General features: G+C 43.8%; 1 protein-coding gene across 3 annotated transcripts; it reads left to right on the top strand.

Moving 5' to 3' along the window:
- The first annotated feature begins 39,596 nt into the window (after positions 1 to 39,596).
- On the top strand, positions 39,597 to 68,752 carry LOC122446358 (endogenous retrovirus group PABLB member 1 Env polyprotein-like). Of its 3 annotated transcripts, none has more exons than XM_043476460.1 (2): positions 39,597 to 39,715; positions 66,829 to 68,752. In XM_043476460.1, the coding sequence occupies exon 2, from the start codon at positions 66,830 to 66,832 to the stop codon at positions 68,363 to 68,365; it is 1,536 nt and encodes a 511-aa protein (XP_043332395.1). In that variant the 5' UTR covers positions 39,597 to 39,715; position 66,829; the 3' UTR covers positions 68,366 to 68,752. The 3 variants fall into 3 exon arrangements, with proteins under 3 accessions (XP_043332395.1, XP_043332394.1, XP_043332392.1); XM_043476459.1 differs by lacking the exon at positions 39,597 to 39,715 and adding an exon at positions 55,957 to 56,069; XM_043476457.1 differs by lacking the exon at positions 39,597 to 39,715 and adding an exon at positions 61,502 to 61,543.
- Positions 68,753 to 72,089: the final 3,337 nt, after the last annotated feature.

Below are 72,089 nucleotides of genomic sequence, written 5' to 3'. Positions count from 1 at the left end.
TTCATAGGAATGTGACTTTATTTGGAAATAGGGAAGTAATCAAGTTAAAATGAGGTCTTTGGTGTGGCCCTCATCCAATTTGACTGGAGTCCTTATAAGAAGGGGAAATTGGGACACAGGGAGATGCACACAGAAGGAAGATGAAGTGAAGACATGCGTGGAAACGCCGTGTAGAGACGGAGGACTGAAGTGACGAATCTGCAACCTAAGGAATGCCGAAGATTCCCGACAAACCTCCAGAAGCTACGGAAAGTCTAGGAAAGATTCGTCTGCAGCTTTCAGAGGCAGCCCACTTCAGACTCCTAAACAAGAAGTGCCTCAATTTTAAAAAAATATTTATTTGTCTGCGCTGGATCTTAGTTGCAGCACACAGGCTCTTCAATCTTTGTTGTGGCATGCAAATTCTTAGTTATGGCATGTGGGATCTAGTTCTCTGACCAGGGAGCAAACCCAGGCCCCCTGCATTGGGAGAGCACAGTCTTAGCCACTGGACCACCAGGGGAGTCCCAAGACAATCAATTTTTGTTGTTCTAAGTCACCAAGTTGCAGTACTTTTTAAAATAGCAGCCCTGGGAAACCAACAGTTTCCAAAGGCAAGAAACCTTATTTGTCAAGACTAGAAACCTTGTCTCTTATTTGCGAAAAACACTAGTTCTCAAAGTTAGCATGCTTTGGAATCCCCTGGAGGGCTTGTTGAAATACAAATTACTCGGCTTCACTCTGGAGTTTCTAGACCGATGCAAGAATCTGCATTACTAGGTGATGCTCATACTACTGGTCCCAGGACCACACTTAGAGAACAACCGACAAAAAGTTTTCTGATCTCTAAGTCAAGGACCACAAAATCAGGAGGGCCAGGAGGTAATTTAACAAGTGATATGAATGAGAGAGAAACAGCTGGGGTTGGTGCGTGTGCTGATACAAGACATACCAATCCCCTTTAGAGTGGCAGGAGCTACTCAGTCTGGCCTATCCTTAACCTGTAGGAATGAAAACTCTTCCAATTTTTCAGGAGGTGATGGAAATCCAGATTTGCATGGGAATACTCTGATGACTGAAATGACTTATCGCGCATGCATGCACTCTGTTTAGATGTTGGCAACTAATTAGCATTAAAACATTGTGCAGGCAAAATAAAGCCTATTTGTGGCCCTGACGGCTGCCAGTTTGCAACATCATAGGTCTTTTTTTTTTTTTTTTTTTTTCCATTTTGGGTCTTTGATCCTTGAAGTTTTCAGAATGCTTGTTTGAGAATGGCTCAGCTGTGTGGTTCTGTCACAGTCTCTCATAAGGTTGTGGTGAGGATGTTGGTTGTGGCTGCATCACCTGAAGGCTTGGCTGAAGCAGGAGATTCACTTCCAAGATGGCTCCCTCGCAAGGCAGGAGGTCTCCATATCTTGCACTGAGTCTCTCTTAGGACTGCTTGGGTATCCAAGCAGCAGACCTCCTTCAGAGCAAGTGGTCAAAAAAAGCAGTGAGACAATGCTGAAGTCTCTGTTTTTTCATGACCTGGCCTTGACAGTCACACTTTATTTCCACAATATCTTATTGGTGACACAGTTTAACCCTATCCATTGTAGAAGAGAGCCACATAAGGATGTGAATACAAGGAGGTGAGGACCACTGGGGGCCATCTTGGCTACCCTACTCAATTTTTGAGTGGGTGGGTAGACTCTTTTCCTGATCTTTCTTTTTTTTTTTTTTTTTTTTTTTTTTTTTTTTTTTTACATTTCTGTTGTAATCATGCCCAAATCACAGGAGCTTAACATAATCAAGGATTTATTTCCTCATTCACATCCCTGTCTTGTAGTTGTTGCTGCTGCTTGAGTGTTAGTGGGTTCACAAGGAGTATCAGAGGGTTTGTTTAATCCCTAAGTCGTGTCTGACTCTGCAAACCCATGGACTGTAGCCCACCAGGCTCCTCTGTCCATGGGACTTCCCAGGCAAGAATACTGGAGTGGGTTGCCATTTCCTTCTCCTCCTGATCTTTCTTAGAAGCATTTTCATCTCTTTTTCTGGAAGTCTTTGATTTCTAACATTTTCGTAGTGACCTATCACCTATGGGAACTTAAAACTGCTACCAGAAAAAAACTCTATTACAGAATTTCTCAGCTGGATGGAGATTGAGGGGTCACGTGTGCCAAGGCTGCAAATTGGAGACTCTTGGGTAGAGCCTACCGGTGGACTATGGTGGTAGACTCTTGTATTTGCCAGTGCCTCCAACCATATCACTGCATTCACTAATATTACTTTCCAGGCCTCTGTCTCTGCTTTAATCCAACTGTCCTGTTTCCTAGACTCAGGATTTTCCATGCAAAAACTCAATAGTCCTGGGAAAAGTCAGATGGTCGATCACCCTAATCAACCACATTATTTGCAAAATGAGCAAAATTCAGCTCACACAGCAGATATGAACTGATTAGATCCTTGCAACTCAAAGTATAGTTGTATGTGCATCACCTCGTTGCTTGTTAGACATACAACAACTCAGACCCGACCCTAGACCTGCTGAGTCAATCTGAAGTTTAATTAGAGTCCCAGGTGATTGTTAGGGGCTTCCCTGGTAGCTCACTTCATAAAGAATCTGCCTGCAATGCAGGAGACCCCAGTTCAATTCCTGGGTCAGGGAGATTTGCTGGAGAAGGGCTAGGCTACCCACTCTAGCATTCTTGGGCTTCCCTGGTGGCTCAGCTGGTAAAGAATCTGCCTGTAATGCGGGAGATCTGGGTTTGATCCCTGGGTTGGGAAGATCCCCTGGAGAAGGGAAAGGCTACCCACTCCAGTATTCTGGCCTGGACAATTCCATGGACTGTATTAGTCCATGTGGTCTCAGAGTCGGACACGACTGAGTGACTTTCACAGGTGATTCTTATGCACATGGTGGTCTAGGACTTTCTGAATAGGAGCAAAACCTGAGCTTGGGCTCTCTGAGGATTCAGATTTGCAGTCCATGTGGGTGAACTAAAGCTAACAATGACCTACTTGTGCTATGGTAATCTGACCTTGACCTGAGCATCTTATTTTTACTTCCTGCCTCCCAGATTCCCCCAAATAAAAGGCAGCTAAAGTTTCATTGTTGGAAGGAACTGAAAGTTCCCAATTCTCACCTGGGTTTGTGTAGTGGTTTTCATAAATCACTTTTCACATTTGAAATTTCCCCCCCTCCCCAAACAAAATGCCATTAAAACAGAGTTTAGGGGAGATGTCAGGGAGTTTAGGTTATTTCCAGTGTCTGATACTTCAAGCAACTGGCAATCAATAAGTAACCTTGTATATGCGGGCTTATGTACACTCTATCACTTTATTTCTGTAGGATTGAGTCCCAAAAGTCCTGCTGGGTCAATGAGAATATGCTTTTAAAGTTGTAATGAATAGACAAAAAGGTATGTGTCCAAAGAGGTGTGTGTCTGAAAAAATAGTGGTGCATTTATGTCATGGAAAGTTATCAAGCCATAATAAGGTTCATACATGATAGATGTCCATGGACCTTGAGGGATAACTACCAAGTACTGTTAAATAGGAAGGAAAAGTTGCAGAGGGACTCAGGCAACTGGCAGGGAAAATTGAGGGGGATATTATACAAAGGGATTGATTACACTTTCTGAGTACATTTATGGATGCTTCTTATGGTTGTAAAGAATATGTGTTGATTTTGTAATTAAGAATTTTAGGAGAGAGGAAAAGTGAAGGTGATGTGGTTGAAGTGAACAGATATTCTACAGATCTGCCCTCAGTTTCCCCTGCCCATTTCCAACCTCCCCCAGCTCTTTGATTTCAGAAACTGCATCCCAGGTGGGAGCATCTGATTGGCTGAGCCCAGGTCACATGCCCACGCTCTTGCTGCTACTTGTGAAGGGAGGGGTTGTTTGACCTCGTTTGATCCAGCCTGGCGTGCTGCAGTCCATAGGGTCGCAAAGAGTTGGACACAACTGAGCGACTGAACTGAACTGATCCAGCTATCTTCCCTGCCCAGCTATCCAGGTATTGCCCGCAAACAGGAGGTGTGTAGTGATAGAGCCTGACCCCCTAAGCAGAAACTGAAGTGGAAAGCCTTAGAGCTTTAGCCTTTTGAAAATCTAGCTGTGATTGGGGAATCAGTTTTGAGTTAATTAACCATATTTTCAAAGAGTGCAAGTAAAAATAACTGACAGGCTTCATTGAGCATTTGCTATATGTGCTAAGTATTTCACATTATCTCACATTCTCACAACATTTCCATGATGCAGGTGCAATTTTTAATACCCCCTTTTACAAATGGAGCCACTGAGGCACAGAATGGTTATGTAACTTGCCCGGAGTCACACAGCTAGTAAGTAGTAGAGACAGGATTTGAACCCAGGCTGTCTGAGGAAAAGGTTCTGATCTTTACGTTATACTGCCTCTAGGTTTACAGTTGGAATGGACACTGATTTTTAGTTGGACTAATAGCGATTCCTATTGTCACTGAATGCTTAGTGTATGCTGGATACTGTCCTGTTATACATGAATTAATTTAATCCTCACAACAACCCAAAGGAGAAAACTGAAAGTCAGAGATGTTAGCAGCTCAAACGGGGCCCCTTAGCTTTTAAGTGGCAGAGTTAGGGGTCCAACCCAGAGGATCTGTCCCCAGAGCTCAAGCACTGAGCTCCACCCTCCAGAGCCATCTGTTCTTTACTTCTCAACACGTCAACCCACCTTTTCTTCTCTGTTGCTCTGAAAGCAGTTCTCTTGAGAGATATTGAAGTTTGGGCAATTATGGATAATTCAATGGGAGCTTTGGATTTTATTTCAGTTTTCCATTTCATTTTGATACTGAGATTCTGACCCTAAGCTGATATCAGTGAAAATAATTTAAATTAAATCTGATCACTTTCATTTGTGAGGATTTGTTGGGAAGAAATATAAAAAGACAAAGGAGGTGTGTGTGAATGTGTATGATTGTGCAGTTCTAAAATTTCATCATTAAAGAGATGAGAAAAAATAAGAGAAAAGAGATCAATAGCATTTTTTTTGTTAAATTGTTACACATATAAAGATATGGCTTTTTGTGGGGAATTTTCAAAAGAGAATTTTATTGCTAGAGGGAATGTGCTTTTCTAAGTGAAAATATAGTTTATCCTCAATTTGAATTGCAAATCCTTTCAAAAGCAGAGTGGAAAGGAAGAATAGTGCCTAACAGGAATGAATTCTTTCTACTTTGTTTTATAAAAACTTCCTGAGACAAGCTTTACAAAATCATAATTATTTTTAAAAGTTCAGGTATTTTTTAAATACCTGATCTGAAAATTTTAGGTAAATAATCAAAATAACCGGATTATTTTATACAACATTAACTTGGTTTAAGATGGGAAAGAAATGACACTCAACACCCTTGCAGCTGGTGACTGGAAGCAGAAAATTGCAGGATGTCTTTGGCAAACTGTGGCTCTCGAAATCCTATTTGCCCCTAGAGGATAAACCACATCATAGAGAAGTGGGGGAAAGGAGAGATACATTAACATTTGTTTGGCACTTACTGAGCATGGTGCTAGGTACCAAAGTTTACGTATGTTACCAGAGTTCATCCTCACCACAGCTCTTTGCAGTGAGGTCATATACCCATTTTGCAGAGAGGATAATTGAAGCTCAAGGAAGTAAACTGACTTTTCCCAAGTTCCCCAGCTGGTAATCAGTTGTGAGTTTATTGGAGGAGTTCAGAGGAGAGCAAGCAAGGGCACAGTTGGGTGCGTTAAGGGGGAGACAGAAGCCAGAGACAAGTAGCCAGTGGGGGCTCTGTGATGCTCTAGATCAGGGAATGAGGAACCAGAGAGCCCAAGCTTGACAGCCAAGGTGACTTGGCCCAGGTGAGGTCCCTGAGAGGGTTGGAGGCCCTGAGAGGGTTGAGAGGAGCAGAAGCTGGTTTGGGGAAGAAATAGGTGAGTCTGTGGACTGGAGACCCACAAAACGCCAGGTGGACGGGTCCCAAGCAGGACTGCTGCTCAGGAGAGCTTGGCTTGTGGACACAGGTTTGGAGGGAGAGAATGACGTCAGCGGGCATGATGTGTAGAAAGGGGGATGGGAGGGAAGCCAGGGAGCCAGGATCTTAGAAGCCAAGGGAGGACGGAGAGAGGCTTTTGTGGTTCTGTTTTTTTTCAGGTCTCTTCAGGAGGTGATAGCAAAGGGCACAGAGCAAGATGTAAGACTAAGAGAGAGAGAAAACTGTAAAGGGAGCATGAAACATTTTTTAAAAAAGACATAAATATTGGATTTTGAGGAGCCAAGCTTTCACTATTAAATAGGACAAAGATCTGCTTTGTCATCCCTCTATTCCATCTTTGGATCTTTTCTGTCCGTGGAATTTTCCAGACAAGAATACTGGAACAGGTTGCCCTTTCCTATTCCAGGGAATCTTCCTGACCCAGGGATCAAACCCATGCCTCTCGAGTCTCCTGCATTGGAGGACGGATTCTTTTCCACTAGAGCTACCTGGGAAGCCTCCCTGTCTTCCATCTTAATGAATGTTAAGGTCTTCTTACATGAGTGAAAACACAATGGAATGAAAATGGCATTTTGTGAGCTTTAGGGGAGGCCCTGGGTCAACTGAGATGATGGAAGGGGGGCGGGGAGCTTCTATATACATCTGGGGTGATTGCAGCCTCATTGGAGGAAGGGTGCAGGGCCATCCAGTCCCCAGTGCTCCATGGCCTCCCTCCAAACCCCACCCTGCCCATGTGCACCTTCCACATGTCCCAGCAGGAAATCCTGGGAAACGTGTCAGGAGGGGCCAGTTCTCCTTGGCCAGCCAGTCCTGGGCTGTGCCTCCTGTATTCAAGGCTGCTTATTTACCCAGTGGGGCTGCCTCTGCCCATGATGAATCGGCAGGAATGGACCAGGGGGTGGACCAGAGGATGGACACCCAGGAGGGCTGGCAGAATTGTGTCTGCTCCCAGATCCTGGTAGTGGGGTGGCTAGGGGCAAAGGCCAGGGCAGATTTGGGGGCTTGCTAAAGAACCTTCCTGCTCATGCCTCTTGGGAAGCTGGTGCCTGCTGTCTGCAGCAGACTGTGTGCATTCAAGAGGGCTTTCAGGCGGTGCTGCTGGGCAACTTTCACCACAGGAGAGCCTCCTATGCCCAGTTTTGAGGAAAAGGTGACTTCTTAGTCAAATGGACTGTCATAACAAAATACCACAGACTACGTGGCATAAACAAAGGAAATTTATTTTCTCACAGTTCTGGAGGTTGGGAAGTCCAAGATCAAGGTGCCAGCCGATTCAATTCCTTGTAAGAGCTCTCTTCCTGACTTGCAGGTGGCTGCCTTCTTGTTATGTCTTCGCAGGACAGAGAGAGAAAGAGAGGGAGAGAGCTAACTGGTGTCTCTTCCTCTTCTCATAACGATGCCAGTCCCATAGGGTTAAGGCCTCACCCGTAGTATCTCCTTTAACCTATCACCTCCTCACAGGCCTTATGTCCAAATATAGTCACTTTGGAGGTTAGGATGTCAACATATGAATTTGGGGGTGGGGGACACACTGATATTCAGACAATAACAGGTAGGAACTTTAAATCTGCCTCCTAGCTCCCAACCAGAACTGCTTTTGTCTTCAGGAGCCGTAGCCTGTAGAGTGGCAAGAGGCACTCAGTGGTCTTCTAGATGGAGAAAGGGAGGCCCTAGGAGAAAGTGCTTTGTTTGCATCTGGATGAGAATCCTGGATGCCCCAGCCCTTGTGTATTCAGCTTATCCTGGGGTCCCCAGAACCAGCCACAGAGAGAACTTATACCTGTGGGTGGACTGGATGGTTTCTCACTTCCCAGAAGACGGGGCAGGTGAGGGGGCAGGGAACTCCCACCTATTCTGTCCGTCTGCCAAGACAGATAAGCCATTTTTGTGTTGCCATCCAGGCTTCTGGGCGAGAGTTCCATGGGTCCAGCTGGGGTCAAGTGTCCCCACTCGAGCCTGGGAGAAGTGGGGCTTCTGGGGTTTCTAGAGGGGAGATACTGTATTGTGAGTTGGGAAGATGCTGCTGATGTTACTTCAGAAGTACTTGAGAGAGGATTTGATTTTTCTTTTTGGAAATGCTGTTTACCTGTTTGTATCATCATCATCCGCTGCTGCTAAGTCGCTTCAGTCGTGTCCGACTCTGTGCGACCCCATAGACGGCAGCCCACCAGGCTCCCATCCCTGGGATTCTCCAGGCAAGAACACTGGAGTGGGTTGCCATTTCCTTCTCCACTGTATCATCTGGAAGGGTTCTATCCGTTTTTTAATTTGTTCGTTTAGAAGTTTTTTTGACTGCGGCATGTGGGATCTTAGTTCTCTGACCAAGGATCGAACCCGTGCCCCCTGAGTGGAAGTGTGGAGTCTTAATCACTGGACCACTAGGGAAATACTGCCTATTCCTTTTCCCCTATTATTCTGAGGAATAGGATCTTTCCTTTAGTTGAATATCATAAATTTAATATACATTTTCACATTAGTTGGAATAGAACTGGCATATTTTGCGATTTTTAAAAATGTATGGTGAAGGCAAGTTTTAATTGGCATTCCCATGGATTTTATTTTTCCTTTTTTTCATTTTAACCAAAAAATTGAGCTTACAATTAGTATAGAGTTAGTATAGAGTTCCTTTGTTTTGGGGTGCCACCCAGAAGGAGTGCAGTACAGTCAGGACCTTCCTATCTATGGGTTTTCCACATGCAGGTTTAACTGTGAATGTGAAACTTAGGGATACAGAGGGCTGACTGTGCCATGGCCATTTCATATCAGGGACTTGAGCATCCATGAATTTTGATATACACAAATACCAGATACCTGGAGCAACCCCCTGCAATTACCAAGGTATGACTGTGTTTTTATGTTTTCCTCTCTCTGTTTTTAAGCAGAAATATGACTCTTACGGAATAGGTGTAAACCTATTAAAATGCTTGGATCACTTATTAATAACAGCAGTTATTGGTGACCTTTGAAGTTCTGAGTGAGTCCTGGAACTGCTGGTGCTGACGTCTTTTTCCTGGGGTCTCTTGGAGTGAGCGTCCCTGGAGCCCAGGACTTACCTGCAGCTGGTATTCTGTTCTGCCAGTCCTATTCCTTCTGCAGAGCCCTTCACAGTCCTGGACCACCTAAGTGGGGAGTATCAAGGCCCCTGCTTAACTTTCTAACCCATGGAGTTTTCCTTTTATTTATAATTTTTTATAATTATTTATAATCCACAGTAGAGTGACTGTGGATTTTCCCTCCTCAGGCCCTTTGCACATGCTGTCTTCTCTGTTTGGAATACTCTTTCCCTGGTTGGTTAGTTGGATCTTTGCTTAGATCCCAGTTATTTTATATCAATGCTGTATCCTTCACAGCACTTGCTGCAACCTGTAATTATTTTATTTCTTATTTATATGATTGCTTAGCCATCTTCCCCATGAAATCAGCAGGTTCTTGATTGTCTTGTTTAGAGCTCTCTGTTTAAGGCACCGGCTACACAGTAGGAGTTGAGGAGATGAGTGGAAAAAACCAAATGCTTAGGAGCGGACAAACTCCATCTGCCTGCAGGACCTGCTGCTACCATGGGCTTTGCCACTTGCTGGCCAGCTAGTTACCAGTCTCACTAGCTTTTTCCTTCCACCTGGCAGGTCTATTAGCCACAGTCCCAGCTTCCCGATGCCCTAGTAACCATGTCCCCCGGTCCCCCTTCTGTCTTACTTCTGTCTTACTCTTTTCATGAACTCTCAGCTGGCCTTACACCCAGGCATTCAACTCACATCTCTCAAGAAATGCTTACTGAGGGTCAATATTTCAGGGGCCAGAATGACCCCTTAGAAATGCAAGTAGGGTCACGATGCCTCTCTCCTCAAAACCCTGCAAGGGCTCCCTGTGTTGCTCTGAGTAAAAGCCAAAGAAAGCTGTGACGGTGCCAAAGCGGTCCTTTGTGCTCTGGAGCCCCTGCCCTCCTTGCCTCTCTGTCTTGTCTCCTGTTCCTTTCCCTCCTGCTTCATTTGTGTCTGGCCTCCTTGCTGTTTCACACACGTGTGCAAGCCACACTACTGTCTCAGGGCTTTTGCATTTGCAACTACTTACATACCCAGCTGACCGGCCCCTTAATCACCTTTAAGTCCTAACTAGGTTTACACATCACCTTCTCAGACAACCTTCCCTCCCACCCTATTTAACATTGCTTCTTTCCTCCCTGCCTTCCCTCTCCCCTTTCCTGACTTTGTGTTTCTCCAGAACATACAAGTCACCATCTCACAAGTGAAGTCAAAGTCACTCAGTTGTGTCCGACTCTTTGTGACCCCATGGACTATACAGTCTGTGGAATTTTCCAAGCCAGAATACTGGAGTGGGTAGCCTTTCCCTTCTCCAGGGATCTTCCCAACCCAGGGATCGAACCCAGGTCTCCTGCATTGCAGCAGATTCTTTACCAGCTGAGCCACAAGGGAAGCCCAACAATACTGGAGTGGGTAGCCTATCCCTTCTCCAGCAGATCTTCCTGACCCAGGAATTGAACCAGGGTCTCCTGCATTGCTGGAAGATTCTTTTACCAACTGAGCTATCAGGGAAGCCCCATCTCACATGTCATATAATTTCCTCATCTTGTTTACAGTCTGTGTTCCTTACTACATCAAAAGTCCTTGAAGACAAGAGTTTTTATTTTGACACTGTTGTACCTCCAGCACCTAGAACAAAGTGCCTGGCCCATTACAGGTCTTCCAAAATCACTGTTGATGGGATGAGGACACATTTCAGTCAGAATATCCCATAGAGCACGGGGGTGGGGGGAACCCATATGTCTGAAGGTGATCGGTCACGCAAGGTTGAGTGAGGAGGCGTTTTCCTCAGATTCAGGCCGGGATGATCATTCCCCTTTTCCCTCAGACAGGAAAGTCTCCTAAGTTACACACCAGAGTCTAAGATGGTCACCTCCATGCTCATGGAGGACTGAGGAGGTCATCACTTCAGGCTGAAAGGCAACTGATTATGGAGGCTGTCTTAGTTTCTCCCTCTGGGAATATTCTTGATGGTGGCTTAGCTCCTGTCCAACTCTCTGGGCCTGTTCTGATACTCAAGAGGAATGTTATCATGGATTAGGATTATTTTAGGGACTGGAAAGAGGAGATGGGGTAAATGGGGCTGAGCTCCTTACCTTTCTTCAGACATGGTTCTTCCCTCAGGGAGCTTGTTTCAGAATCACAGGAGCATGGCCGTGGCCCAGTATTGACAAGTGCCGTCCCTCCAGGAGTGAGTCAGGTCGTCCCGGGTTCAATGTCTGGCTCTGCCATTTGCCCCCAGTCAAACCTCAAGCAGATTTCTCAAGCTTCCTGTGCCTTGGGTTTCTTGTCTGTCAAACAAGACCAAGGTAGTACCACAAGCAGACAACCTAGATTTGGGGAGATTCAATGTGGTGACATAAGCTAAGGGCTCGGTGTGTGCCTGATATCTCGTAGGAGCGTAATAATTGTTAGTATTTGTTAGTGTCTCCTTCTGGGACTTAGGTGATTGGAGCAGGCAGGAGCCACAGGCCCCCAGCACTGGCCATGCAGGAAACAAGGCTCGTCTTGCTCGGGCTTGTAAGCAGTGCCAGGGCTGGGATGAGAACCCACGAGTTCTGGCCCCCAGGTCTCTGTCCTCACCCTGCTCCAGGCTGCTGCCAGCTGGACTCGGCAGCCAAGGGACTCATGACATTTGACACACTCTTCTCCCTTGTGATCACTGACAGTGACTGTTCTGTGACAATGGTTGAAACAAGGCATTTCTGAGAAATTTAGATTTACTGAGCTGATTCAGTCAAGCAGAAATTGGATCTTGCTCTCTGCTCCGGGCTCCTGGGGGGATGGAATTCCCCCTGGAAAAGGTTGGGCTACCCTGAACCCCTAATTAATCTAAATTTTATTATTCATGCAGCAGAATTTGAGCTGCCTCTAATCACTTGAATGAAGAATGCTTTGTAGTCTGGTGTGGATGGGGATGTAGGAAGCATAATTTGGTCCATTATTTTTGGAGGACAGTCTTGGCAATGTGTATCAAAAACCTTCAAATTATACATGTTCTTTGACCCAAGGAGTCTAATTTTAGTTTTTGAGCAAATATTTAACTATAAGGATGCTCATTGGAGAATGTGTTATTCAAAACAATGTGATGTCCTCTGATAGGGGTTTGGGGAAATTATGGTACCTCTAACAATAGACTATTGTGTAGTCATTAAAAATGACCCTGGAGGCTAAGGACTCAGAGACATTTAAGGATATTTAGTTGGTTTTGAAACACTTAAGAGTGAGAGGGCCAGTTCTGGAATCAGATCTCCTGGGTTGAAATCTGAGCCCCACTATTTCACTGCTGGATGACATCAGACAAGCTACTTAACTTCTTTAAGCTTCAGTTACTCTGTAAGTAGAATAATAATTATATCCTCACTAAGAGTTATTGCAAAAATTGAGACAATCCAGGTGAAATGCTTAGCATAAACTACCCAGGCCAGGTAAGCACTTGCTCAACAATCATCACTATTATTATCATGAACCCACTTTTGCTTTCAAAATCTTATACGTTAAAAACAGAAGGAAAATAAGGAAGAAGTGAAAACAATGGAAATGGTTGTCTCTAGGTGGTGTGATCACATGTAGTTTAATTTTCTTCTGTGTTTTCTGTATTTTCAGAATGCTGTATGATACATAAGAGCCACTCATGTACAAAGGAGAAGGTCATTAAGAACAAAGTGGGGACAAGAGTGCTGTCTTGATTTGTTGAGACCCTCAGATAAGTTGCTCAGCGACTCCTCTGTCTTGGCTTAGAAGCCACTGAGATTGGGCACAGTGGGGAGAACGGACAGAAGTTGGGCCCTCCAGCCCTCCACACCTGCCCGCTGACCACACTTGCTCTGCCCACGCATCCTGCCTCGCCCAGCCCAGGAGGGTCCCAGAAGCACAGCCTGAGAGCTTGGCTGCTCAGGGAGGTGAAGTGACCTCTCTGAGAAGGTCCAGGATATAGGAGAGGCCCCAGTCATCGCTTGGAATCTTATTAAGCCCAGCAGCCAGGAAGAATTCATTAGAATCCACTCCCACCCCTTCTGCCACTGTGTCTGTTGTCAGCCCGGCTGTTCATTAGCATGTGTGACAAACTCCTCCAACAGAAGCTTTCAGCAGAACCAAACTGTTTCAATCTCCTTGGAGTGACAGCAGGGGACTTCCCCAGAAGTGCCTGACAGTGGGGGCTGGGTTGGGCCTTTGAGGGGTCAGGGGGAGTCCAGGAATTGCTGTCCTCAGTGTAGGAAGGGGAGAGAAGAACCCGGAGCAGGAGACACTCAGTTGCTTGCTGGGGACAACTGATAAGCTGGGGAGGGTGGTTGGAGCCGCACATGGAGAAGGGTAGAGTGCGTGCCTGTGTGTGCGCGATCATGTCTGACTCTTTGCAACACTTTGGACTGTAGCCCACCCGGTTCCTCTGTCAGTGGAAAGCAGAAGGGGGGGGGGGCCACAAATAGGAATTGGGGCTGATCTTCCTTTCCGATGAAGCTTTGGTAGGCTGTGAGAGAGCTGAAAAAGCTCTGGAGCTGGCATTGGGCATGGGGGATCGGGAAAGACATAGGGGGTGGGGCGACACGGAGCGGGGGAGACATGCGGATGGAGCGGAGCCTGGTGCCCAGCTGACCACAGCCACTCCAGCCTCTGTCCCAGTCTCTGTGCAGCAGGGAGGGAAAGTGACCAGGAAAACAGCGGCTGCAGGATTCTGAAGGATTTCAGTGTCCTGAAAATCATTGTTTCATGTATTTTGTCCATTCTTTTGATTGTTTTGGACATGGAGGCAAATTTTGTTTCTGCTTCTCTTTTGATTACTGGGCTTCCCTGGTGGCTCAGACAGTAAAGCGTCTGCCCACAATGCGGGAGACCCGGGTTCGATCCCTGGATTGGGAAGATCCCCTGGAGAAGGAAATGGCAACCCACTCCAGTACTCTTGCCTAGAAAATTCCATGGATGGAGGAGCCTGGTGGGCTACAGTCCATGGGGTTGCAAAGAGTTGGACACAACTGAGCGACTTCACTTTCTTGTGTCCTGAAAATCGTTGTTTCATGTATTTTGTCCATTCTTTTTGGTTGTTTTGGGCATGGAGGCAAATTTGGTTTCTGTTTCTCTTTTAATTGGAAATGGAAGAAACTCTTCTTTTCTATGGACGTAAAATTCAAATAACACAAAATTAACTACTTTTAAGTGAACAATTCAGAGACATTTAGCATATTCACAGTGTTGTACAACCCCCACCTCTATTTCATTCCAAAGCATTTCCATCACCCCAATAAGAAAACTATTAAGCAGTTTCCCCCATCTCCCCGCTTCCTTCAGTCCCTGACAACCACTATCTGCATTCTATCTCTACGGATTTACCTATTCTGAATATTTCATGTAAATGAGATCCTACAATATGTGACTTTTTGTGTCTGGCTTCTTTCACTTAGCATAATGTTTTTGAGGTTCATCATCTTGTAGTATGTATTAGTACTTCATTTCTTTTAATGACCAATAATATCCCATTGTGTGTGTGTGTATGCCATGTTTTGTCTGTTCATCCACTGATGGACATTTGGGCTGCTTCCACCTTTCAGCTCTGTGAAAAGTGCAACTATGAACATGCCTGTACATGTGTTTGTTTCAGTATCTCTTTCCAGTTCTTTTGGGTATATACCTAGGAGTGGAATTGCTAGGTCATAATGTAACTTTATGCTTAACTTTCCGAGGAACTGTCAAACTGTTTTCCACAGTAGCTGGACCATTTTACATTCTCAGACTCTTTTTTTAAACAGTCAATCTTTTGGTGGCATAATTTACATGTCTTAAATTGCACACATTTTAATGTGTACAGCTCAACTAGTTTGTCAAGTGGATACGTTTGCATAATTACCCTCACAGTCAAGAAATAAAGCATATCCATCACCTTCGAAAGGTTTCTCCTGTCTATGGCGTCAACATGTCTTCCAGTCAACCACTAATATATTTTCTGTCCCTGTAAATTAGTTTTGCTTATTTTAGAACTTCATACAAATGGAAGCATGCAGTATGTACTCTTCTGGATCTGACTTTTGCTCAGTATAAAGTTTTTCAAGATTCATCCATGTGGATGTGTTTGTCATAGTCTGTCCCTCTGTATTGTTGTTTTAGCTGCTCAGTTGTGTCCAACTCTCTGCAACCCCATGGACTGTAGCCCGCAAGGCTCCTCTGTCCATGGGATTTGCCAGGCAAGAATACTGGAGTGGGTTGGCATTTCCTTCTCCAGGGGAATCTTCCTGACCCAGGGACTGGACACCTGTCTCTTGCATTGCAGGTGGATTCTTTACCATGGGGCCACCAGGAAAGCCCTTGTTCTTCTTTATTGCTGAGAAAAAATCTAGTTTATTGATATACCACAATTCATTTATCCATTCATCTGTTGATGTACTTTTGGGTTGGTTCCAATGTGGGGCTGAAAAAAGTATTAATCACTATAAGCATTTGTAAACAAGTCTTTTTGTGATCATATGTTTTTGTTTACCTTGAGTAAATACCTCAGAGTGGACTTGCTGGATCAAAGATTAGAGGTAGCTTTAATTTTTTAAGAAACTGTCAAAATGTTTTCAAAGTGATTATCAAGTTGGTTGATGTTGCTCCTTAATGACTTTTTTTGCTTACTTGTGTCAGATTTTGTGAGAGGAGTATTAAAATATCTAACCACAATTAGAGATTGCCTATTTCCTCCTTGATTTCTTTTATGTTTTCTTCATGAGTTTTGAAAGTCTATTCTTAGAGGCCTACAAATTTAGATTTGTTTTACCTTCCTGAAGAATTGCCCCTGGTACCATGATATCTTTAATGATCCTTTTATTTTCAGTGTATTTGTGTCTTCATAATTAACATGTATCTCATGTAGAGAGCATGTATTTGAGTCTTATTTTTCATTCAGTTGAACTGTCTCTGAGTTTTGATTGAGGTTTTTACCCTTAAAGCAACAACAGATAAGGCTGTGTTTAAATCTGTTATTTTGCTGCTTGTTTTCCATTTAGTTTTTGTTTCTCCATTGCACCTTGTCTGCCTTCTTTGGGACTAATAAAATATTTTTTGATATTTCATTTTGCTTTCTCTGTTTCTTAGTTATGCATTTAAAGAATATTTTTAAGTAGTTTCTCTAGGACTAACAATATGCATTATTAACTTACTGAAGCCTGTTTAGAGTCGATTTTACCACTTCAGACTTTATATATCACACTTCATACTTAGACTTCCTACTTCACAAACGCAAAACCTTACAACAGTATGATTCTGGTTGCCCACTCCCATTTGCAAGAGACCTCTTATTTCATAGAACAGGTTAAATGATTAAGCCACGTTGCCTTCCCTCAATGAGCCCAGTACAGGGGAGAAGATGGATGTGTAAAGGAAGAATTGTATTGTGGGGAGGTAAAAAGAGAAGGAAGCCTTAAAAAGAGGCATATGTGGCCTCAAAGAGAAACTTATCCAATCTGACCAAAGGGATTGGGAATCCAGGAAGATCTCACAGAGGAGATGCTAAAAATGAAGTTGTAAAAATAGGTATGACTTACCAGGAGCAAAAAGGGAAATATGGTTCCATGGGCAGAAGGAACTAGAAGATACAAGTAGTTTAGTGTGTCTGGAGCAGGCAATAGGCAGCATGGAGATAGTGAATAGACGAGGCTGAAGTCTAGGGCATTATATCTGCTTGATGGAGAGTGAAAGTTCCAATTCCAGTGCAATTCCAATTCCAGAAATAGGGAGCCACTGTTTCAGGCAGCAAAGGCTGAACTGTGCCCTGGTCCTGGCCTTCTGGGGTTCAGAACTTCTCCTGGACCTCAACATTTCTTACCACAGCTTCCTGTAATCGGGATCAAAGTGTGGGGGATGTGGTAGAAGGGCAGCAGGGTACCAGGTGGTAGGTGTTTTCCCTTTTAGGGCTTGGTAAGGAGCCTGGTAGGCTACAGTCCATGGGGTCACTAAGAGTTGGACACGACTGAGCAACTTCACTTTCACTTTTCACTTTCATGCACTGGAGAAGGAAATGGCAACCCACTCCAGTATTCTTGCCTAGAGAATCCCAGGGATGCGAGCCTGGCGGGCTGCTGTCTATGGGATCGCACTGAGTCAGACACGACTGACGTGACTTAGCAGCAGCAGCAGCAAGGGATGAAAGTAGCAAGCTCTCCACCCATATGAACTGCAGCAGTGACACAATGGGAAACATGGTGGGGAGGGGGGGGGCTCTTGGGATGGAGGAAGAGTCCTCACCTCTTGCCAGGGACTTGCTTTCTTTCTTTATATTTGGCAATGTTGGGTCTTCATTGCAACATGGGCTTTTCTGTAGTTGTGGTGAGTGGGGAACCACTCTCTATTTGCAGTGTGTGGGCTTCTCATTGTGGCGGCTTCTCTTGTTGCAGACCACGGGCTCTAGGGCATGTGGGCTTCAGTAGTTGTGGCATGTGGGTTCAACAGTTGTGGCTCCCAGGCTCTGGAGCACAGGCTCAATAGTTGGGGTGCATGGGCTTAGTTGCTCTGCAGTATGTGAGATCTTCCTGGATCAGGGATGGAACCTGTGTCTCCTGCATTGGCAGGTGAATTCTTTACCATTGAGCCACCAGGGAAGCCTGGGACTTGATTTCTAACTTTGGTCTTTTGTAGGATTCTGAAAGAAAACCAATAAAATGCACTTAAGCCATCAAAAAAAAAAAAAAAAAAAAAGAGAGCAGAGAAAAGAGTTTGTAGGAGAATTTGGTTGTCCCTGTCAGAAACAATGGCTGCCTCAAGGCACCTGGAGAGAAAGGCTAGAGAGGTAGGCACTAGAGGGAGTTGAACCACAGGACCCTATGATCAACTGGATGTGAGGAATGCCAGTGAAGGAGGTATCTGGGATGACTAGAGGTGTAAGCAACATTCACTAGGGTGGAGAGGGCAGACCGTGGTCAGTGACAGGAGACAGGGGAAGAGGAAGAGTTCAGGATGGGATGTGTTAAATGTGGGAGTGTTTGGAGATGGCCAAGAGACAGCTGCAAATGTGGTCGGTGTTCAGGGAAGAGAAGAATGGAATTGGGATTCATCTATGGATGGCAGTGGGGGACAGTGTGGCAGCTGTGGTTATGAATGAAACTGACCAGACGGAACATGTAGAGTGAGTATAACAGGCAAGAAAGGAGGCTTGGAAAAGGAATAAAGGGAAACCATCCAAGAAGAGAGCAGCTGGCCGAGATTCTATGCTCTGGGGGAGCATTACTGGCTTTATTCACTTGTTAAATAATCCATTTGCCTTTTTGCTTAACCTAAAAGAACACTGCACATTAACTGAGCATGCGTGGTTTTATTCCGTGTTAATGTAGCAGTACCTGCTTCTCAAAGCCCAGGAGGGTGGGTCATGTGACATTTTCAATGGATCCCAACCTCCACTGCTGGGCAAGGTAGGGAAGGATGAAGTGCCCATTGCCAGCTCTCTCTCCCCACTGTCTTGGCTTGTTGGGCACAGCCTTGATGAAGATAAAACAAGGCACCCTTTAATGAGGACCTTATATGCTAAGCACTATAGAGGCCATTTACTATTTGTCCTTCCAACCCCAACAGAGGAGTATGAGAAAGTGATTAGCTCATTCTATTGGTAGAAAAAACCCCAAAGGCGCAGAATTCTGGAATGTACTAGTGGCTTGAACTCTTTGCCAGGTTAACCTTTTTTCCCTTTCTAGTATTTGTGTCTTCCTCTTTCTCCTCATTCAAACAGAAAGTCCACCTGTGCTCCTGAGCTCAAGGTAGATTTGAGACAGAGCTTCCTGGTTTTTTGTTTCTTAAAACTTAAAAATTTTAAGAATAGTATTTGAGAAGGGGAGGATTTTATTCACACATGCACACACACAAAGCTTCCTGGGGTTGGAGGCAGCGGGTAAGGAGGGTGAAGAACCTTCTTCTCCACCAGGGCTGCAGGGAATGTAAGTCTCAAGAGAGGGAATAAGGGACAGCCTCCAGAAGGTCCCTTCTGCAGAGGTGGCACAGAAGGAGGAAGAGGGCGGCATTCTGAAGATACCTTGCCGACCAGAGCAGGGATCTCCTGGGGGTGACCTCAGTGGAGACCTGACTGATCAGCCCACTACATTATGAGATCTGCCCTTGGCCCTCTTCCCCTTGCAATCTCAATGCAGGTGCTGGGAAAGGAAGGGGACCAGTGGAATCTGGTGAGCTGGCTTTCAAAGAAAAAGAAGGCCCGATGTGTAGCACTTGCAGATTGTGTGGTGTAACTGCTCCACCATGGCTGATTTCAAGCTGCCAGCATGAGGCACTGTATGCAGAGCTGGAGAAAACCATGTGTGGCCTACTCTCCTGAGCTGGTGCAAGCTGCCTCCCCCAGTCTAGAATCATCATTTCTTATCAGCAAAATAGAAAGGAAGCTGTGCTTTCAAAACATACGAATTGATTTTTCCTGTCTACATGGTTTCTGAACAGAGATTTTATCTGTTGCTTAATCTAAACACTGAGGAAGTGGCCGAGCTGGGATATGAATCAGGGCTACCTGACTCCAAGGACTTGCCAACCTTGTGATGGACTCTGTTCTCTAGGCTGAGGCCCTGTGGGGGTGTTTGACTTGTGGTACCGTCTTAGATTCTGCCATCATCCTCAACTCTTGCCCTTCCATGGTCCTATGAGAAGAACATCCTTGGCTGGGACTGAGACAGTGGTCAGGGGTATCATTTAAACCATCCCTCTCCTGCTGTAACCAACAGTTCCCTGGAAATCACTGGGCAGCAGGTCTAAACTTTACTTTCAGATCCTGGACACAACAACCTAATCATGGTAAGTGTCTGCTGGCTGCGGCGGGGGCAGGAAGGGGTCCTGTGGGTCATCATGTGGCTCTGTGGCTCACTTTGCCCGCCCAGCTGTCTATGCTCTTGGAAGTTGGGAGGTTGCGCTCACTTCTCATGCTCACTGTGGTAGGTCATTTGGTCACCAGAGGAAGGTCAAATATGCAGCTTTCAAGCCACCATGTCTCTTTTCTAGGCTTATGGTCCACATCACCAATTTGTCACAAAGTTTTTTTTTTCTCTTTCTTCTGAGCCTAGACTAGACTTCATAAGCCTCAATACTGCATTCCAGGAAGCAATTACCAGGTAGCTGAGCCAGGTTGTTATTCAGTCACTCAGTTGCGTCTGACTCTTTGTGACCTCATGGACTGCAGCATGCTAGGCTTCCCTGTCCTTCACTGTCACCTGGAGTTTGCTCAAACTCATGTCCACTGAGTCGGTGATGCCATCCAACCACTCATTCTCTGTTGCCTCCTTCCCCTCCTGCCTTCAATCTTTCCCAGCATCAGGGTCTTTTCCAATGAGTTGGCTCTTCCCATGAGGTTGCCAAGGTTGAGCTTCAGCTTCAACATCAGACCTTCTAATGAATATTCAGAGTTGATTTCCTTTAGGATTGACTGGTTTGATCTCCTTGCAGCCCAAGGGACTCTGAAGAGTCTTTCCAGCACCACAGTTCAAAAGCATCAATTCTTTGGTGCTCAACCGTCTTTATGGTCCAGCTCTCACATGCATACATGACTACTGGAGAAACCATAGCTTTGACTATTTGGACATTTGTTGGTAAAGTAATGTCTCTGCTTTTTAATATACTGTCTAGATTTGTTATAGCTTTTCTTCCATGGAGCAAGCGTCTTTTAATTTTGTGACTGCAGTCACCATCCGTGGTGATTTTAGCAGACCCAAATGCGTGTCTCAACTCCAAGCTCACCCTTCCATACCTGCTTTGGGATGCTGGGGCTGGGACTCTGCCCACCAGGGGGAGCTAGAGGGAAGCTGCCTGGCTGGGGGACTGGAAGGGATTGACTCCTTGGGGTCTTCTTGTGTTCCCCTGCATATCTCCTGGGCAACACTCCTTCTCTCCAGCAGTGGCAGTTTCTCTTTGTAGTAATTCTGAACACCTTTTGTAGTTTTTCCAACACATCTGTCAGACCAGCCTCCTCGTGCTCCTTTAGAGACATGGGCACCTGCCTGTCCACTGCTTTATTGGGGGTCTGAGTCTTGTCTCTGTGGCACTCTTCTGCAATCTCCAATGTTTCAATAATTTCCTATTGGTCCTGGATATAGGACTGTAGCTGCTTCTGCAGTTGCTACCTTTGTGATACCCTGAAGTTCTCTCTTAACCTTTTGTGTACATAGTTAGCAATTCTTTATATTGAATTCTGCCTATTAAAATACCTGGTCTGAGTTCTGTCCCCTGACTGGACCCTGATCAATACAATGCGAACAAAATAAAACCAATTTACTATCCCTGAACTAGGCCACTCAGTTCAGTTCAGTTGCTCAGTCGTGTCCGACTCTTTGTGACCCCATGAACCGCAGCACACCAGGCCTCCCTGTCCATCACCAACTCCTGAAGTTTACCCAAACTCATGTCCATTGAGTCGGTGATGCCATCCAACCATCTCATCCTCTGTTGTCCCCTTCTCCTCCTGCCCTCAATCTTTCCCAGCATCAGGGTCTTTTCCAATGAGTCAGCTCTTCACATGAGGTGGCCAAAGCATTGCAGTTTCAGCTTCAACATCAGTCCTTCCAATGAACACCCAGGACTGATCTCCTTTAGGATGGACTGGTTGGATCTCCTTGCAGTCCAAGGGACTCTCAAGAGTCTTCTCCAACACCACAGTTCAGAAACATCAATTCTTCAGCACTCAGCTTTCTTTATAATCCAACTCTCACATCTATACATGACTACTGGCAAAACCATAGCCTTGACTAGACAGACCTTTGTTGGCAAAGTAATGTCTCTGCTTTTTCATATACTATCTAGGTTGGTCATAACTTTCCTCCCAAGGAGTAAGCATCTTTTAATTTCATGGCTGCAGTCACCATCTGCAATGATTTTGGAGATCAAAAAAATAAAGTCAGCCACTGTTTCCACAGTTTCCCCATCTATTTACCATGAAGTGATGGGACCGGATGCTATGATCTTAGTTTTCTGAATGTTGAGCTTTAAGCCAACTTTTTCACTCTCCTCTTTCACTTTCATCAAGAGGCTCTTCAGTTCTTCTTCACTTTCTGCCATAAGGGTGGTGTCATCTGCATATCTGAGGTTATTGATATTTCTCCCGGCAATCTTGATTTCAGCTTGTGCTTCATCCAGCCCAGCATTTCTCTTGATGTATAAGTTAAATAAGCACGGTGACAATATACTAGCCCACTATGGTGGTATTAATGGCAGAAGCTTCTACTTCATAAAACTTGAGGCTTCTCTATGCTTCTAATAAGTGTAAACCTAGCTCAACAAGCACAATGAGGCATGATAAAGTAGAAAGGGCCCTCAATGACTTTATTCTATTGGGCTAGATGTCCAGGTGGCAGGCTCCTCTCCCATTGCATATGCTAAAATTCCCACTTTAGAGCTGAGTCGGTGTGAGGGAACCTGAGAAATATGCCTCCTTGTTTTAGAATCAAAGAGATCCAACCAGTCAATCCTAAAGGAAATCAACTCTGAATATTTATTAGAAGGACTGATGCTGAAGCTAAAGCTCCAATACTTTGGCCACTTGATGCGAAGAGCCAATTCATTGGAAAAGATCCTGATGCTGGGAAAGTTTGAGGGCAAGAGGAGAAGGGAGTGAAGGAGAATGAGATGGTTGTATGGCATCAGTGACTCAATGGGCATGAATCTGAGCAAACTCCAGGAGATAGTGAAGGACAGGGAAGCCTGGAGTGCTGCAGTTCATGGGGTCGCAAAGAGTCAGACACAACTTAGTGACTGAACAACAATATCTTAGAAGATAAACCCGAGACAATAAAATGGGAAGGGAGTTGACTAAGGTCACACAGAAAATGAATGATAAGGTGGGATTAGATCCCAGGTCTCCTGAAGCACTGAACTTCCTTGGATCACCAACTGGGTCGTAACTCTCCCCACTCCGTAAATATCTAGGCTTAAGGTAGAGGTTGTGCCAACTTGTTTCTCTACTATGTTGAATAAAATAAACATTTTTTCCCTAAAATTGAATAGAAATGATTAAAATATTTCTTCTTTTTTACAAAATTTATTTGTTATTGATGTGTAATTGTGTTACAATGTTGTGTTAATTACTGCTATATAGCAAAGTGACTCAGTTATACATCAATAACAAATAAATTCTTTTTCCATATCCTTCCTTCTCCCACCCCCCTTCCCTTTGGAAACTACCAGTCTATTCTCTATGTCCCTGATTTTGTTTCTGTTTCATAAATAGGTTTATTTGTGTCATATTTTAGATTTCACATATAAGTGATATCATATGGTGTTTGTCTTTCTGACTTAATTCATTTAGTATGCTAACCTCTAGCTGCATCCATGTTGCTCCAAATGGCATTATAAAATACTTGTTCTTTATGCATTTTAAAAAATAACCTGATCACTAAGCATAAAGGCACCACCCTAATGCTATATTTTTAAATGTGGCAAAGTAATGTGAAAGCTTGCCCCCACCTACATCATGCAGCTAGTGGTGAGATTATGGGAGAATTCCTTGACTGCTGTTTCCTGTAAAATGGCAGTTCTAATCATATTTACCTCTCAAGGTCAATACTGGGGCAAAGCATTCCTTTAATAGGTGGGACCTGTTGTTGATGAATGACTCTGATACTTGCTTCTAATGCAATTTATCCACTTTTTTTTCCCATTGGTCTTTTTGGTTCTGAAACAAACTTTTTTTTTTTTTCTTCCAGTAGCACTATTCTTGGCATCAGCCTAATCTCAGTAAATGCTGGAGATGATTAAGTTGTCAGTATCAGCATGCGGTGTTTTCCTAAGAGCTCTGTGAAGCAAAATTCCTACCCAGAGAGACAGCCAAGGCCATGTCTTTGGGGGAATTGAGGACGCTTCTCCCTCCACCTCTTCCTAATCCCGTAAAAGGTCCTTTCTGGGGACTGAGCAGGCCGACTGGTCTCACACTCCTGGTGACCCATCTGTGGGGTCACTGAGTACAGGGCCTGCTGGGCTTAGCCTCCAGGATAAGGGGCCCCTGAAGGCCATCACCCAGCCCAGCTGGGTTCACACCCAGTGATTTACCGAGCATGGGGGCCACTGACACCTTTTATGCTCCCTACTTGAGGCCAAAGGAACTCGGCGAGGGGAGAGGTGGCCGGGAACCCACGCCTGGGTCACTCCACAGAACTCTCCCATCATTGATTGGTGTCCCTTTGCCCCGGAAAACAATACCTGGGCCCCTCGACTTTGGGTTACCACACTTTGGCACCACCTTTGAAGCCATGATCTGAATTTACGACATGAGCGTGAAAGACCGTTTCAGGCTCTGCCCTCTTTCCCGGCCGCTGAACTTGATGTGGTCCAGAGTAAATCACCCTAATAGCCACCGGGCCGGCATTGTTGCGCGAGGTTTTATACCCGTGCTGGCGGTTATTTAGGGAGCCAAGCTGCTTTGCCAAGTGTCGAGTTACAGTTACAAAAAACTGTCGCCTTGTGCATAATTATGAAGAGATAGAAGTATCCAAGGTGGGTTCACCGCAGGACTTTCAAAAGCTAGGTTCATGAAGGAGAGGGAGAAAATAAGGCAACTGTTTTCTAGCCCGTGAAGGGGTCTCCTTTTTCTAACACTGTGGACAAAAAAGTCACTTTTTCCTGGGAGAAGAGGTGGCGCAGGTCACCAAGTGGTCACTAGACTTGATGCTGGTGAAAAGAGTGTGTGTTCCAGGCCCCTCAGGTGGCTGGGACGTGGGCCTGCCTGGTTCTGGGTCCTTAGTGTGCAGAGAGGGTGATGGGGAGGAGGTGACGGGTCCCAGAGACACTTGCCAATTGAAGCTGTTGTCGGAATAAAGATCCTTAATCTCTTCTCCACGCACATTTGTACTGAGTGCTCATATTTCTGATGAGTTGTTGCATTGCATGGGGGCAGCTCTTTATACATCTGCAACCCTGGAGGGCCTTGGGAAGCATGCTGCCCTCCTAAGGGACAAAGCCCAGGGACCCAGCCTTCAGAACAACAGGCCCCGAGATGCACGAGTTATGAGTGTGGGAGATTTCTCTCCTGCTGCTTAGATTGATACCTGTACCCCTTGTGGCAGATCGAATCAGTGATGGTCCAATTCCCCTTTCTTTCTTTTTTAAAAAATATTCTTAGGAGGGAGGTTCAAGAGGGAGGGGACCTATGTATAACTATGGCTGATTCATGTTGATGTATGGCAGAAACCAATGCAATATTGTAAAGCAGTTATCCATCAACGAAAAATAAATACATTAAAGAAAGAAAAGCATGTTAAAAAATTTCTTAGTAACTTTATTCATAAGAGCCCCAAATAGGAAACAACCCAAATGTTCAGAATGGACCAAAACAACTTTTCATACAACAGAAGCACGCTCAGTGATAAAAAGGAATAAACTCTTAAAGCACTCAACAACATGGATATATCCCCAAAGAGTATGCTAACTGAAAGAAGTCATACACTGTATATGTTCATTCCTATTAAGTTCTAGAATAGGCAAAGTGAATCTATAGCAATAAAAATCAGAACACTCTTTGCCTGTTTGCTTACTGGGTGAGAGTTAGCCCGACAAGGACGTGTGAGGAGCTTCTCAGGGATGATGGAGGAGATCTACCTCTTGATAGCGGGGCTGGTTAACAGGTAAATACTATTGTCAAAGCTTTTCCTTTTCCTGCTGGTGTCAGGTGCGGTGATGTCTCTGCTTGTCCATCCAGTGATGGAGGATGCAGAAGGGAGAGAGGATGGTGAAGCAGGTGGTGCTAAAAAGGGCCCTGGCACCTCTTAGCGTTTCAGCGGCCCCATCCCCTCACACATTCTCTGAGGGTCTGACCTGGGGTGACTTTTCCTTCTTAAGGCTTCCTGCTCTTGATGCAAGTGCTGTTTAGTAAGTACTTTATTATTACATTGTAACTGAAAAACATACATTCCCACAGTAAAGAACTCACCAAAGAGCACTTAGTGAAAAGAAGCCTCCTTCACTCCCAGACCCCAGGTTCCCTCTCCTCGCCCCCAGAGGAAGCCATCACTACTGGTGCCTGGATTGGAATGTCCATTTTTGGACTTACTTTTACTTATATGAAAATGTTGAGGAGGAAGGGGAGGGAGGAACTGTGATTTGCTGCTGGCCCTTGGCTGCTGAAGGGCAAGGGCAAGGCTGACCAAGTCCACAGTTAGTGCCAAGTCTAAAAGCAGAAGAGCTACTTTTGTGCCAAGGCCTTGGGAGACTGGGGCAGGTCTTTCAGGAGGGAAAAGAGAGAAGAGGGAAACAGTGTAACCATGCATTGTTCTTTCAGAAAACCTGAGGGGTCTGGGGTTCCAGAGTTGAAAGATAGCACTTATCCTCAATCAAATCTAGCAGGGGGGATGTGCAGAGAATTCAAATGCAATGCAATGGTGACATGCAGGTGCAATAAAGACAGTGCAGAGGGAGCAAAGAGGAAGGGGAGAGTGAGTAACCTGGTTGGGACGAAATGGTGAAGAAAGGCTTCCTGAAAACAGTCATGTCTGAGCTGGGCTTTGAAGGATCAATAGGAGTTGACTGGGCAGATAGAGGGCTACAGGGGAAACCATGTATCAAAAGTTTGGTGTTTGGAGAATTGCAGCCAGGTTGACATTGTTGAGCCCAAAGTGTGTATGTGTGCACATGTGTGTGATGTGCATGAGCATGCACACAGAGAAGTGCATGGCTGTGTGTGTGTGTGTGCAGGGGTGAGGTTGGAGATGGAGCTTGAGAGGCATGCAAGGTCTGGGTCAGGAAGGGAATTGCCTTGACTGATGGTTGGGAGCAAAGTGTGTTTCCTTCACTTGTTACTCATCCCACAAATATTGGGCACAAGCGTGTGCCAGACAGAATGCCAGATGTCTGGGCGATGATGGAAGACAGGTGTCAGGGTCCTCTTCCTCATGGATTGACATTTGAGGTGTGTGTGTGAGGGGAGAGTGGATGGACAACAAACAGCAAATGCATGCTCATCATCAGTGTTGTGAGGAGAATAATGAGGTGCTTTGGGGAGCCCTCTCTGAGGAGGTGATGTTGAAGCTGAGACCTGAAGGATGGAAAAAATCTGGAAGACATGTCCAAGGAGTGGGACACAGGGCAAGTCAGCTGTGTGAATGAGGAGTGGAAGTGGGAGCCACAGTGTTCCCAGGTGAGCAGAGGTGACCAAGCCAACAGTTTGGAATCCCAGTAATTTTGTGGGGACTGGAGGGGACCTGTTTAAGATGGGACTTGGAGAAGCAGAATTTGACTGCCAAGTGAGAGTGTGCATTATGAGTGGAGGTGCTCGAAGACGCCGGTGCAAGTGGTCAGGGCCTGGGGGAGGGGAGGGTAACTACCACCACCTCCCCTCCCCCCACTCCACCACTAGCCAGTCCATCACCACATCCAGCTCACTGCTCCTCCTCAGTATCTCACAAGTCCATCCATCCCTTTCTATTCCCAAGTCCCACTGACATCCTGGATCAGGCACCATCCCACCTGGAGCTGGTGTACTTCATTGGTCTCCACATCTCCTTTTTAACCTCATGCAACCCAGTTTGCACTCAGCAGCCAGGGTGATGTTTTCAAATGGAAATATGATCACATCACCACCCTGCTCAAAACCCTTCAGATGTTCCCTCTTGCCTTCAAGCTCCTTAAGATAACCTGGCCTTTGTTGTTGTTGTTCAGTCGCTCAGTTTTATTTGACTCTTTGTGACCCCTTGGACTGCAGCACACCAGGCTTCCCTGTCCTTCACTATCTCCCAGAGCTTGCTCAAACTCATGTCCGTTGAATCAGTGATGCCATCTAACCATCTCATCCTCTGTCATTCCCTTCTTCTCCTACCTTCAGTCTTTTACAGCATCAGGGTCTTTTCCAATGAGTTGCCTCTGCATCAGGTGGACAAAGTATTGGAGCTTCAGCTTCATCATCAGTCCTTTTAATGAATATTCAGGGTTGGTTTCCTTTAGGATTCACTGGTTGGATCTCCTTGCTGTCCAAGGTCTCTCGAGAGTCTTCTCTAGCACAATAGTTCAGACGCATCAGTTCTTCAGCACTCAGGCTTCTTTATGGTCCAACTCTCACATCCATACATAACTACTGGAAAAACCATAGCTTGGACTATATGTACCTTTGTTGGCAAAGTGATGTCTCTGTTTTTTAATAACATGTCTAGGTTTGTCACAGTTTTTCTTCTAAGGAGCAAGTGTCTTTTAGTTTATGGCTGCAGTCACCATCTGCAGTGATTTTGGAGCCCAAGAAAATAAAGTCTGTCACTGTTTCCATTTTTTCCCCAACTATTTGCCATGAAGTGATGGGACAGGATGCCATGATCTTAGTTTTTTGAATGTTGAGTTTTAAGCCAGCTCTTTCACTCTCCTCTTTCACCTTGATCAAGAGGCTCTTCAGTTCCTCTTCACTTTCTGCCATTAGGATTGTGTCATCTGTGTATCTGAGGTTATTGATATTTCTCCCACAATCTTGATTCCAGCTTGAGCTTCACCCAGCCCAGCATTTTGCATAATGTAATCTGCATATAAGTTAAATAAGCAGGGTGACAATACACAACCTGGATGTACTTTTTTCCCAATTTTGAACCAGTCCGTTGTTCTGTGTCTGGTTCTAACTGTTGCTTCTTGACCTGCATACAGGTTTCTCAGGAGACAAGTAAGGTGATCTGGCATTCCCATCTCTTTAAGAATTTTTCACAGCTTATTGTGATCCACACAGTAAAAGGCTTTAGTATAGTTGCTGGGTTCAATATCATCACCTCTTGGCGCTCCTTGGCCCCCTCTTACCTCCCGCATTTTTTCCTGTCACAGAGGCTTTTATCGCTGCCCTGAAACTGCTCTCTTCTCGCTTGTCTCCAGGCCTTTATGTGGGCTCTTCCCTCTTCCTGTAATTCTCCTCTTCACCTTGTGTCTTCCATGAGCCCTAAATGGTCTCATTTCTGTTCATCTTCTGGGTCTTTTCAGGAAAGACTTTCTGTTTCACCAAGACTGGTTCAGGTGTCCCCACGACAGTGCACCGACCCCCATCCTAGCTCTTACTGTGCTGAGTTGTGACTGCCTTGTTTGTTGTCTGTGTGCTGGACTCGATTCCAAGAGGAGGGCAAACTTGTGTCCTTAGCCCTTAGCATAGTGCCTGACATGTAGCTGGTACTTGATAGATTTAGAGTTGAAGGACGGAAATCTGAGATGTGAGAAGGAAGAATGGGTAAGGGCTGAGAGTCGAGCTGGGGAAGGAAGAATTGGAGGTGATGTCATCAGGAACGGCTGGTGGCCATGGGACAGCAGCAGTAATGATGCTAAATATCTCCTGGTCCTTACTGTGTGCAAGGCACCACTCTAGGTGCTTTTTGCTCATTAATCCTCCTGAAAACAATATGAGGAGGATACCACTAGTGTTCCTCTTTTACAGACGAGGAAACTGAGGCACAGAAAGTTTAGGTAATTTATTCAGAGTCATACAACTAGTAAGTGAAAGGGCTGGGATTCAAACAAAGGAGTTCAGTTCCTACACTCTCTGTACACTATGAAGACACATTTAATTTGGGCATTTCACACTTTGAGTGGCAGTACGTTCTCTCAATAGTTCGCACTAGTTTCATAGAGTGGGGAAGAACTCAGCTAGTCCAAATTGGACAGGCTAAAGTACCTATCTAGATCTCTAGGTGAAACCCTAGGATGATAGGAGAGTTCTAAATAGCACTGAACTCCAACCCAGTGATAGGGTCCGGTGGAGCAGCAGTCAGCTCTTTCCTGGTGCTGGTGGTACTAATTGAAGTGAGTTTCCTTTTTTTTCTTCAACTTTTTATTTTGTATTGGGGGATAGCTGATTAACAAAGTTGTCATAGTTTCAGGTGAATAGCAAAGCGACTCAGCCATGCATATACATGTATCCATTCTCCCCCAAGCCCTCTCCCATTCAGGTTGCCACATAACAGTGAGCAGAGTTTCCTGCGCTATACAGTAGGTCCTTATTGGTTATCCATTTTGAATATAGCAGTGTGTACATGACCATCCCAAACTCCCTAACTGTCCCTCCCCCCTGGCAACCATAAGTTCGTTTTCTAAGTCTGTGAGTCTCTTTCTGTGTAGTACATATATACAGTGGAATATTACTCAGTCATTAAAAAAGAATGAAATAATGCCATTGGCAGCAACATGGATGAACCTAGAGAGGGTTATACTGAGTGAAGTAGGTCAGACAGAGGAGAAATATTGTATGACATCCCTTATATGTGGAATCTAAAAGGAAAGAATACAAATGAACTTACTTGAAGTGACTTTCTAAACTGAGCAGGTTGTGGATGACCTTGGATTTTGTTGACAAAATAGACTGCCAGTCTGGGGTCTCACTAGAAAGATGGTGGAGAAATTAAGGATGATTTCAGGCCATAGGAGTTGTTTGAAGCATGATGCCTCTTTAATACACTCGAGGTTCTCGGGAAGAAAGTAAGCAGCAGGAAGCAAGATGGTGCCCTCTTGAATGCTCGTTGAGTAGTCCTAACAACTCTTACTCAGATATCAAAGGGGCTATTTCATCATCACCCCAAGGCTAAAAGTGGACCTTTTAGGTCCCTCTGACTTTGCTGGTGGAACTGTAAAGCAGTTCAACCTTTCTGTAGAGATTTTGCAATGTCTACCAAGAGTCTTAAGAAGGGGATTGCATTCCCATCCAGAAATTAATCCTACAGATATATTCAGAATTGAGGACAAAAGATTGATAACTAGGATTTTTCAGGGTAGTCTAAATTATGTAAAATTGGAAACTATGAAAAATATGTAAATAATTGTATATTTTCATGACATTCAGTTCAGTTCAGTCGCTCAGTCGTGTCCAACTCTTTGCGACCCCATGAGCCACAGCACGCCAGGCCTCCCTGTCTATCACCAACTCCCAGAGTTTACTCAAACTCATGTCCATTGAGTCAGTGATGCAATCCAGCCATCTCATCCTGTGTCATCCCCTTCTCCTCCTGCCCCCAATCCCTCCTAGCATCAGGGTCTTTTCCAAAAGTCAACTCTTTGCATGAGGTGGACAAAGTATTGGAGTTTCAACTTCAACATCAGTCCTTCCAATGAACACCCAGGACTGATCTCCTTTAGGATGGACTGGTTGGATCTCCCTGCAGTCCAAGGTACTCTCAAGAGTCTTCTCCAACACCACAGTTCAAAAGCATCAATTCTTCGGCGTTCAGCTTTCTTTATAGTCCAGCTCTCACATCCATACATGACTACTGGAAAAACCATAGCCTTGACTAGACAAACCTTTGTTGGCAAAATAATGTCTCTGCTTTTTCATATGCTGTCTAGGTTGGTCATAACTTTCCTTCCAAGGTGTAAGTGTCTTTTAATTTCATGGCTGCAGTCACCATCTGCAGTGATTTTGGAGCCCAAAAAAGTCTCTCACTGTTTCCATTGTTTCCCCATCTATTTGCCATGAAGTGATGGGACCAGATGCCATGATCTTAGTTTTCTGAATGTTGAGCTTTAAGCCAACTTTTTCACTCTCTTCTTTCACTTTCATCAAGAGGCTCTTTAGTTCTTCTTCACTTCTGCCATAAGTGTGGTTTCATCTACATATCTGAGGTTATTGGTATTTCTCCCAGCAATCTTGATTCCAGCTTGTGCTTCATCCAGTCCAGCATTTCTCATGATGTACTCTGCATATAAGTTAAATAAGCAGGGTGACAACATATAGCCTTGACATACTCCTTTCCCAAGTTGGAACAAATCTGTTATTCCTTTACATTAGGTGAAAAATAAACATATATTCAAAGGTTAAAATGCTTTTGCTAGTTTCTGACCTGAAGGAGCTATTGAGGCTTGGAAAATAAGCAAGAGAAAGAGTGAATCTCCCTCAGGAAAAGTCGTGCAGGCTTTTAACCCCACAAAGCCTTTTCCATCCCTTCTCTGCTGCTACTTTAATGCATTCTCTGGCCGTAGTGAGAGTGAGTCTGGTACATGAGGCACCAAGGAGTATTCCCCGTGGTTTGCTGGCAAGCCTGTGCTAGCACAGGTGAAAGAGGAGCTGAAAGCAAGAACTAACAGTTGTCTAGTGCTTGCTCTGCATCAGCCCTGTTGTTTAGTGTGACACACACACTACTGTCTTCTGAACTTATGAATGCATTGCCCTCAGAGTGACCTTGTAACTTTGGTATTGCCACTGCTCCCATTTTGAAGACAGGAACACTGAGGCCCAGAAGAACAGTGTCCCCCGTGTCACACATCTAGTAAGTGGTACTGCCAGAATTTGAATCCAGATTCAAATTCTGATGGTGCTAAGTTGGGGAAAAAATGGAAATAGTGACAGACTTTATTTTCTTGGGCTCCAAAATCACTGTGGATGGTGACTGAAGCCATGAAATTAAAAGATGCTTGCTCCTTGGAAGAAAAACTATGACAAACCTAGACAGCGTTTTAAATAGCAGAGACATCACTTTGCCATCAAAGGTCCATCTAGTCAAAGCTATGGTCTTTCTAGTAGTCATGTATGGATGTGAGAGTTAGACCATAAAGAAAGCTGAGTGCTGAAGAATTTTGAACTGTGGTTCTGGAGAAGACTCTTGAGAGTCCCATGGACTGCAAAGAGATCAAATCAGTCAATCCCAAATGGAGTCAGTCCTGAATATTCATTAGAAGGACTGATCTGAAGCTCCAATACTTCGGTCATCTAATGTGAAGGGCCAACTCACTTAAGCTGGGAAAGATTAAAGGCAGGAGGAAAAGGGGACAACAGAGGATAAGATGGTTGGATGGCATCACCAAGTCAATGGACAAGAATTTGAGCAAACTTCAGAAGATAGTGAAGGACAGGGAAGCCTGGCATCCTGCAGTCCATGGGGTCGCAAAGAGTCAGACACAACTTAGCGAGTAAATAACAAAGTTGAGGAGTGGGAAAAACAACAAATTAGGGAGGAAAGGAAGAAGACAAAAGAGATGAGAAATCTAGTTTGGGTACAAGCCGAAGGTCAGTAACTGCAGGGTCCTCTCCACTCTGGAAAGCAACACCAGATTGGGATGCCAAGAGGCAGTTTGGAGTAGGAGAAAGATTGCTACCTTCACATATGTGGACCTTGTTGATTCCAGCACTACCTCTCACAAGGGCCACCCCTGTGACCTGGACAAGGGTTTCTTCAGGAGCAGCAATAGAAAGGTTAAAAGAGAAATTGCTTTTGACCAATCATGAGCGTTGGTATTTGAGAAAGTTTTTCTTAAAGGTTAAGAAAGAGGCACACATTTCTGGATTGATTCCGAAGAGAACTTCTGGGCACCTTCAAGGACTTCCCAGGTTGATAGCAATGCTTTTTATTCCAATTTCACTTTTGAACAGATGGCTTTTCTGTTCTGTGCTCCAGATAGAATTGCCCCTACAGCTCCCCTTATGCTCATCAGCTCCTTTTGAGGCTGGTTTTTGGCACCCAAATTGAACACAGATGGAGAGTGTTGGGGGCAGGTAAGAGGAAGTGTTTTCAGAGGTTTCTGAGCAAATGAAGGGAAAGAAAAGAGTTAGAAGCTTCATGTGAGAGACAATGCCAGTGGCTAGTGACAGAAGGAGAAACAGTGACAGAAAAAAAGGGGCAATGCAGTCTGAGTATGAGCCCCTTGAGGGAACGAAGAGAGAACCAATTCTTCATACCTGTCGACAGGTGGCAGCCCTGACACAATACAGCTTGGTTTTGTCTTATTTTATCTGAAGAAGTCTCTGCGACTGTGGGGTGGGAGTGAAGGGAAACAGCAGTTTGGGGGCTGGCAGAGAAAGCTAATGGCAGCGTGCATCTGGCTGATATAAAGAATAGCACTCATAGCTTGTATTTGGCTTGCATTCATCATCATTGGGCCCATTTTCCAGCAATACACAAGATGAAGTGGTTTAATAGAAATTGGGTCATTTGTAGAGATGTGGATTGACCTATAGAGTGTCACACAGAGTGAAGAAAGTCAGAAAGAGAAAAACAAATACCATATATTAATGCATGTGTGTGGAATCTAGAACAATGGTACAAATGAACCCATTTTTAGGGCAGTAATAGAGACACAGATGTAGGAAATGGATGTGTGGACACAGAAGGTATGTGTGGAATGAATTGGGAGATTGGGACTGATGTGTGGGCACTGCTATGTGTAAAACAGATAGCTAGTGGGAAGCTGCTGTAAGCACAGGGAGCTTGGTATGGTACTCTGATGACCTGAATGGGCCAGATGGGAGAGGTTGGAGGGAGGCTCATGAGGGATGGGATATACATATATACACACAGCTGATTCACGTCATTGTATAGCAGAAACTCACTCAGCATCATAAAGTGACTATACTCCAATACCAAAAAAAAAAAAATGATGGTTATGGCACACTTCAAATAGCATGCTGAGTTCTCTCATGAACTTGCCTCATTTCGTTCTCTTGTGGGTTGTTGTTATACCCATTTCACACACAAAAAGAAGCTAACAAAATGTTAGTTACCTCTTCAAGGGCTTAGTACTAGGAGGATGCAAAGCCAAGATCCAACTCTGTATCTGCCTGCTGCCAAAGACTGTTTTGATTTACTTTCCATGTTGATTTCCAAGACCAGCTGGAGGCACTGTGTTTATTGTTTAACCATCCTCATTCTTAATGTTCCAACTTGATTAAGTCGGTCTTCTTTGATGTTATGTGAACTTAAGGATTCCTGAGATATTCATTAAAATATATCAATTCCTTAAAAAAAAAATCAATTCCTGGGCTGTTCTCCTAGAACTACTGATTAGACTGTGAGAGGAGCCTGAAAATCTATTTTTGACATGCTCCAAATGTGATTCCCACGTACTCGGCCAGCTTGGTCAACATTGGTAGAGGTAGATTGTCACATTTATGAATATAAATTCAGTTGGCTGTAAATGGTGTATCTTTGCAAGGTTTTATATGGTTCAGGAAGTAAAATCATTCATGTTATATTTATGTGCTTTCCTCTGATCACTGAGATTTTTTACATTGTGACATTGAAATGGTCAATGAAGATTATGTTTACTTTTGGTGCTAAGGCTGAAATACAGCAATACTTCACTCCCTGTGGTGTCATTTCCCATTTTACTTTGTATATTAGAGCTGAAATATTTATCTGCATGAATTGAATTGAAAGGCATTCTCTGGTTAAGCAGTAGGAGTTTGAATTCTGTTTAACACTGAGTCATGAAAGGTCAAGGTTCATCATTAACTTAAAATTTTTTTCTTTTAATAATTTTAGTTGTTTATTTTTGATTGTGCTGGGTCTTCATCGTTGTGTAGACTTTTTTCTTGTTGCAATTCACAGGCTTCTCACTGTGGTGGTTTCCCCTGTTGAGGAGCATGGGCTATATAGGGTGTGAGGGCTTCAGTAGGCTCAGTAATTGTGGCTCTCAGGCTTTAGAGCACAGGCTAAATAGTTGTGGTGCATGAGCTTAGTTGCTCTGAGGCATGTGGGATCTTCCTGGATCAGAGATTGAACCTGGGTCTCCTGCATTGGCAGGGGGATTCTTTACCACCGAGCCACCAGGGAATCCCCTCATCTTTAACTTTTTAATCTTGCTTTTGGTGGACCTTGCTGCTCTTCCTAACTTTGTCCATCTGAATGGATTTAAGAGGAGGTAGTTTAATCTACATTGATAAAATTAAAGAGAAATGGAGATTTGGGGGAATTATCCATAATTAGGCCCCAAACCACTTTTAGGCTAAAATACCCAAATGTCAATTCTAATAATGCTTTTTGGGAGTCTGAGGTTAAATATGACTTATAGGAAACTTTTACTTTACACAGGATCATCTGAGATCCAGTATTCTAGTCTTAACTATTGGCAGGTACACAGAGAAGAATTCCCTAATAAATCAGTGCCCCTTTGAATACCTTCACCCTACCTAATGTCAGCATCTATCCAAGCTAACATTTACAAAATATCTTATAAAGATGCAGGATTTCATGAAGCATTCTGATGGGTGATGTTGGAGGATTCCTATGGTTTCAGACAAAGCTGTTAATAAATATGGATTTGGCAGAACTAGTCCAGTTAACAATGGAAGAAGAGAAAATCAACAGGATGCTTCAAAAGAGAATTATTTGAATATGAAATATTAAGAAAGCCTTCATAAAATGGATGAAGTCCTCTAATTTTTGGTGAGAATTACTGTTTTTATGATCATGCTAAAAATAAAAATGAGAAGAATAATACTGTTGTGCTATCATGTAATAACAGAAAAACTTCACAAAAGAAACCCTAAGAACATTCATCTCTTGTTTGTTCTAAGTATTAGAGTGCATTTATTATTATTTCCCATATGTGGTTTAACATAAGATAAACTTAATTTTGCTTAGTTTCATTTTTCAAACAAATTTCCACCCATATTCATCACTATATGTCACTATTCACTGCGAACCTTTTAATCTTGTTTTAAGAGAATTCACTTTAAGTGAGGATTAAATGAATTTTTACATGTAAAACATCTAAAAAGTGAAAGAAAGAAAGTGAAAGTCACTCAGTCGTGTCCAACTCTTTGTGACCCCGTGGAGAGTCCATGGAATTCTCCAGGACAGAATACTGGAGTGGGTAGCCTTTCCCTTCTCCAGGGGCTCTTTCCAACCCAGGGCTCAAACCCAGGTCTCCCGCACTGCAAACGGATTCTTTACCAGCTGAGCCACAAATACATAATAAGTAAATATTCTGTAACTTCAGTTACTATTGTTATTAAAGTGTAATTTTTATTAATTAATTTTGTGGCAACACCACGTGGCTTGAGAACCCCAACTCTCAGCAGCAAGAGTGCAGAATCCTGAGCACTGGACCACCAGGGAATCCCAGTGTCATTTTTAAAAACACCAATTATACCTGGATAACAAGGGCAGCATGCTTTATATTTGGTCTTAGTAGCTGTTACTGTTTATTATATTCAATTGATTAGACACACTTTACATATATGATTTTATTTGATTCTTACAACCCATGCTAGGAGACAGGCACTACTTTTAGTTCCATCACTGTTAAGGAAACTGATGACAAGCAATATCTTAAGTCTCACGCTGGTAAGTGGAAGAGCCAAGATTTGAATCCAAATTTGACTGAAAAGATTTGGATCTTCCTTCTTTTCCTTTCTTTCTTTCCCTCTCATCTCTTATTCTAAATTTTGATTATAGAAAACATCAGATATACACAAAAATAGCAACACAGTACCAAGAACCCACCCCCATCCCTCACATAGGCTTTTCCCAGTTTTTGCAATAACCAACTTGAGGCCAATCTTCCTTTATCTCTACCCCAACCTCCACCCCTACCCTCAGATTATTTGCACAAAATTCCAGCCATTGTATCATCTTCACTGTAAATATTTCCAGGTATAGTTCTAAAAGATAGGGACTCTTAGCCAAACACAACCTCAATATCATTGTTACACCCAAATAAAAGAAATAATATTAACCAACATTCACATGGTCTGTGAAATTTTCCTGATTATCCCATAAATTTAACATTTGGCTAGTTGAATCAGATTTGCACATCATATCTGTTTCATATATTCCTCAGAGCTCTCTTCATCTGTAGATTTCTTCTCCATTTTTTCCCCTTGAGATTTATTTGTTGAAAAAACTGATGCTTGTCCTGCAGAACTCTCTGTAACCTGGATTTTGATGATTTGATCCCTATGGTGCTGTTTAGAATCTGTAAACTGGTAGCTTTTCTTTTCTTTTTCTACAAAATTTTCTTGAACTCCTACTGTATTTAAGGTGCTGGGTTTCCATCCATCTAGTTCCCGCTCACATGGGGCTTAGGGTCTAGCCCATATCAAACCAGCCTGATATTTTATTTCTATTATTCTTATATAATATATAAATACATATTGCTTATGCTATAACTCTATTTGATTTACCTAATAGTGTGAAATAAAAGGTTTTGTATTGTACTAAAGAAGCCACTGAGACCTCAGAGAACCAGACAGAGTTCAAGTTGTCTCTATTATATCAACTCTGTGTGAACATGTGGTGGTGATGGGGGTGTCAGTGGGAGGGGGGAGGAGGAGTTGGTGAGGAGTTGTACTAGGTCTGGATTCTAGAGTCTTCATCATTAAAAATTATGGGTTTGGACCAAGAGAGTGTTTCCTTTGCTCTAAGAATTTCTTAGAGCAAAGGAATTCTTTTTCTCCTCTACATGAGCTCTCAAGCCAATTCCTGATATACAAAAGAGGTAATAGTGGAGCTGAACTGAATGAAACAGGGGGTGGCTGTTAAGCCTGGCTCCATCTCACTCTTTATCTTTTTTTATCTTATTCCCCTCCATCCCCTAGGATGGTCACTGACATGTCTTGAGACCTTAGGTCTCCATGGAGAAGTCAGAAAACCACTGGGTTAGGTAAGGTTAGATGTTCTTCTAAGTATTACCAAACTGGTAATACTTAAAATATTAAGTATATCACTTCATGGGAAATAGATGGGGAAACAGTGTCAGACTTTATTTTTTTGGGCTCCAAAATCACTGCAGACGGTGATTGCAGCCATGAAATTAAAAGACGCTTACTCCTTGAAAGGAAAGTTATGACCAACCTAGATAGCATATTAAAAAGCAGAGACATTACTTTGCCAACAAAGGTCTGTCTAGTCAAGGCTATGGTTTTTCCAGTGGTCATGTATGGGTGTGAGAGTTGGACTGTGAAGAAAGCTGAGCACCGAAAAATTGATGCTTTTGAACTGTGGTGTTGGAGAAGACTCTTGAGAGTCCCTTGGACTGCAGGGAGATCCAACCAGTCCATCCTAAAGGAGATCAGTCCTGGGTGTTCATTGGAGGGACTGATGCTGAAGCTGAAACTCCAATACTTTTCCACCTCATGCGAAGAGTTGACTCATTGGAAAAGACCCTGATGCTGGGAGGGATTGGGGGCAGGAGGAGAAGGGGATGACAGAGGATGAGATGGCTGGATGGTATCACCAACTCGATGGACATGAGTTTGAGTAAACTCCGGGAGTTGGTGATGGACAGGGAGGCCTGGCATGCTGTGATTCATGGGGTCGCAAAGAGTTGGACACGACTGAGCGACTGAACTGAACTGAATACTTAAAATATTAAGTAAATACCAAATCCGGAAAGGCCCGGATGAGTAATGCCTCGGTTTCCTCAGTGGGCTTGGAGCTCTGTGCACCCTTATTTAGTGTGTGTGTGCGTGCACACATGTGCATATGGTTGAACATGACATGCCAGAGCTGAAATGCTCTAATCCAACCTCTCCTTCTCAGGGAGCCCATCTTCAGTTGCAAGCGACAGAACCCAAGTCAAACAAGCTTGTGCATAATAGGGAAATCATTGTTACATTTAACTAGATAGAAAGTCCTCACATGGATCTGGCTTCAGGGCGGGGGTTTAAGCCCATATCATCAAGATATGGGCTTCTTAGCTCTTCCACTTCTTAGCTCTTCTATAGTCTGCATGGTTTCCTTCTGTGGCAGGTGTTCCTCATGATGAGGCTGCCAACGCCTCTCAGCTGACAGTCTAGCAACCCAACAACCTCCCTGGAAAGAGAGCACCGCCCCCTTGTTAGTTTCTATGGAAATCCTTCATGCCCACCCTCATTGGCCGGGTATGGGCCACGTGCTCTGTAATGCCCCAATCGCCTTGGCCAGGGGATGCAGACCGCTAATTGGCCAGCTCGGGTTATCGAAACCACATAGGGCAGGCGTATTTTACTAACCCTTACGCTGCAAGCCAAGCCGAAATGCCGATATTTGCGGCAGAAAGAGCAGTTATTTGCAAGGCAGCCAAGCAAGAAGGCGGGAGACCAAATCTCAGATACTGCTCCCTGAAGGCAAAGGGCTGGAGTATCTATAAGGTAAAGAATAAAGAAGCAGGGTGGTCTAAAGCATGGGGAGTGTGGAGAAAAGATGCGGTAATTGGCCTTCTTGGCAGACATAACTAGGCTGCAGGCCTCGATGCCTTCTGAGGGTGGAGTTTTCTGTTCTTTGATGTTGTAAGGTGGGTTGGACTCTCTGCATACCCAGTTGGGGGGAAGGGGTCTGTGGTCCCATCCAGCCCTAACCGGCTTAGCTCAAACTAGCCAGGCTGACCCCAAGTTCCTGGAAAACAGCTAGGGCAGAACCTCCAAGGCTATCTACTGCTTGGCGTGCAAGTCTTCAAACAACCTTGATTAATGAAGGTAGGTGAAAAGAATTTAAGCCACAGTTTGAATTCCCCAAACATCAAGGTGCTGCTACTAAAAGAACGGGGAAATATCCCTAAGAGAGGAACACTGAAGTGACTGTATAACTTATGATCCAGACTGAAATACTTTAGAGAGTAAAAGGGGACCCCATTCATAGTTACAGTGGAGCCATAGATATAGACGGTACTGTTCTAGGCAACTCAGATAGTCACACTAGCTGTACCCCTTAGAGAAGCTAAATGACTTCACCAAGGTGGTGAAGTGAGAGAATTGGCTGTAGAACCCATTCCAGTATTTTCCACCAAAAAGTCATTATCAGCCACCAGGAACTTGTCTAGAGTAGGATTGTCTCAATGGAATAGGGTTTAGTATTCTACTGATGGCTCATATGGTAAAGAATCTGCCTGTGATGCGGGAGACCTGGGTTCGATTTCTGGGTTGGGAAGATACCCTGGAGAAAGGAATGGCTACCCACTCCAGTATTCTTGCCTGGAGAATCCCATGGACAGAGGAGCCTAGTGGGCTACAGTCCATGGGATCACAAAGAGTTGGACAAGACTGAACAACTAACACTTTCACCTTCAAACTAATAGGACCTCTGATGAAATTAGGCCGAGTCATTTGTGGTGTCTTGTCAGTGACCAGTGGCAACAACTTTCCATCTTTAACATGTTCAGATATCCTGCACTGAATATTTGGGTGCACAGACATAAAACACCCCGGGATGGTATGGCATGTGCTAAGTCGCTCAGTTGTGTCCGACTCTGTGCGGCCCCATGGACTGTAGCTTGCCAGGCTCCTCTGACCATGGGATTCTCCAGGCATGAATACATGGAGTGGGCTGCCATGTCCTTCTCCTGGTATGACATAGTCGGTGGTTAAAGACTGTGAGGTTGGAATCAACTGGGTTTAAGCCCATCTCTACCACTTATTGGTTGTGTGACTGGATAAATTAACCTGAGTCTGAGTCTGTTTCCTTATCTTTTAACAGAAACTAACAATAGCACTTACTGCAGAAATTTATTGTGAGGATAAAGCAAGACATTGTTTATCAAGTGCAGCGATGGAATAGGTGCATGCTCCAGAAATGTGACTATTTTTCTAAATTCTATTATGAGCATGCCTATAGAAACCTGTGCGGTCCCTGGTTTGGCCTCCTACCAGCCACTGTTAAAGTCTGAACTCTGGATGCTTTCTCGTGATACATGTAGGAGGACCCCTGGACAATGTGACAGGCATGATGACCTGCTCTGTCTCTAGCCACACACCTGCCCAGGTGTTCTTTCTCTGTGGTCAGCCCTTCTGTGACCTGATCAGGTATTTGCACCCTCAGCCCTCACCCAGTCAAATGGGGGAGCCGTCAGTTTGTGTGTGCAGCATGGACACTGCACTGAGAAGTGTCGATAAGGAAACTCCAAGGATTTTATAGCATCTCTGGGGATTGTTAAACTGCAGGGAGGAAAAACTGCATAAAGGGCAGTCAAAAGTGTATTTAAAAAAATCAAGTTGAGCCATCACCAAGTCCCCGCAGTTCACAGTGTTAAAGCCGGAACCAAAAAGGAAAATCTGAGCCAAATATTTTTAGCGAATGTCTTTAGCTTCTGACACCTGGTTTGGAAACACATCACCACCTGTGCTGCATTAAACCTGTGAAAAACCCAGGAAGGAAATACAGTGTGTGAGGCCAGAAGAGGGTGGGCTCCTGGATCCCTTAGGTCAAACAGCAGGCTGTAAATGACTCTTTTCAAAACAGACATATTACTTCCCAAGATTGCGGCCTGCCACAAAGGAAGGTACACACAGCAGTTGTTCCCAGCAAGAGTTATACTATATGGCTATTAGGGGGAATGGGAGCAGCTTGATTCTCGCCAATGACAGGAAATAAGGTCAAGTAAAGATAACAGGTCTTTGAATTAAGGAGGCTTTAAACACACATCCTGGCCCCACGGCTTTAGCAGCAAATGAGAATTATGGAAAGAAGCCTCGGATTTTCTCACTCCCTTTAAACTGGACTTCTGAAACACACCCTTCCACGATTAATGTGAAGGAGGCCTGCATGGGGAAGGCCCCAGTTTCCTCATACCTTTGGCTTGTTTATGCTGTTTCTAAATAGACCTCCCTGCCGTGTTGCTCAGGCAGTCTCCCCTGGGGTGGTTTCAGGAGTTGTCTCATCTATAGCGTGTCTAGCGTCTTGCTAGTTAATACCTTCAGATTTAGAGGTCAGGATTGCAGTACTTCTGTCCAGGTATTGGGGAGGGGAGTTCAGAGACCCCAGGTGTAGCCAGGCCAGTGTATTTCTTTCTTTCCTTTTTTGTTAAAATTTGTTGCCATTATTATTATTATTATTTTAATCGGAGGATAACCGCTTTGCAGTGTTGTGTTGGTTTCTCCTGTACAATAAGGGGAGTCAGTTATAAAGGCCAGTGTATTTCTATGTTGCTGTGGTTTTCACAATATTCAAACAGGCTTCACTTAATCCAGTGCGACAGAGAAATCATCAGTTCGGGGTGGGGGGGAATCTCACAGAAAACAAAGCCAACATTAAAAGATTGTTTCAAATGTAGAGAAATACAGGTTGTTAGCCGAGATTCCCTGCCCTGTTGTGCAGAGTATATGGGTTATATACCCACCTTGATTTTCTTCCTCCTTGATTGGGAGGGCGGGGACAGGAATAGAGTAGAAGAGGGGAACTTAAGTTGAGCAATCAATTATAACAAATTAAAACAAATCCTGTTAAGTCAGTTAGCTGACTGGCTTGTCTACAGATACCCAGCTGGTTGGTGAAACTCAGTCTTTTCTTTTGATGCTTGTTGGCATTGGTTCTGTTGCACAGGACTATGGACCTGGGCTAGCTTTTTTCCTCCAGTAACTGTTTGAAGAAAGTACACAGATTCTTTGTGCTATTAACATTTTTTGTCTTCTGATAATTAAAATAGAAAAAAAAATCTTGATTTTGATAGTTAAGTGAGGACCCTGGCCTAATGCAACATCCATAGGGTGTGGTACCTGAAAAAAATCAAATGAAAGGATTTGCATCTGTGCAGACAGAGGTCAGGGTCATCTGTTTGTTAGCTGTGTGTCCTTAGGCAAATCCCCTTACAAAGTTTCAGTTTGCTCACCTAAAAGCTGGGAATCATGATTGACAGTATCACTTCTTAGGGCTGTTGAAAGATTGAATGAGATGATGCAGTGCTTAGCCTGATTCCTGGCACAGCGTAAGGAAGAATTCTGGAAGTGATAACTAACAGTTCACTGTGTCATCACTGAGATCTTTGTAGCTCACACGTACTTCATTGGCTTCAAAGGAGAGTCTATAAATCTGTAAGTTTCAGTTTCTGTCATGTAGAGAATGGTTGGAAGCGTTGCTGACTAGTCTTGGTTTGGTTTTAAATGGATCTTTGTTTCCTTGGTTTTTCACCTGAGTTAAAAACACAGTGTTCTGTTATGCTTAAAGATTTTTAATATGTATGGATGCACTTTTTTTTTTTTTTTACAAAATCAATCATACTCACTGATTTTTAAGAAGTGAATGATTTATTTTTTAAAAGTGAATGAGTATCATGAAAAAGAAGAAAATAATTGATAATTCTACCATTCAGAGATTACCACTGTCCACATTTGGTTAGACTATTATTGCACGTTTTGCAAATTTTCACCCCGTTGTATATCAGTTGTCTTTCACATCACTAATAGTCTTCAACGTCATGTTTAATGGCAACAGAGAATTTTATCCATGAGGCACCTCATTTATTTTAGCAGTCTTTTTATGGACATTCAGACCCTTCCTAATTTTTCCACTATTAAATGACACCATTGTTAAACTCCCAAGTCACCAAATTCTGTGATGTGGTTTCCAGTTTTGGGCCTTCATGCCCCTTCATAAACTTTTAGTTTTTTCTGAAAGTTAGAAATCCCCAACATCTAAAACTAGCCCCAAGGATCCCCTTTCAAAAGCTTGAGAAGGGAAATCCTTCCTTCCCAAGTGAGAAGAGGCAAATTTGGGGTCTTTTTCATGATAGCTGTTACTGTGGGTGAGGTGATCCAAAGAGGCATTCCCATTCTTTCCTGTTTCCCTTTAACTGTAGGCAATTTCCTCACTGCAGCAGCAGCCCCACCTTTCACGGGCAGGGTCAAAATACATCACCCAAATAGATGGTGCCTAAGACTAGGGGAGAGTTCACACGCATGTGTTCTGTGCAATGCTCTAGTGCCTTCAGACAATGTTTCACCTCTCATTCCAGGGTGGAATTGACTGGTGAAGCCTTTTCCTGTAACTGGAATTCGGACTCTTTTGAAGGATATACATGACTGCGTTTGCAGCTAAAGACAGATTGTTCAGTCCAGGAGTGGGGATGTGGAAGGGATTTGGGAGTATGAGGTGAACTGCTCAGTAAAGAGACATGGCTCAGGGGAGCAGGAGGGAGTTTCGTGGACAGTTTTGGTTGACTGCTCAGCCCTAGTTAAGCCCTAGGCTAGTCCTGGGAAACACTGTCAAGTGAGGGCTGTCTTCCAGGCCTCCCCAGCCTTTTCACTGTCCCCATGCACCCCAGAGCATCATGAACTTGGTAGGGACCTCTGGCTCCCGCTGGGTCAGCTGCTCAGGCCACCTTTTAGGGAAGCCCCTCACTGCAGGCTAGAAGAGGCCCAACCTTGTCCTAGAGATGCTGTGTGTGCTAAGTTGCTCAGTCGTGTCTGCAACCCCATGGACTGTAGCCTGCCAGGCTCCTCTGTCTATGGGGATTTTCCAGGCAAGAATACTGGAGTGGTTGCCATGCCCTCCTCCAGGAGATCTTCCCAATCTAGGGACTGAACCAACGTCACCTGCATCTCCTGCATTGGCAGGTGATTTTTTTTTTTTTTAACCTCTGAGCCACCAGGGAACCTCAAACTTTCCTTAACTATAGTTAAGGAAATATATATTAAGTAAACAAAAGTTCAGTTCAGTCATGTCTGACTCTTTGCGACCCCATGGACTGCAGTATGCCAGGCTTCCCTGTCCCTCATCAACTCCCCAAACAAAAGTTATAAACACTCAAAACTTAATCACTCCCTTGTTATTTTACTATGTTTTACCATTACTGAAACTTTTGAGGTAATTTGTGTCTGTTGTATGTATATGGTGGAAATAGTGGGAAATGATGGGCTCCTGCATGCCTCCTAGAAATCAGCCATAGTGGGAGTGTTTACATCGTGGAAATTGGCAAATGATACAAATTAGGGCCATGTTTTACTCTTGTTGTATGTTTAGAGAAATGAAATAGTGAAGTTGCTAATGTCAGAATTGTAAGTGGAATCCATTTCTCCTGACTCCATCAATGCTTCTGAACCATGTTTTGAAAAGTTGTTTTCTCAGTCCTTACCTTATTGGTCTCCTCTAGTGTCTCTAAACAATCTTTACCCCAAAGCATGAAAGTGTTTATATACAGGCTATTGAAAAAGTCATAGAACTATATGTTCAACAGACATTTATTGAGTACATGCTGGACTTCTTAGGTGGCACTAGTGGTAATGAACCTACCTGGCAATGCAGGAGATGAAAGAGATGCAGGTTCAGTCCCTGGGTTGGGAAGATCCTCTGGAGGAGGAAATGGCAACCCACTCCAGTACTCTTTCCTAAAGAATCCCATGGACAGAGGAGCCTGGCAGGCTACAATCCACAGGGTCACAAAGAGTTGGACATGACTGAAGTGACTTAGTATGAAGTGAAGTGAAAGTCGCTCAGTTGTGTCTGACTCTTTGTGACCCCATGGACAGGCTTCTCTGTCTATGGAATTCCCCAGGCAAGAATATTGAAATGGGTAGCTGTTCCCTTCTCCAGGGGATCTTCCCAACCCAGGGATCGAACCTGGGTCTCCCACATTGCAGGCTGATTCTTCACCTTCTGAGCCACTGGGGGAGAGACCAAGCATACTGGAATGGGTAACCTGTTCCTTCTCCAGCAGATCTTCCCAACCCAGGAATTGAACTGGGGTCTCCTGCCTTGCAGGCAGGTTCTTTACTGTCTGAGCCACCAGGAATATAAATGAAGTGTATACACACACATTGCTTCACTATCATGTGGTGGTCCACACATTAAAAACTGTAAACAGGGTCCTATAGTAGAATTGAGGGAGACAAAAATGTGTAGTGATTGAGAGCATGAGCTTTGGGACTTTCCTGGTGGTCCAGTGGTTAAGACTCAGTGCTATCAATGCAGAGTGCCTGTGTTCGATCCCTGGTCAGGCAGGTAGATCCCACATGCTGGAACTAAGACCTGGTGGAGCCAAAAAAAAAATTAAAAACAGCAAAAAAAAAAAAAAAAAAAAGAGCGTGAACTTTGAAGTCAGACTAACTTGGGTTCAAGTACTGACTGATTCCCTGCTAGCTCCACGACCTTTGGCAGATTACTCAACTGTTCCAAGTTCTAGTTTCCTTGTGCGAATAAAAATGGTAATCCCCTCATAAGGGTTATTTGAAGATTACACAATAATGTATGTGAAGCACTCTATGACTGGTGTGGAGTCAGCATTCAATACACATGAGCTTGAAACAAACCTTGAAGAAATAAATCTTAAAAGAGAAGGATACTAATTCTTTGGAATTACAAGCAATTCATGTATTTCTGAAGTTTGAATTTCTGTTAAATGAGTTTCATTTACTCTGGGCTTAGAATGGAGGCTGATTTGAGGTCTTTGCAGACACACAAGGCCCCCTTTGACCTCTGTGTTTGTCTATGTGCGCTCATCCTCTGGTGAACTGACCGCATGTCAGAGCTCACTCACTGCTGACCTCTCCCTTGCTCCTTACCCCAGTTTCACTTCCAACCAACCACAGTCCACGAAAAGTGCTCTTACTTAGGGCACCAGAGGAGTTCTGGCTGAACTTTTTATGGCATTTGATATTCTGATGACGCCTTGTGTCTTTAAGTAAGGTCTGGCCAATTTAGCTTTTAACTGTACCCAAAGGTGGAGAAAGTGAAGGCAAGGAGGCTTGAGGAAAGAAGTTGGGAGAAACAAGAATATCTGTGAAAGCTGTGTTTCTCTTGAGTGAATATAATTTCCTAAGAGTTCTCATCATAAGAAACACCTTTTTCTCCCCTGTTTTTTCAGTGTTGTATCTGTGTGAGATGATGTATGTTCACTAAACTTATTGTGATGATAATTTCATGATATATATAAGTCAGATCATCATTCTATATATCTTGAACATATCCAGTGCTATATGTCAGTTATATCTTAATAAAACTGAAAGGAAAGGAAAGAATGAAGATAATTCAAAGGAATTTTAAAGCAGAGCTTTGCTATATTTTTAGAAACTGAAGTGTTTCTTGTTGATGTTACTCATGGTGATTTTCACAGTCAGAATCATTTGGAGTTACTTATACCCATACTGTGTGCTTCATCCCCCTGCTTGCATCTCAGATATTCTTCTGGGGTAGTTTTCTTTTTTGAGGTCTGTCCTTTAAGGAGCACTTTTAGTGGGAGTCTGTCAGTAAATTTTCTCATTTTTTGTTTACCTGAAACTATTTTACTTGCATTCTTGAAAGAGTTTCTCTAAGTACAAACTTTTAGATTGAAAGTTCACTTTGAAGATTTTGTTCCACTGTCTACTGACTTCTATCTTTGTTGAGAATTCTTCTGTCAGCTTAATTTTTATTGTTTTAGAGAATTTCGACTTTGCTTTCTGGCTATTTCTTTTTTTCTTTGTTTAGGATGTATCCTGCTTCGAATTTATTGAAATTCCTGAATAAAAGGATTGAAGTCATATTAGTTTGGGAAAATTCTCAGCATATCTTTACTTCTTTCCAGAATATCAATTAGGTGTATGTGGGACCTTCTTACTATCCTTGTGCTTACTTACCCTCTGTTTCATATTTTTTGGTCTTCTTTGTGTTATTTTCTGTTTACTTTCCTCAGATCTATTTGATTTCTTTAGTTGTGATTGTTTTCCCCGTGATTTAACCCATTGAATTTTTTTTTTTTCCCATTGAATTTTAAATAAAAATTTTTCTATTTTAATTTCTAGAAGTGATAGTAGGTTCATTTTCAGATTTGTTTTTTTAATTTTGGAAAAACATCTGAAATATTCTTATTACGTTTTGCATAGAGTAATTCTAATACCTGAAGTCTTTATGAATCATCCTCTGTTATTAGTTGCTTCTGCTGACTTTCATTCTTGGTGGCTTGTTTCCTTTGTTTTATGTATTTTTTGATTGTGAGCGCATTTGCTGAAAATATTATTTTGCAATAAAAATTCCCTTGCTCTTTTTGTGAGCATTGTAGGTACTACCATTTGTATTCCCAAACCTCTGTGTGTGGCCACGTTTGTGGTTACAAAATCTCATAGAAATTTTATTGTTATTTTTGTTATTGTTAGCTCCACCCAAGCCAGGGCTAACACAGACCATTTTCTTTGTTGTCTGCCACTGCTGGGTGGGTTTTCTTCTAGGTCACCTTTTCCCCAGGGTGTAGCCTACTTGAGTTGTGGCTTTCTGCAGGGTGGCTCTGGCTCTTCACCCTAGTTGAGATAGTTGAAGATCCATAGATGCTCCCAGCATGGGCAGTGGTGGCAATAGTCACCTAGCTCTTGTCTCCTGATTCAATCTTGGCCTCAGGGAGGTAAAGTACAGTTATTTTCTTGGAAGCTAATCTATTTAAAGAAGGCTTTCTCTATTTTGTCTAGACTTTTAAGCTTGCTTTGTACCCATGATATTTCCATATACCTAGGCCATTGTGTTGAGGAAATGGAAATCTGCGTGCTTGTCTCTTACCGCTGACATTCTGAATGTGCTTTTATTATACCTTTCAGCTGTTATTTCTTGCTAGCCCAAGCAAAATTAATTTCTGACAATGGAAACGAGAAGAAAAATGAAAATCACTTAATGGAAACTCACTTTCTAGGAAACTTGACTCTTGGCTAGCTCTGCAGTCTAGCCAGCTCACAAAGCTTATAGTCAACACACATTTACTGAGACCCCAGGGCTGCTAAGGAATGGAGGAGCTTTCTAACAGACAGAGGGCAGCTCCTTCTGTGGAGAAGATTCACAAACCAGCATTATCCCCATAATGTTTGGATAAGAAGGGCCAAAAAACTCCATTAGACTAGTTTCTCATTTGCAGATCAGTGGCTTGGTAGCCAGAGAGAGTGTTCTGTTCAGGGCCACAGAGTTGGGACTTCTCTCAAAGATATGAATGCAGAAACCCATTATTTTTTAAAGTTTGCTTGTGAATTCATGTAGACTTTTGTTCACCGAGCATTAATTGAATGTCTTCTCTATGCCAAGTCCCAGGATGCCCTTTAGCTAGTAAGTACTCAGTAAATGGGTAATATGCACACATCCTTGTCTGTATACAGAACAGACACTCTGTTGCTTCTGAGTCTCTTTATTCACCCTCTCCATATTTCCCACCCTAACCCTGAGCTACATACTCCACAAATAGGTGAGAGGGTGTGTACCTGGTGAGGAGAAGAATGATCAAGCAGGAAGTGCTATTATGGACCCCATGGGACTTGGGTAGGATTGCCTGAGCTCAGAGCCTTTACTCTTGGGACCATGACCTCCAGGGAGAAATCAGTGAGAACTGGCCACCGGCATTTGTGAGTCTAACACTGCCACACACTACCTGTTAGACTCTGAGCTTCAGTTTCCTCTTCTGTAGAGTGGGAGTTCCTTCTACTGAGTGTTAAGCACGCAAGAGACACTGTCCTTGCCTTTAAGAGCTTTTTCTTTTTAAAAATGGGTGAGAAAAGGAATTCCATAATGTCCTAAGTAACAAGAAAAAAAAAAAAATCACCCTTAGTCCATAATGCGAAGAAGTCTCTGTGTATCTATTTAGCCGGGATGGATGTTTCTACAGCCTGGCTTACACTGGCAAAAATGGGCAGTCATTCCTTTGAGCCTACCACTCTTCCTCCTTAGGGATAGCAGCTGCCAAGTTTTTTTTTTTTTTTGTCTTTAGTTCTCATTCCTCAAATGACAGCTACTGTCACATGGGCTACTATTACCCAGCCACTAGGGGGCCAGAGTCATTCATAAAAGGCTGCATTTAAAAATGAAATCATAAAAATCTTAAAACATCTTGAAGTTGGGGAGTGTGCTTTTGTGGAACTAAATCCAATTTGAGTATAGAAGCCAACAAAAATAAACCAGAACAATAAGCAAAACAAATATCTTGACACCCCAGGAAAAAGCCATAGCTCATTGTTTGAGCAAATGGCACTAACTCTGTTCCCAAAGACAACTCTGCTCATTCAAAAACTATCAAGGGCATTTCTTCCTGACTTCAAAGTTAGGTTTTAAACTCACTTCCAGTTCCCACCATGGCAGTGGAATTCCTGGACAGGTCTACTTGAAAACAGTCTGCCTGAGCTGAGTGGCTGATGCTGGGTGGGGAGTTGGTTGCCTGGGAGGGATGTGTGTTGAGGGGTGGGTTTGCATAACTAAGGGCTGTGGGAAATGTGAGTGAGCTGGGGTAAAGGATTCTCTTGCAATGAAAACCTCTTATGCCCCATATATGGAGGGTGGCATCCCAGATGGACATTTTCCAGGTCCAAGCCTATGAAATGGTTCTGCCTGATCTCTGCCCTACTCTGAGGGTGAGAAGAAAGTTCACTTACTGAGGAGAATGAATCGGGCACAGATGCTGCAGGCCATGGACTTGCCCTGACCTGCCAGCCTTCCTGGCAAGACAAGCAGTTATTAGAGCCTGGTGACGACTCCCTGTGTCTGGGGACGCGCTGTCTGCATTTCTAGGAGCCGGCTCCTTCCCAAGGGGAAAGAAAAGTGCCAGACTGTGGAAGGGTCCAATTATTGGTGGCTCTACTTTGCAGAATGACTGTCTTTGAGTGAAGTATGTGTTGTGGAATCAAACTTGGCATTTTTAATTAAGAAAAGAATCTTAGTTCTCACCTGCCATGACCATGTGTAAGAAAAAGAATTCTTCACACACTTCTCAGGAAATGACTTCAGAGCTGCTTTGCTGCTCTGAATCTTCTTGGACAATGACCCAATTGCAAACAGTTGGTTTCATAAATGGATTTTTCTAATTTGAATTTGATACTTGTATCCAACTTCCTTAGGATTAAAAAATTCTTAATATTGCTATCAAAGGTAGCTGTTTCTGCTAACATTGTTGTAATCAGATCTGAGGGGTTGAATGGGTTATGAGCATCTTACCAGGGCCAAATACCTGTGACAGAAGAATTTTCCAGGCTCTTTGGGGATATTAGAAGCTGGAAAATTGGCAGCCTCATTCCTGGGTCTCAGAATGGGTCTGTGCTTGAAGACTAATGGTTTAAAGAACTGTTCTGACCTTGGCCTTTAAGTAAACCACTGAGCTAATGCCACTGACCTAGCACCATGACTGCAACAACAAGCAACTCTGGATTTGGGAATCCCATTTGACTTCTAGCTCTGCTGTGTGTAAGCCATATGATCTTGTGGAATCTAATCAACTTCTCTGAGACTTGTAAAATGGAGAAATAACCCTTTCCTTACAAGGCTGTGGGGAGGAGAATAAAATGAGATAATATATTTAAAGCACCACATTCAAAGCTTGTCCAGTGGACAGTCAATGTCTGATAGTGTCCCCACTATCTCTACCGTTTGAAGTCAACCCCATTTTGCAAAAATAAAAGGGCTGCAGTTTCAGAAGACTGAAGGTTCTTTTACCTTTAGGTGCAGAGAACGCTTTGATCCTCCTGAAATAGATGGCTCCCAAATTTACATTCCAGCCCTGATGTCTCTTCCAGGCTTCAGGCTGGGGTGGAAAGTTTACAAATGGTAGTTCTATCATGGTAAAGTATCCAAAAATAAAATTCATCTCTGCTTCTGTTACCCGACCCACGACAAACACCCGGAAACCCCAACCAGCAAACCTGGTTTTCCTTTCATATTTCTTTTTTTTTTTCTGTTAATGATAGCACCATTGTTCAGGATGCCCAGATTTCAACTTAGAATCAGTTATCTCTCTTCTCTTTTACTTTCATCCCATCCAGTCAGCCTCCAGATCCACCTGAAGCTGCCTTCCTTCTTCTTCCCTCTTCTTCCATCCTCCCTTCCTTCTATTCAAGCCAGTCTCAGAGCCAGCAGCTCAGGTACAATAGAAAGTGTCCATGGAGGCTATTTAGGTCTTCTAACCCCAGCCCAGATTGTACCTTTGGAGCCTTCTCTGATGCTGACATTAGCCTCTCCTATCTACCCTGTTGTTCACCCCTTCCCCCCAGATCAGTTGCCTCCTCAGCTTTCTGTATTTTCCTGCTCATGATTCTTCAAAGACTCCATGTGATCTACAAGAAAGATTCCTTAGTTCACTGTGCCCACCTTCCATTTCTGACTTAGTCTCTCACTTTCTCTGCTCTGGCCATATATACCCACTTCCTGAAACTGTCATTCCTTTCTCCAGCCAAGCTCTTCCATCTACCCACCTACTTCCTTCCTTCTTAGTACCCACCAGCCTAATAGTCCTCCTAGACTCTTTCTTAATCAATTGGTTGGAACCACAATCCTTTCTGACATTTGAGTACTTCCTTCAATGTGCATTTCTTCATCGGGCTTACCATCCCAGAGTCAAATCAGACATGACTTGTGAGATGCCCCAGTAGGCTCTGACACCCTGGGAGATAATGCAGTTTAGTGGTTAAGAACCTGCTGCTCTGGTGTCAGATGAATCTTGGTCTAAGTCCCAGCTCTACTATTTGCTAGTTTCATGATGTTTGGGCTAATTCTTTAGCCTCTCCTATCCTCTGTTCTCTTATCTACAAAGCTGAGTAATCGTCATGCCTACTTCACGTGATTGTTGCAGTCTAAGGTGACGATGCATTTTAAAGCACTTGGCATAGTGGCTGGTACCCAGAAAGTGTTTGCTAAATGATTGCTATTATCTTTCACTTCTTGCTTTGTTTAACTTTTTATAGCAGATTTATTAGTGAGGAAGACTGACTGTGATTCCAGATTTGTTCTAGGGCTGTATAACATGTAAGATGGTCAAAAGATTGCACATGGAAACCAGAGAAATGGAAGTGATAGCTTATTGGGTTGTATGGTTTTCAAGGGCAATGATGATATTACTTTCATTTTTGTATCCCTAGCCTTAGCAAAGAGGTGTAATTAGAATACAAAAAATATGTTTAAGTCAACTCAATGTTGAGTTCCAAAAAATTGTGATTACCTGTGGTCAGTCTTCATTCCTGTCTGTTTCTTGTGATTGTCAAAGTGAACTTTCAGAATGCTGGGATTCACTCATTTCCTGTTCTTAAAAAAAAAAGTGTGTTTAAATGTGTGAATATACACACATACATCTAAATTCTTACTGTTTTTCTAGTCTGTCTTCGTTGGGTATATTCCTCTTCCTCTTTTCCTATCCTAGATATTTTGGGTTCAGGTCTGACTATAGACTTTTAGGTTATAGGTCTATATAATCTTAGATTATAACCAGGCCCAAAAGAACCTTGCTGAAAGGAGAGCTACATGCATCAGACCTACCTGAATTGGGCCCTGGAGTTAAATCTTCAGTAATCCAGTTTTCAGAGTGAGCTGGAAGAGGTCACTCTGCAGATGCATTAAGTCTGCAGGTTACTGATGAGCTTTGCCATTTTCTTGAAGATCTCCTACCTTGATTTCTGGGCCATTCCAGTGGACTTGTCACAGTATGGTTCATGCACTACATGAGTTCCCAGTGTAACGTCTAGATGGGTATACAGAGTGCTTACTTTGTTGTTACTGTTTAGGTTCTGGGAGCTTAAAGGTAGAAATTGAATATATGTGTTCACAGTGTGTCAAGCACCTTTTCTGGAAGGGTTAAAATGCAACATTTAAGTAGTTACTAGAGTAAAGAATGAATGGTAGGTAAGGTTTTTCTTCCCCTCTCATCTCCTTGTTTCCTTTCCCTTCCACTCTTTCCAGTGTAGAAAAGGAGACTTTGTAAGGAGGACAATGCATAAGGATTATGGCCACGATTACCAAGACATGCATTTGTCTGTATTGTATTGTAGATGTTTATTGAGAGCGAGAAAGTTCTGGTGCCCCCTAGGGGTCTGGAGGCCCTCAAGGATCTGCTTTACCCCTTCAAATGGAACCAAGACCCAGAGGGAGGGCAAGGGTGGTAGAAAAGACCCAGGAGTTCATGAGGGTGAGGGGACAAAAGAGTAGAGGAATGGGATATACTCCTACTGTCTGACTTTGGACAGCACCTTGCTAAGGTCTGATCACATTGTTACTCCCAGAGTCTTTGATTCCCCCGAAGTATCCCTTTACTCCAACTGGTTCTGTGGCTTTGGTTGAGCTGATGTGGGTTAGGCCTGTGAAGCTCTTTAAACGTCCTCGTCTGGATTTTGGGTCTGCAGGTGGGCTGCTGACCTGAGCGGACGGTTCCTGAAATGCAGCCCCTCAGTGTTCCTGACCCTGTTGACTGCTTCCTGCCTTCAGAGAGGCTGAGGGGACTGCCGCAGACCTGTGGTTTCTCCCTCCTGATGTCGTCAAGGGAGAGCGGCGCCATCTTTCCTGGGGCATTTCTGGTGAAGAAGTCACTTTCTTTGGTTAAAGCTTTACAGGTAGATAGCCCTGGGCTCTTCTTCAGGTTCTGCCAACTCTTGGCTTTTATGGCTGGGAACCTTTGGCTTAGGGAAAGATATCTCAGGACCGAGCCTGGGAATGGAGCAGGCAAGAGGCATCCACCCAGTTGAGGGTGGAAGAGGAAAAGGAAACAGCAAATGGGACTGAAACAGTCAAGAGAAATCAAATTTATAAAATTTATTAAATAGTAAAAAGGAATTAGGGGCCCTTCGCTGTTCATGGCCAAGGATGAGGTAGGACTGTAAGAGTGAGAGTCTTCTAGATTGCCCGCCAGTGCCAAGTGGCCCAGAAGGAAGGATGACTGAGAGGGGTGCTGTGTGAGGTCACTAGAGACCATGGGAGTTGGGGGGTGTGGAACAGGGAGGAAAAGCACATGTTATCACTCATGTGGGGTGAGTGGGTAAGGAGGCTTTTCCCAGGAAAACACAAATGAAAAATCTAGTTCCTCTGCTAGGATGCATGCCCCTGAATTTACAAATAAGGTCTGAAGCTCATTATCAAACCCGTGTCATTGAATTTCATGCCTGTAAAGGAAAGAATCTGGAGCTTGCAGAACAAGAGCTCAGCTCTGGGTTAGGCTACGTGTGTTTAACTGCACAACCGGCTCTGCCCCTTGGTTGTGCAGCTTTGATTAAATGAGTTTTTTTCCTCTCTCAGCCCTGATTTTCTGTTGAGAAAATACAGAATAATAATACTGACTTATTGTTATGCGGAAGACTAATGGGTTAGACTCTAGAAATTATTGGCATGAGAATTGCCGCCAAAATGGTAGATATTGTGAGGTTCCCGTGTCTTCATTGTGCACTTATCAGCAGACATGGTTGACTTAGTTGCTATGCGTTAATAACATTCCTGATCATACCAGGCCATTTCCCCCTGTCTTTAGAGCAAAAGTCGCAGCCTGTGTGTGCCTGGGTAGGTGAGGGAGGGAGGTATATGCCAGGCTCTGGAGTGAGCTGGCTTCCTTTGTCACCTGTCAGAGCCATCAGTACAGACCCAGGCTTCTAGGGAGACCTCAGAATTACAGTCCTGTGGCTATTTCCACAGGATGTTTGGGACTGGGGTCAGAGGGCGTCTATATGCTCTGGGCACAATGGTCTCTAATCATAGAGTGTTATGGAAACTTCTCTTTCATGGATCATTTAGGAACACTGAACCAGAGGCCCAGCCTCATCCTAGACTTGGAACTTGGACAGGAGACTTGAACTGGGCTCGCAATTTCTCTCAACAGAACTGTTGAGTTCTGTCTGACAGCCTGGGAGGGGCATCTCTTAAAGGGAACAGGCTTGAGGAAGGATCACAGAGTCCCAGGAGAGAAAGTCACTTGAACTGAAGAAGTTTGGCAAAGACAGATTAAGCAGCAGGGCTCAGAGAGATCAGGGGTCTCCAGGGATGCCCTAACCCCATTCCTGTGCCCACTCCCTCCCCAACCCTTGCTGCAAAGGATGCTCTAGGAAAGGGCTGGGTGCTAAGGTAAGAACTGTCTCTCCCAGCCCAACACCTCCACTGTGGGAACTGCGGGAAGGTAAGATCTTGGCAGGTAGGCAGTCAGGAGGGGCCTGCTTGCAGCCCAGGCAGCAGCCTATGGAGGTCAGGACAAAAGCAGCCAAAGCATTGCAGGGCGGTGCAGCCTTGACTGACAGGCTGCTGGGCTACACTTATTACCACTGGACTTGTGTAATGTGTCTCTACCTCCCTCTAAAGCTCCTGCCTCCTCGACTGTGGTAGTCTGATAACCGTGCCAGGCAGCAGTCGGGCCGCAGGAAATGTTAGCCTTATTGTTGGAGAGCCTTACTGTCTCCCAGGTGAACTTCTGGAGGGAATAGTTGGGAGTGAAATCCTGGGAAAAGATGGGGCAATTTTGGAGAATGTCTTTAAATGTGATCATCGTGCTCACTGAAGGGTTAAGATGGCCCTGGAGTCAGTGTGTGTGGGACCGGCTCTGAGGTTTCTTGGGCCCAGAGGAGGCACCAGTGTGCATAAAGCTTGTCGTGGTTGATCTGTCTCTGTCAAACTGATGGCTCTGTTCCCTCGTTGATCTGGGGTGATGGAAACAGTATTTCAAAAATACTATTTCCATTGCCTGGCCTTTGGGACAGCAGTGTATGTTAGGACCAACCTTGCTGGGTTTTTTTCACGTTGTTGTATCAGCAGGGAGATGACTCTCATCGCTTCTCCATCACAGTGGCTCATCTCTCCCTACCTCCAAAACCCCTTTCCTGCTGAGATCCCACTCATTTTTCAAGACCCTGCTTAGGTCTGGGTAAATCATTCCTTGTTCCCAGTGTTGTTTATTTACATGTTACTCTTGCTCATTATCCCATATGTTCTGCAATAATACATGGATCTCTGCTTACCTTATCAGGTTGTAAGTTCAAGAGAGGGTGCATGCGCAGGTGTGTGTCTCTTAGTCATCATTTTATCCCCCAGTGAGTCATGTACTATTTGCCAAAACTAATAGGAAGTCCTATGAAGTAAGCAATATCCTGATTTTACAGATAAAGAAACTGAGGCTTAGGGAAGGTAAATGCCTTGCTCAAGGCCACCCACCTAGTGGGTGAAGGAGTCAAGATCCAGGCAAGCCAGGATCCCAGCTTTACCCACTGTACTCTACTGACTTTTATGGGAGGAACTTAAATAGTCCACGAATCAAATATGTTCATCTTCCTGCCCCCCCCCCCCTTTTAAAGAGAACTTTAATTTATTTTTAGCTGTGCTGAGTCTTCACTGTTGCGCGGGCTTTTCTCTAGTTGTGGCTGGCAGGGTCTACTCTAGTTGCAGTCTCGGGCTTCCCATTGCAATGGCTTCTCTTGTTGCAGAGCACAGGCCCTTGGTGCGCTGGCTTCAGTAGCTGCGGCTCCTGAGCTCCAGAGCACAGGCTCAATAGTTGTGGTGCATGGTCACAGGCTTAGCTGCTCTGTGGCATGTGGGATCCCTCCTGATCAGGGATTGAACCTGTGTCTCCTGCATGACGGGCAGATTCCTTAACACTGAGCCACCAGGGAAGCTTCATGGGACTTCTTTTGAAGATGTTCCGTATCTTCAGTTGCCTGTCACTGCCAAACCAAAGCAAAACAAAAAAAACCTAAAATTAGATTTTTAAAATGCTGTCAGAAGATTGAAAAGAAAATGTCATATAGATGTAGTGACAGTGCTGCTTCATCCTTAGTACAGACAGGCATCTCTGGCACTGTGGATAATGAGTAACATTGCAAATTATAAGCCCTCCAGTCTGAAAGATTTTGAGTAAGCCCCCTTATGATCAGCATTACAAGGTGTTTCTTCTGTTTTCTTCCCCCAGATAACATTGCAGTTCCTCTAGCTGAGTAATTTGTCCTGCAACATTAATATGTAGGGTCTATTCATGTCTTAGAAAAATGTTCTAGTAACTTATTTTCTCTTTTCTGGTAAAGTCATTGCACTGAATCATCCTCTCAATGAAACTCTTTTAAAAAACCATTAATGAAAATGTTAGTGTGTTTGTACCACGACATCCATCTAGATTTAAATTTTTATTGGGCAAACAGAAGAAATGAAGAAATCCCCTTGTGAAAAATCAATCAAAACTGCCTCCACCCCCACCAAAGCCTTGTCTTGTCAATAGTGTCACAGACCAGCCACCCTCACCTTTCCATCTGCGTTTCTGGCACTGAATTCAGTCAGCTGAGTCCAAGCTACCATGTAAGGAACAGATTAAACTAACATCCATCAAGGTGAAAGATAATTATTACTTGTGTCAGACAACACCTGTTTTTGCAGCATTCCTCAACTTAGTTAAACTGGAGACAGGCTAAACTTTCCACTGAATTTTCCACTTGACAGTTGCTCCAGGCAGTGTGTCTGCAGAACACCCTTGTTATGTTTACATTTTTGAGGCAGATTAAAAATGTCATCCGTGAAATATAACCCAAAAATATCAAACTGTAATATAGAAATTCAGGGGCTGAATGGGAGTCATACTGAAGAAGACCAACCCTTCGCTGCTTCGAGGGCAGAAATCTATCATCGCACATCTTTTATGGTGCTCCACGTGCAGACTGGCCACAGATAGCCTTCATACTTCACATCATGGTGGTGTTGATCACTCTTCATTTGCCCTCTTTTGTACTATGAATCATTTCTCGACAGCTTCTGCTATCTTCTTACCCATGGAGAGCCAGGTGCCATTTGGAATCTGTGGGCACCGGGTCTCCTTTACCATAGCTCCATTTCCATGGCTATGATGATGTTTTTACCTGGGAAAGGAATCTCTGACCTGGGGCAAAAATCTGAAGATTTTTGTTTTTAATTGAAAAGTGACATTGGTGGGGCTGCTGTGGAAGTGCGAATGTCACTGCCAAGTATGCTGCCTGGTCGTCCCTTGATAGAAAACAGGGAAACCAAAAGAAGAGGAAAGGGCCTTAAACCTCCAGAGGTTTAAGCTGGGACACGTTTTTGTACCTTTTCCAAGAGAAAAGGAGGAAAATGGAAAACGGGGGCAGGGTTCCCTCTCTGAGGGAAGGTTACAGACTCTGCAGCTTTTCTGGGCATTAATCTTACGCATTGTGTCTGTGTTGACTTCAGTCACTTTCTTTGGATGTACTCTCAAAAATGGGCTCCAGCCTAACTGAAGGGAGAGGGGAAGGAGACTTGAGGCATCCCTTTAATGCAGGTGTGGACATTAAGAGGCATTTCAGTCAGTCAGTCAATTCAGTCGCTCAGTCGTGTCTGACTCTTTGCAACCCATGAACTGCAGCACGCCAGGCCTCCCTGTCCATCACCAACTCCCAGAGTCCACCCAAACCCATGTCCATTGAGTCAGTGATGCCATCCAATCATCTCATCCTCTGTTGTCCCCTTCTCCTCCTGCCCTCAATCTTTCCCAGCATCACGGACTTTTCAAATGAGTCAGCTCTTCGCATCATGTGGCCAAAGTATTGGAGTTTCAGCTTCAACATCAGTCCTTCCAATGAACACTCAGGACTGATCTCCTTTAGGATGGACTGGTTGGATCTCCTCGCAGTCCATGGGATTCTCAAGAGTCTTCTCCAACACCACAGTTCAAAAGCATCAATTCTTCACACTCAGCTTTCTTTATAGTCCAACTCTCACATCCATACATGACCACTGAAAAAACCATAGCTTTGACTAGATGGACCTTTGCTGACAAAGTAATGTCTCTGCTTTTTAATATGCTGTCTAGGTTGGTCATAACTTTCCTTCCAAGGAGTAAGCGTCTTTTAATTTCATGGCTGCAGTCACCATCTGCAGTGATTTTGGAGCCCAGAAAAATAAAGTTAGCCGCTATTTCCCCATCTACTTGCCATGAAGTGATGGGACTGGATGCCATGACCTTAGTTTTCTGAAAGCTGAGCTTTAAGCCAACTTTTTCACTTTCATCAAGAGGCTCTTTAGTTGTTCTTCACTTTCTGCCATAAGGGTGGTGTCATCTACATATCTGAGGTTATTGATATTTCTCCCAGCAATCTTGATTCCAGCTTGTGCTTCCCCCAGCCCAGTGTTTCTCATGATGTACTCTGTGTATAAGTTAAATAAGCAGGGTGACAGTATACAGCCTTGACGTACTCCTTTTCCTATTTGGAACCAGTCTGTTGTTCCATGTCCAGTTCTAACAGTTGCTTCCTGACCTGCAAACAGGTTTCTCAAGAGGCAGGTCAGGTGGCCTGGTATTCCCATCTCCTTCAGAATTTTCCACAGTTTATTGTGATCCACAGTCAAAGGCTTTGGCATAGTCAATAAAGCAGAAATAGATGTTTTTCTGGAATTCTCTTGCTTTTTCGATGATCCAGCAGATGTTGGCACTTTGATCTCTGGTTCCTCTGCCTTTTCTGAAACCAGCTTGAACATCTGGAAGTTCATGGTTCACTTATTGCTGAAGCCTGGCTTGGAGAATTTTAAGCATTACTTTACTAGCATGTGAGATGAGTACAATTGTGCGGTAGTTTGAGCATTCTTTGGCACTGCCTTTCTTTGGGATTGGAATGAAAACTGACCTTTTCCAGTCCTGTGGCCACTGCTGAGTTTTCCAAATTTGCTGGCCTATTGAGTGCAGCACTTTCACAGCATTATCTTTCAGGATTTTCAGTAGCTCAGGTGGAATTCTATCACCTCCAGTAGCTTTGTTCATAGTGATGCTTCCTAAGGCCCACTTGACTTCACATTCCAGGATGTCTGACTCTAGGTGAGTGATCACACCATTGGTTTTATCTGGGTCTTAAAGATCTTTTTTGTACAGTTCTTCTGTGTATTCTTGCCACCTCTTCTTAATATCCTTTGCTTCTGTTAGGTCCCTACCATTTCTGTCCTTTATTGAGCCCATCTTTGCATGATATGTTCCCTTGGTATCTCTCATTTTCTTGAAGAGATATCTAGTCTTTCCCATTCTATTGTTTTCCTCTATTTCTTTGCATTGATTGCTGAGGAAAGCTTTCTTCTCTCTCCTTGCTATTCTTTGGAACTCTGCATTTGCAGGGAGCCGGCCTGCTCAAGGCCCAAAAAGGCCCTGGGAAAGCCCTGAGAGAGGCCATTCCCTGTCCCGCCACCCCATGATAAAGTAGTAAAACATTTGCTGGGTCTCCTTTGTTTTTCCTTGAGAAAAACATAGTAGTGACCTTCACTTAGTAGTTTATCTTGGAATGTTAAAAAAGGAATGTAAGCTTCTGCAATCACTTAAGACAAAGAATTGTATTGATGTGACAAAAACCAGATGGCATTTTTATGAACTATGTTTTCTGCTTGTACTAGTATAAAGGTAGCTGTTTTACTCAATAAAATCACTGACTTGCCTCAAGAGCATTCAGTCCTCTCGACCCCATCCTTTACTTTCGGTTCTTTTCTCAGGCTTCCGTGCTGTTGCGATTGGGACTTGTTCTCTTTGCTGGCTGGTCCCGGCAGGTGGCGCCTGAACAGGGACTTGATCAGACTACACGGTCGCAGCTGCCGGAAACGTGATTACAGAGATTTTTTCACAAAAGAAAAAATCTTTCACTCACTCACAAAAGAAAAAATCTTTCACTCACTCACAAAAGAAACGTGAGTACGGATTTTTTCAGGGCAGAGAGGGTTTTTTAGTCGAGAGTATAAACAATGGGTCAAGGTAGTAGTAGGGAGCTTTTTGTAACTATGCTCAAGACTATGTTAAAGGTGAGAGGAGTTACTGCTGCTAAACATAAATTAGAAAAGTTTTTGTTGTTTGTAGAAGAAGTTTGTCCTTGGTTTCCTGAGGATGGGACTGTGAATATAGAAACTTAGAAGAAGGCAGGGGAGCAAATTCAGCAGTATTATTCTTTACATGGGGCTGAGAAGGTACCACTAGATGCCTATTCATTATGTACTCTCATCAGGGACTGTTTGGACCCTGAACATGAAAGCAAAAAATTGGAGACTGTGTTGAAGAATATAATTGGCAAACCTCCCACCTTGCCTAATGCTCCCCCTTTGGAGCATGTTTATGATATGGCAGAAAAACCCCCTGTACAGAGTTCCTCTGACTCAGATTCTGAATTAGACCCTGCTGAGCAAGCAGAAGATCCATGGGAGTTATTTGCTGCTGAAAAAACCTCTGTTAAAACACAAGCAGAATTATCCCCTTTTTCAGAGGTTAAAGAATTGCTTACAACTGTGACTAAACGTCTTGATACTCTTAACTTAAAACTTTTTTTCCTAGCCCTTATGTCCCTCTAATCAGTTACCATCGCAGCCTCCATCCGTTATTGCAGGATTAGACCCACCGATTGCTGATATACAAAAGGGGTCTGAGGCTCCCGCACAGGCATTATCTGTAAAAAACACCTCTGAACTGTCCCCCCTCCAACTTGCAATTTGCCAGGTGAGGCAACAGGGAGAAACTTTAGAAGGATTTCCCATCCTGTTCCCCGTCCTTGAAGATGCTCAACAATGAAGGTATTATGAACCCCTGCCATTTAAACAAATTAAAGAATTAAAACAAGCCTGTGCCCAGTATGGACCAACTGCTCCTTTTACTATGTCCATCATTGAGAATTTAAATAGTCAATATTTACCTCCCAATGATTGGAAGCAGGTCTCTAGGGCCTGCCTCACAGGGGATTATTTGTTATGGAAATCAGAATTTGGAGAACAATGTGGAACTTTTGCGGACAGAAATAGATGGAATGGACTGCAAGTGAGTTTTGAAATGCTTATGGGGGCTGATTATGGGGCTTGTGGGGGCTGAAATGCTGATTAGGGCTACTAATCAGCAATTGAATTATCCCCCTGAAGCTTATCCCCAAATAAATGAGGCAGCTTTGATAGCTTGGAAGTGGCTTCCTACATCTAATAAAAAATCTGAAGATTTATCAAAAATAAGACAGGGCCCTGACGAGCCTTATCAGGATTTTGTGGCTCATCTCATTGACTCAGTGTCACGAGTTATAGGAGATGAAGAAGCTGGTATGGTTTTAACCTGTCAGCTGGCATATGAAAATGCTCACTCTGCTTGCCAGGCTGCTTTGAGACCCTACAGAAAAAAAGGGGCAATAGCTGATTATATCCGGATTTGTGCGGATATTGGGCCATCATATATGCAAGGTTTAACCATTGCAGCTGCTCTTCAGGGAAAAACTGTTAAAGAAATACTGTACCAACAAGCTAACAAAGGAAAGATTAAGAATAGAGTTAACGGGCCCCCTGGTAGCTGTTTCTCTTGTGGACAGATAGGACACCGAGCTATACAGTGCCACCAAGGGAAAGGAGAGACAGCTGGTAAGCAAAATGATAACCCTAATTTGTGCCCCAGATGTAAAAAGGGATGACACTGGGCAAGGGATTGTAGATCTAAAACAGATATCAATGGAAAAGTGCTTGCGCCTGTGTCGGGAAACTGGGTGAGGGGCCAGCCCCAGGCCCTGAAACAATGTTATGGGGCAATTCAGGAAAATCATCAGGGAGCGATTTCCAACCCAGAGTCAAAGATCTCTATAGAGCCACCTCAGGCAGCGCAGGATTGGACCTCTGTTCCTCCACCTATATAGTACTAACTCCTGAAATGGGAATGCAAGCACTACCCACTGGGGTTTATGGACCGTTGCCACAAAATTCCGTGGGTTTGCTATTGGGAAGGAGCAGTTGGACTATGAAAGGATTACAAATCGCCCCTGGAGTAATTGATTCAGATTTTACTGGAGAAATAAAAATTATGGCTTGTGCCCCAAAAAACATTGTTAGTATCCCTTCTGGACAGCGCATAGCTCAATTGGTCATGCTGCCTGCTATACCCATGGGGAAAATAAAAAACGCTCAACCGCGGGAAGGTGCATGTTTTGGGTCATCTGATGCTGATTGGATTCAAAATATAAAAGAAACTCGCCCAGAATTAGAACTACTTATTAATGGGCACAAATTCGTGGGGATATTGTATACTGGGGCTGATGTCTCTGTAATATCCTTAAATGATTGGCCAAAAAATTGGAATAAGCGAGTAGCCATCTCCACCTTACGGGGAATTGGCCAGTCTCATAACCCTGAACAGTTCTGAATTGCTTAGGTGGAAGGATGCCGAGGGTCATGAAGGATATATCCAGCCTTACATTTTACCTAACATTCCTGTTAATCTGTGGGGAAGAGATGTTATGAAACAAATGGGAGTTTACATATTCGCCCCAAATGATACCGTTAGTCAGATGCTTTTGAATCAGGGGCTATTGCCTAATCAGAGATTAGGAAAAAATGGAGAAGGAAATTTGTCACCTATTCAAACTAAAACCTTGCCTCTTTGATCAGGATTAGGATATTTTTAGGGGAGGCCATTGAATCTCCTGCGGCTCATGCGGACCTGATTACCTGGAAAAGTGATGCGCTGGTCTGGGTCGATCAATGGCCTCTCACAAAAGAAAAAATATTAGCCGCAGAACAATTGGTGCAGGAACAATTGGCGCTTGGTCATATTGAACACTCTAATTCGCCATGGAACTCTCCTATTTTTGTAATTAAAAAGAAATCTGGTAAATGGAGATTACTACAAGACCTTAGAAAAGTTAATGAGACCATGGTTATTATGGGACCCTTACACCCTGTCTTCCTTCTCCTATAGCTATTCCAAACTTATAAATTAATCATTGATTTAAAAGATTGTTTTTATACTATACCACTGGCACCACAAGATTGTCCTCATTTTGCTTTTAGTGTCCCTGCTAATAACTTTCATCAACCCATGAAGCGTTATCAATGGAAAGTACTCCCTCAAGGCATGGCTAACAGCCCCACTTTATGTCAAAAGTTTGTTGCTAAAGCCTTGGAACCTACTCGCCAAAAATATCCTTCTCTATATATGATTCATTATATGGATGACATTTTACTAGCTCATTCTAATGAAAGTATTTTGTTGTCTGCCTTTTCCGGCTTGCAGGCTGATTTGCAGCACTATGGCCTTCAAATAGCTCCTGAGAAAGTTCAACATAGCCCACCTTATTCTTATTTAGGCTTTAGACTGGAAGGGGAGACTTTTAAAGCTCAAAAATTGGAACTTCGTAAGGATAATTTGAAAACATTGAACGATTTTCAAAAATTATTTGGAGATATTAATTGGATTCGCCCCTATTTGAAAATCACTACTGGGGAATTAAAACCCCTGTTTGATATTCTTAAAGGACCTTCAGACCCTACGTCACCTCGAGTTTTGACTGATGAAGGACGCCAAGCTTTAAATATAGTAGAAAAAGCATTGGCTGCTCAAACAAGCTCTCATTGTGATTATACAAAAGAATGGGGCTTGTATATACTACCTTCTAAACACACCCCTACAGCTGTTCTCTTTCAAGATTCCCCTCTTTATTGGATACATTTGCCTGTTTCCCCTGCTCGGGTACTCACCCCTCATTTTGATCTAGTTAGTAACCTTATCGCTAAGGGCTGTCGGGATTCCAGAGAATTATTGGGGAGAGACCCTTACTTTATCTGTTTACCATTTACAAAGGAACAACAGAACTGGCTATTCCAGTTCAGTGATTCCTGGAATGCAGCCCTAGCTCATTTTGCCGGCAGATTAGAAAATCATTTTCCCACTAATAAGCTGCTACACTTTGCTAGTCAACACGACTTTGTGTTTCCCTCCATAGTTGTTTCGCAGCCACTTACAGACACAGTCACCGTATTCACCGATGGATCCTCAAACAGGAAGGCTGCTTATGTTATTAATGATACTGTTACCTCCTGGTTTACAGGCTGTTCCTCTGCACAAGAAGTAGAATTATGCGCCGTGTTTGCTGTTTTACAACACTTTGCCTCTGAACCTTTGAATGTTTTTTCTGATAGCCATTATGTTATTAGAGCTCTTAACCAATTGGAAACTGTTCCTTTTATTTATACTGTTAATTCAGTGATTCAGCAACTGTTTTGCGATATACAAGCGCTTTTACATCAAAGGACTTACAAATGCTTTTTTGGCCATATTTGCGCTCATTCGAGTTTACCTGGAGCACTTACTTCTGGAAATGCATTAGCTGATTCAGCCACTCATATTTTCCTTTCCAAGACCCAACTCGCAGAACGTTCTCACCAATTACATCATCAAAACAGCAATACCCTCAGATTACAATTTAAAATACCCCGTGAAACCGCCAGGCAAATAGTTAAACGCTGCCCTGTTTGTCCTCAATTGTTTTCTGTTCCTCACTATGGTGTGAACCCCCGCGTCCTCCTTCCCAACCATTTATGGCAGATGGATGTTACTCACGTTCTTTCCTTTGGTAAATTGAAATATGTTCATGTTAATATAGATACTTTTTCTGGATATATTTTTGCCTCTTTACAAACAGGAGAAGCAGCTCAACATTGTATCGCACATTGCCTTGCAGCATTCTCTGTTATGGGAACTCCAAAGACCATCAAAACGGACAATGGACCTGGATATACTTCTGCCACTTTTCTTAATTTTTGCTCCTGTCTCTCCATCTCTCTTAAAACAGGCATTCCCTATAATCCCCAAGGCCAAGGCATCGTTGAACGAGCTCATCAGACATTAAAACATCAGCTTTTAAAATTAAAGAAGGGGGAGTTATATCCCCTCACACCATATAATTACTTATATCATGCCCTTTTTATTCTTAATTTTTTAAATTTGGACTCTGAAGGCAAAACCGCGGCACAGCAATTCTGGTCTCCAGCCGCTACTAACAAACCTTTCGTAACTTGGAAAGATCCAGTTACTAATCAATGGCATGGCCCTGACCCTGTTTTGATATGGGGGCGGGGACATGTTTGTGTTTTTCCACAGGATGCCGAAGCACCGCGCTGGCTCCCGGAGAGGCTGGTATGCCAGACGGAGACGGTCACTGACTGCTCGAATGGAGAGGCTGTGGATACAAGAGAGGAATGTTCTGCCAACAAATCAACAACTACATGAGTTCGTGGAACGAGCAAGACACATTGCTGCGGATACAATCAATCCACACACTTCCCTATCATACCTGGTGCTTGCATTAGCATGCGCTGTTACGAATCAAGCCTTTCCCAGCGCTGAAGGAAATGTTTTTCTCTCTTGGGCTCATTCCTATGCTGATTCTCATAATGCCTCTGCTTGTTGGGTATGCACTGCCATGCCTTTGTCAGTTGTAAATGGTTTACCATGGTGGGTTTTGCTGATGAGTCAGGAAGAATTACCAGCGGTGTGTGGATTTTTAGAACAATATAAGCAGATTTACCTTAGCCTTAATCCTCTTAATATCACAGCTTTGACCTGGTGTAATTTGAAGCCTAATAATTCCCTAATTCGATTTAATGCCAACCAAAGTATTAGGACAATTTCTGCTGCCTTTAATCAGTATGTTAATTCCTCCAGTAAGGGACAAGATCACCCCAGCCGATATTTTGGGGACTATTATCAGATTTGGGATGAATACTTTTGGATGACCCCGGAAAAAGGACAATTGCTGAAACAAGCGGACATTTGCTGGGAACAACAAGAACATCAACCCAACTTTGGAGAAAGAAATTTAGGCAGACATTTGTTAAAGCATATGGGTATTACTCCTAATTCTTTGTGTGAGCGCATAATTGATGTTACTTTTTCCGTCAAAACATCCACGCCTTGGCCAGGATCTGATTGGCTTTATAACCCAGGCATCAGATGGGTTGCTCCTAATGGAACAAAATGGATTTGTGGTCCTAATGTGTGGCCATGGCTGCCTGTGGGCTGGGTAGGACGGTGCAGCCTTGGATTTGTGTTTGCTCCCGGCTGCATTAGTCATAAGCCCATCAAGAATCCGGCCAACATCCCCTTTTTGAGAGCGAGATGGTCTCAAGCTGTATTTCATTGGTATGACTATTTGGCAGCAGTATTTGTTCCCTCTATTGGGACGGTCGACATAATGGCCCATGTAGATGCTTTAACTAATTTTACTCAACAAGCCTTACTAGATACAAAGAAGGCTATTGAAGCTTTAAATGAAGAACAGAAACAAATGAGAAAAACCGTTTTACAAAACCGAATGGCCCTAGACATTATTACTGCTGCTCAAGGTGGGACCTGCGCTATGATAAAAGTAGAATGTTGTGTGTATATCCCAGATTTATCTTCCAATGTGTCTGATGCTGTAAATGATCTTCAACATCAAATACTTTCTATGCAGAACTCCTCCCTTTCTTTTTGGGAGCAAGTTAAATCCTGGTTTGAGAGTGATTGGTGGAAAACCCTGCTTATAGTGCTTGTTATTGTACCCTGTTTTCTTCGTTGTGGACCATGTTTTTTACAATGTATTATGAATTTAGTTACTGAAAGAATTATGAAGTTTTCCCGTATTATGAAAAAATAACCTTGTCTCCTTTTTCTCGAGGAAAGTGTAGGGAGGCTCGGCTTCTTAATAAATAAAGAAGGGGGAGATGCAGGGAGCCGGCCTGCTCAAGGCCCAAAAAGGCCCTGGGAAAGCCCTGAAAGAGGCCATTCCCTGTCCCGCCACCCCATGATAAAGTAGTAAAACATTTGCTGGGTCTCCTTTGTTTTTCCTTGAGAAAAACATAGTAGTGACCTTCACTTAGTAGTTTATCTTGGAATGTTAAAAAAGGAATGTAAGCTTCTGCAATCACTTAAGACAAAGAATTGTATTGATGTGACAAAAACCAGATGGCATTTTTATGAACTATGTTTTCTGCTTGTACTAGTATAAAGGTAGCTGTTTTACTCAATAAAATCACTGACTTGCCTCAAGAGCATTCAGTCCTCTCGACCCCATCCTTTACTTTCGGTTCTTTTCTCGGGCTTCCGTGCTGTTGCGATCAGGACTTGTTCTCTTTGCCGGCTGGTCCCGGCATGCCTTCAAATGGGTATATCTTTCCTTTTCTCCTTTGCTTTTCACTTCACTTCTTTTCACAGCTATTTGTAAGGCCTCCTCAGACAGCCATTTTGCTTTTTTGCATTTCTTTTTCTTGGGGATGTTCTTACTCCCTGTCTCCTGTATAATGTCACTAACCTCCGTCCATAGTTCATCAGGTACTCTGTCTATCAGATCTAGTCCCTTAAATCTATTTCTCACTTCCACTGTAGAGTCATAAGGGATTTGATTTAGGTCATACCTGAATGGTCTAGTGGTTCCCTCCACTTTTTTCAATTTCGGTCTGAATTTGGCAATAAGGAGTTCATGATCTGAGCCACAGTCAGCTCCCGGTCTTGTTTTTGCTGACTGTATAGAGCTTCTCCATCTTTGGCTGCAAAGAATATAATCAGTCTGATTTCGGTGTCAACCATCTGGTGATGTCCATGTGTAGAGTCTTCACTTGTGTTGTTGGAAGAGGGTGTTTTCTATGACCAATGCGTTCTTTTGGCAGAACTCTATTAGCCTTTGCCTTGCTTCATTCCGTACTCCAAGGCCAAATTCGCCTGTTACTCCAGGTGTTTCTTGACTTCCTATTTTTGCATTCCAGTCCCGTCCCCTATAATTAAAAGGACATCTTTTTTGGGTGTTAGTTCTAAAAGGTCTTGTAGGTCTTCATAGAACTGTTCATCTTCAGCTTCTTCAGCATTACTGCTCAGGGCATAGACTTGGATTACCAGGATATTGAATGGTTTGCCTCGGAAATGAACAGAGATCATTCTGTCGTTTTTGAGGTTGCATCCAAGTACTGCATTTCGGACTCTCTTGTTGACTATGATGGCTACCATTTCTTGTAAGGGATTCCTGCCCACAGTAATAGATGTAATGGTCATCTGAGTTAAATTCACCCATTCCAGTCCATCTTAGTTCGCTGATTCCTAGAATGTCGATGTTCACTCTTGTCATCTCCTGTTTGACCACTTCCAATTTGCCTTGATTCATGGATCAAGAAAAATTGATTCTAATGCAGGTGTAGACATTAAGAGGCATTTAAGATATGTGATTCTTAGGATTTCAGCCATGAGTGCTGTAATATTTAAAAACTCCTGTAATCACCTCTAACTTCTCATCCTCACATGCACTTAGGTTCCTGATGGCATCTGAGCCTGGTTCCTCCTTTTTCCTTTTTCTCCCTGCCCCAACCCAGCCTTTTGCTCTTGTTCAGCCCTCCATAGTGAAAGTGAAAGTGTTAGTTGCTCAGTCTTGTTCAACTCCTTGCAACTCCAGAGACTGTAGCCCTCCAGGCTCCTCTGTCCATGTAATACTCCAGGCAAGAATACTGGAATGGGTTGCCATGCCCTTCTCCAGGGGATCTTCCTGACCCAGGGACTGATCCTGGGTCTCCTGCATTGCAGGTGGGTTCTTTAGGATCTAAGCTATCAGGGAAGCCCAGCCCTCCATAATCCCCGTCCTGGTCTGGGGTCATAGCTCTCCATCCTTCTCCAATCTAGGCTGTTCTCAATCCCAGTTTATCTTCTGGGTATGACAGTCATTTACCACAAACACTAGTTTGAAGATCACCATCCTTTGTTACAAATGTCTAATCCCTTGATGATAAGTGGCTGCATTCCTCATTGTGTCCTGATTCAAGGCTTTTTGTAATCTAGTCTCAACCTTTTAAGTCAGCTGTCTCAGAATGCTTTTGTTTATTTAAAAAAATGTATATAACCTTCAGAATATTTATTTGTGCCAGATCTTAGTTGTATCAGGCAGCATCTTTGATCTTAGTTGCGCCATGCAGGATCTTTTATCTGTGGCATGTGGGATCTAGTTCCTTGACTAGGGATCAGACTTGAGCCCCCATGTATTGGAAGCATGGTGTCTTAGCCACTGAACCACCAGGGAAGTCTCAGTTTTTGCAAGTAACAGAAATTGACTTGAGTGATGGGAACGTGTATCCCCTTGCCCGCCTCCTTCATAAAAGGACCTTTGTGAGGACATTAGGCCCACTCAGATAATGCAGGATCCTGTCTCAAGATCCTTAACTAAACCATGTTTGCAAAGCCTCTTTGTTAGGTAACATATGCACAGGTTCTGAGTATTAGGACATGGACACTTGGGTGGGTGGGTGGGTGGGGAGGGTTATTTTGTCCACTGCAAAAACCCAGCACATGTGCCACCTTTGCTGCGAGGTCTTCCCTGACTCCATTTCAGAAAGGCCCCTGGGACAGAAACAAACAAGAGGTGGGAAGGAGGCAGGGTGTCTGCCCGCCCCGGGGCGTGGTCTTCTGCCACCCCTCCCGCTGTCCAGGGAACCCTGATGGCGATGCTCCGGGTCACGCCTCTCCGGGACCTGCTCCCTGGGCTTGTTCTCTCACTTTGCTTCTCCTGCTTTTTGACCTGACGCTGAACTTCCTTGAGTCAAAGAGATTTTATACCCAACCCATCGTGGTTTGCGGAGGCGTTCACTAAAGGAAACGAAGAGGAAAGTCTACCCACAGGACAAAGTATGGCTTTATGTGCCCCCAGGTTATGGCAATTTTTCTAGAGTGAGCCTTCTTTTCTGACCGCATGCCTTCCTGGCCAGGCCTGGGTTCTGGTCTATGGACAGAAGTTGTTCAGCTCAAGTCAGAATGTCCCTCTGTCTCTGTCTGTCTTTTTCTTAAGTATTTATTGTGTACCTGTGAGCAGCATGGTGGTGGGTACCATTGCTCAGAGGCATACAGTGCCCCTGAGAAGTGGGAGATCCTTGTCAAAGTGATTTGTTCACAAGAGTTCCCAGTAAAAATTGGAAGGAGGAGAGGGTTGGGAAGGGAGGAAGCCAACCAAGGGTGCTCTCTCAGCAAAGTCACGTCAAGCGTAATTTTGGATCAGTCTTCCAGGGCCAGTTGGACACATAGATCACTCCTGGGTTGTCCTGACTGGGGGCAGTTGTCACTGGTTAAGGGCTGCCAGGGCACCCGGGAAGGCAGTTCTGATGCCTGAGGGGAGCCCTCCATCAACAGAGGTACAGGTGCTTTTGGTAATGAAAGCCCAGTGCGAACCGGTCTGTTCAGAGGTGGCTCAAGATCTGAGCAGGTCTGAGTGGAGCACTGACATCCTCTGCTACCCTAGGGAGACCCTGTCTTAGCATTTCCTCTTCTTCATGGCCTCATTTCCCCACTCCCAGTCTGTGACTCTTAGCCCCACTCCCAGTCAGGGCTTACTCCAAGGATGCCCATGGAGAAAG

This window comes from Cervus canadensis, chromosome 8 (genome assembly GCF_019320065.1).
Source record: "Cervus canadensis isolate Bull #8, Minnesota chromosome 8, ASM1932006v1, whole genome shotgun sequence".
Taxonomy (NCBI): domain Eukaryota; kingdom Metazoa; phylum Chordata; class Mammalia; order Artiodactyla; family Cervidae; genus Cervus; species Cervus canadensis.
This window is presented reverse-complemented; position numbering and strand designations above follow the sequence as displayed.

Coding starts and splice junctions, on each gene's coding strand:
- LOC122446358 (XM_043476460.1), top strand. CDS start 66,830: ATGCCGAAGCACCGCGCTGGCTCCCGGAGAGGCTGGTATGCCAGACGG.